The sequence below is a fragment of the Leuciscus leuciscus genome, assembly GCF_965113295.1.
Source record: "Leuciscus leuciscus genome assembly, chromosome: 4".
In the NCBI taxonomy this organism is placed as follows: domain Eukaryota; kingdom Metazoa; phylum Chordata; class Actinopteri; order Cypriniformes; family Leuciscidae; genus Leuciscus; species Leuciscus leuciscus.
In genome coordinates, this window is record NC_138728.1 from 43,493,472 (window position 1) to 43,544,635 (window position 51,164).

The 51,164-nt window shown below is 37.0% G+C and overlaps 1 protein-coding gene and 1 long non-coding RNA gene across 2 annotated transcripts; both read right to left on the minus strand.

Moving 5' to 3' along the window:
* Nucleotides 1-806: 806 nt before the first annotated feature.
* LOC309496075 (uncharacterized protein) lies at nucleotides 807-11,583 on the minus strand. Its single transcript, XM_082166031.1, has 4 exons — nucleotides 10,525-11,583; nucleotides 10,342-10,395; nucleotides 1,556-1,687; nucleotides 807-1,352 (listed from the first exon to the last, which is right to left on the minus strand). The coding sequence occupies exons 1-4, from the start codon at nucleotides 11,147-11,149 to the stop codon at nucleotides 1,072-1,074; spliced, it is 1,092 nt and encodes a 363-aa protein (XP_082022157.1). The 5' UTR covers nucleotides 11,150-11,583; the 3' UTR covers nucleotides 807-1,071.
* Nucleotides 11,584-49,320: 37,737 nt separating this feature from the next.
* Nucleotides 49,321-50,777, minus strand: LOC309495994. Its single transcript, XR_014204923.1, has 3 exons — nucleotides 50,363-50,777; nucleotides 49,604-50,327; nucleotides 49,321-49,479 (listed from the first exon to the last, which is right to left on the minus strand). It is a non-coding gene; the product is annotated as an uncharacterized lncRNA (long non-coding RNA).
* Between the last annotated feature and the right edge of the window lie 387 nt (nucleotides 50,778-51,164).

Below are 51,164 nucleotides of genomic sequence, written 5' to 3' on the forward strand. Positions count from 1 at the left end.
CTGCCATTTCCCCTGGAATCATAGACGTTGGTGGCGCGGGCGCTACGGTCCTAAAGATGGCGGCCACAACAAAATGGTGACGTCATTGATACCCATGTATATGCACTTCAGCAGTCCTTTCAAAATAAGAGTCATAGGTCACAGTCTAAATGTGACAGCATGTATTGCTACAATCTTGGGATTTCATAATTTCACTCTAAAAAAATTATTTCATCACTTTCTTTCTTTCTGCGAACTTGTGTGAATGTGTGTTTATGTGTTAGGTATTAGTTTTGTGTGTTAGAATAGTTAATAAAGTCTCGTTTGTATTAAAAAAAATAAGTGTCTTATGTTATTGTGCTTACAAATTTAATGTCTTAAACTGCTGATCTATGTTACCGTGCTAATAAATAATATTTTTTACTATAGTTTAGATATTAATATCCGCTGAGCTGATAGTTACTGCTCGTTCAAGTGAACGCTGGACGACTCATTTGTTTGGCCGTAAAATAAGTGACTCTTTCAAAATTCTCAATAAATTAATGATTTATTTTGAGCTTAATTGACATGTTTCCCTTACATTGCCCATCCTAAGAAAATTAGGCCCAACCTTCTGGAAATTGCCATCATTTTAATAATTTTACTTGCAAAAAAAGAAAATAATAATTCACACACAACAATTCACAAAATCCAGATGAGACTGATAAATATTAACGTCTCTTTATTCTCTTATTATTTTAATCTTATTATTTTAATTATTTTAATATTTTAATTGGGATGAAGAGATGCATATCAATGATCAATAAGAAAGTACACTTAAAAAGATATTACTTAACATTCTAGATTTAATACTTTAACAAAAAACTTGAGTCACATGACTTTCATGGGTCCTGTCTGTCTCAGTGATGAAACTCTTTATACAAAGTCACATGAATAGACAGCTCAGACTTTTATACAGTAATCTATTGCAAATTTCAAACACACATTATTCCTCTTTAACACAGGTTCATGTTACTGACTCTTCATTATTTTCATCTTAAATCATACGCTGAAGGTTCAGAATTATTGGAATCACATTCTGCAAAGCTCCTGTTATCTTAAGGGAAACAGTAGGAAACCACTGAAAGTGTTGTGGTTACTCTGGCTATCATATATCCTCCTGCCAGACCCAAGTCTCACATAGACAACATCTCCAACCTCCAGGATCAACACAACTCCATTAGAGGAGTTTAAGTCATGCTGAGCCTGATATTCATGTGCTATAACCACATGCTCTCCATTCTTAACAATGGATGCAGATGCGTGAGTTCCTCCATGACCATATACAGAGAATCTGAACATGTACGCTCCTTTCAGTGGGGCTGTGAAAATACCTAAATCAAATAACAAGAGATACAGAATCAGATGTTTCCTGTATGATTGTTTTATTACCAAGCACACTGTGTAATAGTTTTGAAAGTTGGCAGATCATTTAATTCTCTTATACACATTACACAACTGCAGAGAGGTCTGAATGGAGCAGAAGGGTTTTCATTACTATAAACTGAGTTTTATGACTCATTTCATTGATAATTACCTGTAATTGGGTTGTAGGCGTTCCCTATGTTTGTGAAGACGTTCCTGTAGGTTAGTGTGATGTCAGTGGTAAAAGGACCAATATGTCCACTGCCAGATTGCATCAGTGAAGCTGAAAAAGCTATTTCTCTGTCTGATATTGAAAAACATAAGCAATGTTGTGATATATTACTGTGTTACACTGAGAATGTATACACTGAATTTAATATCATCCAAGCACACTGTAAAAAATTGCTGTAGTTTTTACAGTAAATATTTACAATAGACTACTGTATTTTTAAATTTACAGTATTACTGTATTTTGCCATGTGGGAGCATGCATAATTGCGGTGAATTCTAGAGGTCCAATAAGATAGTGTGTTTTTTTTTTAAGTTACCACTGTTATTGCATGTTACTATGACTTCTGGAAACATGATTAGGCTATGCAGTAAATGCTACTGGTTATCATCCTTACCATTGTAATTTATTTTATTTTTTTAAGAAGGTTTTGGCGCTTCACAAGTCAATAATACTAATAGTCAACTGTAATAAATACGTAATAAATACAGCCTTTTTAGCGAATTATTTACACCATTTAAACTCTGACATTTGATTATATAACGTACACATCTAGTACTTTAAAACTGTTGGCTTTTAAAAACTCTCATGATTAAACAACGACATCGGCGTAGCGCAGTGCGTGTGATGTCATTTCGTCAATCGTCATCTTCAGTGGACATCTTGGGACTTTCCACGCGCTCGGCGCTGCTGCATCATCATCACCACTCAATTTTCGCGCTCACCTCATGCGCGCTACGATTAACGGACTCGGAGGAGGACCTCGAATGAGAGAGAGAGTGAGACGACGAGGTGTGTAGCTAGTAATTCATGCTTTAGTGTAAACGTGAAATCCTGTTACATCCATAATATCTTAACTATTATTTTTATTTTGTGACGTTGCAAAATGGATCATTTAGATTATTTGTCCAATTTTATGAATTTGCTTAATGAGTGCAGTCACAGATGAACGATTAGCTGGCTATATTTTCTTCACCGTGAAAGTGTGGCCGGGCTGCCATTTTACTATTACATTTTTGATAACTGTTCAGTATAAATGTACCACAATAATATAGACATGTAAGCTTTTAAACATTGCATTTAAATTGTGTTGGTTTTATGCAACTAAAGTGTTTAACTTGACTGCCAAGCCATTAACGTTAGCTAATTACATTTTTGTTCGATTTAAAATGGTGTAATGAAGTATTTTTTGTTTTAGTTTTATGTTAATATAACTTGTAAGTGGTGCTTGGTATTCATATTTGTAATTTAGTTGTTAAATAGAAAGTACATTGGTATTTGCTGTGCACATGCTTTATTGCTGTGCATTTATTAGCTTGTGAAGTTTTAAATAGTTTGCAGTTGAACATGTTTATATGTCACTTTTGTAATAACGAGAGCAGTACAATCCTGAGTTTTGTGCAGCATATGAAATTGCATAGAAATGTGCCTAAATCAGGGTTTAAATGTGGTGTACCTGATTGCCCACATATTTTCACTAAGTTTTCTTCATTGAAGTCTCACATATACAGAAATCACAGGGAACATCACCGGTCTGCTGCTAAAGAGCATCAGGCACAGATGTGTGATAAAACATTTAAATGCCATGTAGACTTTTGTGAAGTTCAATGTGGGACCCTAACACAGCTTTTGTCTCATTTAAAGAGCCATATTCAGTCCGGTCTGGAGATCCGGTGCCCATTTGGTTGCAACAGGACATTTAAGGTGAGATCTACGTTTGCATCACATGTATCACGGACACATAAAATGTGTTCTGTAAACCATCTGATAGAGCCTGCTATGACCACGGAAACTCCAGATTCAGATGTCGTGTCTGAGAGCGAGAGATCAGAAGTTGTAGAGCAAAATTTTCCTGAAGTTGTGGATGAATCTCTTTTTCTAAGAAATTTAACCCTCTTCTATCTGAAACTGCAAGCTAAATTGCTTTTGCCTGAGTCTACCATTCAAGGCATTGTTGAAGAATTTCAAAACATCCATGACATTGGGCAGTCATATTTTCTTAGCAAACTGAGGGAAAAGCTTGCTTTGCTTGAATTACCAGAGGAAAGGATTAATGATGTGATTGATCAGTTGTCTAGGGAGGATTTGCTGACAGCTTGTAATAGTGGAGTTCTAAGTACAGCACAGAGGAGAAAGACTACTTTCAAGCAAGATTTCCACTATGTTGAGCCAGTCCCTATTTTATTAGGAGTCAGTGAAAGAAATGGGAAAGAGTGCTTTGCTCAATATGTCCCAGTTAAGCAGACCATCAGCGCTCTGTTTCAGTGCCAGTCTGTGAGGGATCAATATGAACAGATGCACTCACAAACAGCTGAAAATGATCTGTTTCGGGATGTAAAGGATGGTACGAATTTTTCAGAAAATTCCCTCTTTCAAACTGATCCATCATCTCTAGGTTTGATAATTTACCAGGATTCATTTGAGGTGGTAAATCCTTTAGGCTCAGCTAGAAAAAAACACAAATTACTGGCAGTTTATCTTACCTTGTCTGATATTTTACCTCACAACAGGTCAAACATAGACCACATGCAACTTGTTCTTTTGTGTAATGAGCAAGATTTTAAGAACTTTGGACCAGCTCATGTTTTTAGATCACTAATTGAAGATCTCAAAGATCTTGAGGAGAATGGAGTTGTTGTGAATGATGGCAAAACTTTGAAAGCTTCTTTGTGTTCCATCGTAGGTGACAACCTGGGATCCCACATGATTGGTGGTTTTGTCGAGAACTTTAGCCGAAGCCTACATTTCTGCAGGTATTGCACCATTGAGAGAGACTCATTCCATGCCACACCTTTAGAACCTGCTATGAAGCGAACTGTAGAGTCTTATGAGAGAAACATTCAGGAACTTGCTACCATTGGCGATAATGTAGTTGATGGAGTCAAATTTAACTCTCCTTTTAATCAGCTGAATTCTTTTCATGTTTGTCAGCCTGGCTTGCCCCCCTGCCTTGGACATGACCTCTTTGAGGGTGTTGTGGCATCAGATCTTAAGTTGTACATTGATTACTTGGTAAATCAAGAGAAATGCTTTACTTTCACAGAGCTAAATCGCTATATTAAACAGTTTAAGTACACAGGAAATGATGCTGCCAATAAACCAGCTGAGGTTAACTCTGGGAGTGAGAAGCTTTGTGGTCACGCTGTTCAGAACTGGTGTCTTCTAAGACTTTTACCAGTCATTGTTGGACACCGAATTAAGGATCCAGAATCAGAAGTGTGGCAGCTCATTCTACTCCTCAGACAAATTGTAGACCTAATTTGTGCACCAGCAATACTGGCAGATCAGGTCGCTTATCTGAAAGTGCTCATTGATGAGTACATTCATTTTAGGTGTGTGACTTTCCCTTCTAAGCCTCTCAAGCCTAAACATCACTACTTGTGCCATTACCCAGAGCTTATAAAACAATTTGGACCACTCATTCGCTTATGGACTATGCGGTTTGAGAGCAAACATACCTATTTTAAACAATGTGCTAGAAAATTGCACAACTTCAAAAATGTATGCGCAACACTTGCAGAAAGCCACCAGCTTCTCCAAGCCTATTTAAGTGCTGGAAACCTCTTTCAGCTTTCTCTGCAAGTTGAAAAAGGCTCTGAATTTTATTCTTATGATTTTAACGAAGCAATCAGGGAATCAGTTGATCACTTTGATTTTCAGCCAGGCAATACATTAGTAGCTACTGAAATCACTTTGAAAGGAACAAAGTACAGGAAAGGCATGGTTGTTCTTTTGGCCAGTAATGAGGAGGGTTTGGAGGTTGGCAGAATTAAACTAATTCTTGTTCACCAGAATTCAGTGGTTTACTTTGTGTCTGAGAAACGGCGTGCTGTGAAGTTGGTGGATTTGGGTGTATACTGCATAACAGATGAGGACCCAAGGAATGTCTGTGTACTTCAAGAGGAGCTATTAGATTATTACCCTCTCCAGGAGTATAACACATGTGGCTTGTCTGTGATTGTGTTACACCACTCTTTTCCATCTTTTTAAATTATGTCTAATTTAGAGGAAATAAAACTTGCCATCTCCTCTTCGTTACCTGGCCTCTCTGATGAAACGCTTCAAAATTTTATCCATGGGCTCTCTGCTATTGGTGTTGAGACAAAAGATGACCTCCAGTATGTCAAAGAAGAAGACCTCATGGAATTCCTCAGGCCTATACAATGCCGCAAACTACTGAGTGCATGGAAAAATGAAGGTATTTTTTTATTTAATTTTATTTAAAATGACTAATGTCCATTTGACAAATATTGTAAAATGTTTCATGTTCAAATTTCATATTTTTAATTGGCTATTTGTGTTAGAACAATCCAGCTGCTCGACTCCCCAACGCTCATCGCATCAAGTTCTTTCTGATATATCAAGCCCAGGATCAGAGAGTTCAAGTTCTACACCATCTCGTTCTACGGCTTGCTTTTCAGCATCTTGCGCCTGGGCTGAAACATTTAAGGTGCCTTGGGAAGTCATGCCTTCTGGAATTAAACTGGCTATTGCAAATAAAAAAAGACCATCACCAGCTGATCGAAGGAAGCTAGTTAGAATGTTAGTGGATAACATGCAAAAACATGAAGTAAACCCATCAAAGGCACAGTGTCAGATTGTAGTGCAGAATATTGTTAAGCAGTACCCGGACAGCTTTGCTGATGTTCTGTTTGATGGAACAAAAATAGGTAGTGGGTATGCCTCTTTGCTCTTGCAAGTTAAAACCCGTGTTGAACATGTAAACAGGAACAACACATTAGCTCGTCGGAGAAAAGAACGACTACGATCATCGTGTAGAACCATAAGCCAGAGCTCAAGAAGGCTGACTGATCAATATGGTTGTGTCAGTTGGCAGCCAGAGGAGTTTCCTGCAGGAGAAAATGATGACACTCTAGAAGAGAAGCGCAAGCAAATGGTACTGCTTCATTCTACTGAAGGAATGTCTGGAGCCGATAGAGGAGAACTTCACAAGTTGATGGAGGTCACATATTACCGTCAGCGCCGTGATATAAACGCCACTCCACCTCCGCCACTGTCTGAACTAAAGAACTCATGGCCTTACCTGTTTTGTCTGAAGGGGATCTTTTTACATTTCCAATTGCTTACTGACATCTCACTGCTACACAAAATCATGGAGAGCATTGAAGGGAAAGGAAAGAGGATTCTAAGATTTTTTCAAGAAAAGCCAACAAACAATGAGGTGTGTGCTGTTCTGTCGAAGTATCAAGAGGGAAATTCTCTGGTCCTGTGCATCTTGCAACTCTTAATGGCCCATTTTAAAGAGAGAACAGAATGCCTTCTAATTGAAGCTGATGTAAGTATAAAATTTAGATTTTTAATGTCTTAAAGATTTAATTGTAATACTAAATTAATTTTTGTTTTTCTTAGGCAGCAGCAACTGCAGCCGACATGGAAAGAGAGGGATTACCGGATTCACCCGCACTGATCATCCAAGGTTTGTTGCTTTACTTTGTGTCTGTCTCCATCATATACACGTTTCTTTGCTCTCTAGCTTTTAAATGATAAAAATAGCTTTTAAATGATAAAAATAATAAATTATTATTATTATAAATGGATAACTGTTTGTCCTGTAATGTTTTTTTTCTTCTCACTTTAAAGGTATAGCGGAGGATCTTTCCAAATTTTAGATAAGACCCGCCCTCTCCACTTTTTGAAAAGTTTGATTGATTCACCAGAATGATTGACAATTAGGAGGACCAATAGTTTAAACTACCCACCAGGAAGTAAAACATCCTCCGCTATACCTTTAATGGCCTTTTTAAAAATACACATTTTTGCCACCTGTTCCTGTATTCTGTTTCACAATTCTATTCTCATTCCTATAGTCCTTCCATAGTTAGCTCTCTCTGTGCCATGTTTTTTTTTTATCTCTGAACCATTCTCTCTCCTTAGAAACACAAATCCTTATTAGTAACATTGATCTTCATTATAAATCCATAGTTTACATTGTCTTTATCTAAAAATCAAAAATTACATCATGATTTACTCACCCACAAGCCATCCAAGGTGTATAACATTCTTCTTTTAGACGAATACAGTCAAAGTTATTTAAAAAAATGTCCTGGCTCTCCCAAGCTTTATAATGGCAGTGAATGGAGGATGAGATTTTAAAGCTCTAAAAAGTGTATCATCCATCATAAAAGTAATCCAGTAAAAAGTAACTCCAGGGGGTAAATAAAGGCCCTCTGAAGCGAAGCGATGTGTTTGTGTAAGTAAAATATACATTGTTAAACTAAAGTCGACTTATGCCAAAAGAAAGTAACTCCTGACATGATGTGTGACGTAGGAGCAGTGTAAGCTAACGCCTCTGGTGGTTCAAACAAATAGGGCTGTGTAAAAAACTCAAGGTCTTCTCATATATCGAAATCCTGTCTTTAAAACATTTTTTAATATAACTCCGATTGTATTTGTCTGAAAGAAGAAAATAATTTAATATCGTGAGTAAATCATGGTAATTTTCACTTCATTTCATTCTTTTCAGACTGTCCCTTTAACATGAGCTACCCATGAACCATACTTTTACAACACTTATTAATCTATGCCCTGCCATATTTTTTCTATTTTTTACAGGCGAATCCATGACCCCAAGCAAGTGGATGTTGTCAGTCGAAAGGGAAGTTGTCCTGGGCCCATTTTCAGAGGCATTTGTTGAGGGCCTGGCAGCATTGTTTGCGACCTATTACAACCTAAATCTTGCTTATCAGGATGACGCTGCATGCACGCTGGAATTTATTCAGAGGTATTTCAGAGCATAAAATCTTACTCGATATTTACTGTGGACTTTCAAATTTTCTTGACTTTTTTTTTGGTTTTCAATTTAGGATAGTTTATCAGGATTAGATATTTTATGGAAAAGTTTTCAAATGAGCAACAAAAAATTGCTAACCACACACCGAATAGAGAATTGTTTTATTCACTGCATGAATAACTAATTCTAAAATTACTAAAACTAAATCTGTATAATAATGATATAATCTGTACATTTTGTTTATTGTAAACATGGAAGGCTAAATATTTTTATATTAAAATTTTGGATAAAATTACATATGACCCTAACTCTTTATTAATTGAAATTAAATGTAATTTATGAGTTGTCTGACAAATTTTGTATTTGTTTTTTTGATAATTGGATGTTGTGTTTTTTTCACAGAGGACTTGTGGGCATTAACCCAGAAACTGGAACAAAAGTTGCTGCTGGAAAAAAGAAAATGCATGGAATGAACCCACATGTATGCACACTGTTACGGAAACTAATGGACTTTGAATGGCTTGCCATTTAAACAAAAGTATTCCAATGGAATTGATACAAGAGACTCTGACCTGATTTCCAAGTTCATAACTGTTCTAGTTAATATTCATTCTTGCCTTTTTTGGATTTGGCAAATTGAAGGTAGGCACAGTTCAGACCATTTCTTTTGTTTATGACTGAAGTTCAGTCACACTTGTGTGCCCTGTATAGTTGATACTTAAAGGATTAGTTCACCTCAAAATGAAAATTTCCTGATAATTGAATCACCCCAATGCCATCCAAGATGTTCATGTCTTTCTTTCTTCAGGGGAAAATAAAGTTTTTTGAGGAAAACATTTCAGGATTTGTATCCACACAATGGATTTTAATTGCAACCAACATGTTGAAGTCCAAATCAATGCAGTTTCAAAGGGCTTTGAAGTGCTTCAAACGGCTCTGCACGATCCCAGCTGAGGAATAGGGTCTTATCTAGCGAAACGATCGGTCATAAAAAAAATATATATTGTTCGTCTTGTGCTGGTATGTGATGCGCCAGGCATTACGTCATCACGTTGGGAAGGTCACGGGTCACGTCATCTGTTTGATTTGTGTATTCCAGTTAAAAAAGGTAGGGAAGGGCGAAAAATTTATCTAATTTTCTCCAACTTAAAAATCGTCAGAAATCTTTGTTTTAGTTTTTTTCGTGACCTTTCCAACGTGAAGTAATACGTAGCGCATCGCGGAGATTGTACAAGACAGGCATTTGTGTTTTTTTTTTTTGTTTTTTTTTTTTAAATGGCCGATCGTTTTTCTAGATAAGACCCTATTCCTCAGCTGGGATTGTGCAGAGCCATTTGAAGCACTTCAAAGCCCTTTGAAACTGCATTGATTTGGACTTCAACATGTAAGTTGCGATTGAAATCCATTGCGTGGATACAAATCCTGAAATGTTTTAGTCAAAAAACTTTATTTTCCACTGAAGAAAGAAAGACATGAACATTTTGGATGGCATTGGGGTGAGTAAATTATCAGGAAATTTTCATTTTGAGGTGAACTAATCCTTTAAGTGCTGCTGTTCTCAGTGGTTCTTTCTAAGGCTAAAGCCTTTCATGTATTGTGCAATCTTTATTTTTGTTTTTCCAAATATATTTGGGAATCTGGTGCTTATGTTAAATAGACATTATTGCTCAATAAATTTGTTATATTAATGAAAACCTGTTATTGTGAGTTTTATTATGTGGAGTTAATGATTTACAGTACTCTTGGAAATTTTACAGTTAATTTTACAGTACAATTGTAGTTAATGGTTTACAGGACTCTTGTAAATTTTACAGTCTTACTGGCAACCAAAGTTGCCAGTAAGTTACTGTACATTTTACAGTACAATTGTAGTTAATGGTTTACAGGACTCTTGTAAATTTTACAGTTTTACTGGCAACCAAAGTTGCCAGTAAGTTACTGTAAATTTTACAGTAAATTTTTTACAGTGCACTTTCACCTCTATTTTCCTTTCTCAACTCCTCCACTTGACTCAGAGTAAGATTTGAAATTTCTGTGAAGGAATAACATTTCTGTTAAATGACATTCACACAATTTACACTTAAATTTACACTATGCAATGTATTTCATTAGTTTTACTTTGAGGATCATTGATAAAAGAGTGAATGTTTTGGTGAGATACCATCATTTTTCTTGTTCATCTCTTCCCTCAGTTGCGTCTCTAAAGCTCTGATGTTGGCGGTCAGTTCTCTGTTGATGGTTTTCTGCTCTGTAACTGTGGCGGTCAGTTCTCTGATGTTCACTTTCTGCTCTGTAACGGTGGCGGTCAGTTCTCTGATGTTTGCTTTCTGCTCTGTAACGCTGGCGGTCAGTTCTCTGATGTTCACTTTCTGCTCTGTAACGGTGGCGGTCAGTTCTCTGTTGATGGTTTTCTGCTCTGTAACTGTGGCGGTCAGTTCTCTGATGTTTCCTTTCTGCTCTGTAACGGTGGTGGTCAGTTCTCTGATGTTTGCTTTCTGCTCTGTAACGCTGGCGGTCAGTTCTCTGATGTTTCCTTTCTGCTCTGTAACGGTGGCGGTCACTTCTCTCAGCGCTGCATGGATGTCACTGAAGAACAGATGGTAGTTTTGTTGGCTGTCAGTTGAAGCTTCATCTCTCAAAGTGTCAGTTTGAGGTGGATTCTGTCTTCCGTCCTCAGATCTGAGCTGTTGACTGGTCTCATTCTCATTGAGTCCTCCATCTACCTGATGCTGTACGACACACACAAAGGTTTCCAACAGCAGCAGTAAACATACTAAACCCTTCATTCTTCACTGATGTTTGTTTCCAGCTCTTGCTCTTCATCCTCACAGTCTCTCATGTTCCTTTTATAGTGTCCTGATTTACTGTCTTTTGTAAATGATTTACATTTCTCCAGAAAAACAAGTAGTTAATGGTTATTTATAATCAAAGGGATGTTCTGGGTTCAGTAGATGTTTATCTCTATTCACAACATTTGTGGCACTATGTTGATCTCAACAGAAAATAACTTTGACTTGGTTTAAGCCTTGTGGCTTTATTTTGAAACAGTGTGTATTTTAATGTTAAACTGCTTGGCCCATTTACATCAATTGTAAGTGCCGGACAAATAAAAAATTTTTAAATAAAGAGTTGACATTCATTTCTGTGATGACTGACTTTATGCCACAAATGTTGCTGATGGAGTTTAACTTGTATTAAATCCACAAAATTCCTTTAAATGTTATTTTCCCCCCTCATACTTTGTACAGTGCGTGACTTGACTCATTCAGCAGAAATGAGTTCACTCATTCTTTTTGATTCGATTCGGTTTGTGTTCATTCCCAGTCAGATCGTTGTTCTTGTCTCACCGTGTTGTTTTTCTCATCTGGGGTTTAAATGCATTGTTCCCGGCTCTTTTTGATTCGATTCATTGCACGTTGAATTTCCTGTCATTCTACTCGCCTGGAAAATACATGTAGCCCACATAAACTGCACAGGGCCAAAGTAATTGCTGTGATTCTCCATTCCCCTAGATGGCGCTGCTTCATGTTTATTGGTTGAGCCACTCGGTTGTGTAGCTAAAGAAGATGAGCGATAGTTTTTTTTCTTTTATTTTCTACCCTCTTGCAGGGTTGCCAGATTGGGAGGTTTTGCAATCTATTTTGCGGGCAAAAATGGGTTTGGGCGGGTGGATAAAAATTGGGCTGGTTTCGGATCAGCTCGGCGGGTTTTTGTTGCCGAAACACCGGCACTTCAGATCCTTATTCCTGCGACCCAATGTTCAGCAGGCAGTCTCACTCACTCACACACACACATGCGCGCGCACACGCACACACACTACAACTCTGGCTGACGTGCCCCCTAACCTCACAACAGACACTCCCTCCCACTACCTTAAAGATGAATCGTGCAGCTCTGTAATGACACATTTCATCCTCTATTGAATCGAAAGTGGCTAATCTGTCAACCTCATCTATAAGCAAGGGCAAAAATAAAGCAATTTAATTTGAATTAATATCTGTAATATTCTGTAATAAAAAATAAATCGATTTTAAAATCATTAAAAAAATAAAATCGATTTTTTCTCCCAGCCCTAATATGCATGTTTCATGTTGCCATTTGAAATAACTGAAATGTTAAAGTGGGTTCTTTTTTATGTCCATATCTACTCGATGTTTTTATGTTACTGAATGCTTTTGTTCCAAGCGACTTTTAGTGACAATAAACAGACTCATTGATAGCCTAAGTTGATCGCATTATTTTCCGTAACATAAGCTTATAGTTTAATAGTAGGCCTAGAATATTCTGACTGAAGTCAGTGTGGCCTACTTTTGCGTTCATTTAATTGAATATTGTTTCTAAAATCGGATAGGGTAAGTCGAAAAATGGGTCATTTTAAAGCTTGTTAATGATTTCAATGTGTTTAAACCATGTTTAAACGAGAAACAAGCCACAAAAAATAATTGGGCGTTTTTTTGTGCATTCTCGCGGTTTTTGACGAGGTTTTGGGCTGGAAAACCTCACTGGCATCTGGCAACCCTGCCCTCTTGTCTAGTGCATCGTGAGATAAAGACGGAGTGAGATAAATGTAGTGAAGCAGACCACTTAACACACGGGAGAAATAATTTTCATGTTGATATTAGCTAGTAAGAGTGGCAAGAAGCCTTAGTAATTGTAAGCTGCCGTTTACACTTGTTTTTCTTTGGATAAGTTTAAGAATCTCCGGTGAGTACAACAGAAAGAAAACTTTTTGCTAGCATGTCACCTTAAGTTGATTAAAAATGAAACAATAATATATTATGTGCACTTTGTTACTTTGCTATTCCTATTATGTCCTTTGACAATCAAATAAAACCAGTCGGAGATAATTGATATGTTTATCTTTGCTAATCTACCGTTGCTATTTGAAACGCCATTTTGTTTCATACATGTGCGTTGTTAAAGCTGCCGTCGGCAAGTCTGGCAGATTGGGTCGATTAGCCAAAATTTTGAATGTTTACAACTCTCATGCCCCTCCCCACTACCAGCGAGCACCCTCCCATCGAGGTCGTGCTCGTCAGTGCGTCACTGTGCGTGTGTACCTGATTTTCTGTGAACGCGTCCGTCTCTTCAGCATCTATCAACACCATGGACTCGGAGGTAGGCTGCCCTGGCTAATCTATCCATAGATAGCAATAACCGAGGAATTGGAAGCTTGTTAGTAGATTTTCTCTCCGCCATCACGCTTCATGCAATCTCCAGGCGAACTTCAGGCGTGGCGTGTGCATGTGATATTAACGTGCGCGAGTGAGGGGGGATCTGTGGCGTGTGCACGACCTGTGATTGACAGTCAGATCTCACACCCTCCTGCGCTGATTGGACCCGATGATCCGGGAGCGCTGGATTTTTGCAAAACAAATAACACGCTCCAGGTGGAGTTAGAAGCTCGGGGTTTTTTTTAAAACCATCTTATTTATGTTGTTCTGTCGGATTATAGTGTCAATTTCACTGAATATGATCAAAAATGTTTTGCCGACGGCAGCTTTAATGAAGAGATGGCGTAACGTGAATTCATGCATGTTTATTCAGCTACGGGGTTACCCTAATGGGCTAATGTTTTGAGGTGGCCTAGAGCCAGCATAAAGGATGTTTGTAACGCCTTTTGCCATCCTATTTGTGGCTTTATGATTTTGAATTCAGTAACTTTCTAGACTAGACATGTTTAATTCTGTAAAATAAGCACTTTGCACTATTCACGCATATTTTAACTGACTGTTTTCCAAGTCATATTTGATATGTTACAGAGTGCATTATGTTCATGTTTAAACTGAGTGATGTAGAATTAAATTTGAGTTACATTGATTTTGAATATGTAAGTGATAAAGCCATATACAGCTACTAATTAGATATTTTGCATTTGCTGTATGCAGATTGTTTTTTTTGTTGTGCATATTTTGCCACTGTTGAGAGAGTGATTCTACGGCGAGCCAGTGATCCAGTGATTCAGTGACTCAGCGATTCTGAGGAGGGGGGGGGGGGGGGGGGGGGGGGGGGGGGGGGGGGGGGATTTGATATTGTTGTTTTCTATGTGTGATTTCACAATTCTTGTGGAATGTTAAATAAATGTTTTGATACTGCATTTGCCATCAAACAGAGGTCGTAGCCAATTCATTTCAAGAGCCGAACCTAATTTTGATTTTCATTGGTGCCTTAAGTTACGTGAGTTACATACAGATTGGACTGTTCCGACTGATTTCTCGCTGTTCAAGTTCATCTGTCATTTGGATTTTCTACATCCTCCAAGCCTTTATGAATTATTTCTCTGTGGACTAAATAAACTCTTTAATTGCACTCTGCATTTGGGTACTGTCTGTTTACAGGTGTGACAGAATGATCTGACCTGAAGATGAATCCAGCGAGCGCAGAATTCAGCGAGTTTGTTACTAACAGCAACATCAGAATGATTCATCAGAAAGACCAGATTCTCGCGACGGGAGAAGCTGTTCAGGGGTTGGTCAATCAAGTTCAGAGCTCACCACCCAGTTTTAACAATTCTGGGCTGATTTTACCCCGCCATCTCCCCCAGCACCGATGGCCATTAATCCTGCCTAGATCATCTTACATTATATACAGTTGATGGTGACGAACATGAAGCAGGGCAACAACTCACTGCGTGATGAAGTCTATAGAATGCAGTTAGAATGACCCTAAAATTCAAGATATCAGGGAAAAAAGGCCCCTGTATGAGTTCTTCTCATATTTATATCATATGATATGATTTATTTTAAGCAATATCTCATGTTTCTGAATGGATCAGGTGAATCGAATGAAAGAATAACTCAATAACTTACTCATTTAGACATTTACTGCCATCTACTGGCAGTTTTAGTTTCTTATTTAGAGTATCACTTCATTAAAAAAAAGAAAAATTATTTAATATTTTGGTGATAACTTTTCCTATTATTTACATTATGATTTTTGGACAGTTTTTGTCCATAAATATATCCAAATTCAGATGCAGCTTCTGAAAAAAAAAATCATGGCGATTGATTGATTTATTCTGGGTTTTGTTGGAGTGGAAGGATAGTCATTGATCCATTTTGGATGTGCTTTCATTCTGGTTTTTCAACGGCAGCATCTTTTTCTTTCCCTCTATAACATTATTTCATGAGTACTTTTAAATTGACTGACTCTTAATTTGGAGGGGATGAACCATGTGATTAAACTTTTTAAAAGAATCTTATTTAAGTGACATTGAACATGCTAAACTACAGCGAGATGGATGGGCCAAATATTTTCCTACCGTTTTAAATCAAACAGTAGAGGTGTGGCCATATTACTTCACAAACATTTGCCCTTTAAGTTAGAAATAAATGATTAAAGATAAAGATTTCTCTACGGAGAAAGGGTCACATTAGGCTCTGTGTATACCCACAATTCCTTTCAAAATAAATGTGTATCTCCTTGTTAAGGGATCAGGCATCCTGTTCCAGCTCATTTACTGTTCTGGGTGGTGGTGACTACAACTGTGTCATGAATGCTGACCTTTGACTGTTATCCGCCTCTGCCAGAAAGCCCAGGCCCTTAAGAGACCTCTGTAATGATCTTAACCTCCTTGACATTTGGAGAATTTTACACCCCGAGGATAACGATTTTCATTTCTATTCAGCCCCACTCAAGTCTTTTCAAGGATGGATTAATTTTTTCATCACAATATTATACTGTATGATATTGGTCTAATGTCCATCTCAGATCACCCCCCTCCCTACCCAGGGGGCAAAGGGGGTTTAGCAGACATGGGCTGCTGTAAAAGGTTGTCATATAAAAATGAAATCTATGATGTCTGAGGATCACAACCTGGGTGCACAACCCGGTCAACAAGCTGCTGGAAACTTGTAATTAGGGTCAAAACAATGCTTCCTCAAATTCTGCTTCAACTCCCCGGAATCACCCAATTAATTAATAGTCCAGGCAAAGTAGCGTTTTATGACAGACTAATTGTAAAATAATTTTTTTCAGCTTAGATAATTTCTATGAGGTGTCCAGAACAACATACTAAAAGTCTTAAGAAATCCTAATTGAGGAAAGAAATATGTTAAATTCTCATCAATCCGAGATGTGTGCCAATAAGGCCATGCAGGCAACAATACACCCCAATGGGGCTATTTTTTTCCTTTACTCCTATCAAAATGAAACTTTACACAATGAAAGTACCCATGAAAAGTAAAAAAAAAATTGTATTACAAGTTTCTTTGAAAATTAATTTTAATATGCAAATGAGCTATACACTAATCAAATATGCCCAAAATACACCCAAATAGGCTTAATTTTTTCCTTTACTCCTACCACATTAAAACTTTACATAGTAAAAGTATACATGAAAAGTAACTTTTTTTGTATTACAAGTTTCTTTTGAAATGAATTTGAATATGCACATGAGCGCCACACTTATTGAATATGTCCTAATTTGCATAGGCAGAAACACCATTCATATGTATGACAAATACATCGGCCCAATCTTCATCCAATCATCCTACTGCCAATGGGTGATGGCAATGCTGCTTTTAGACTGGCCTCTAACCTGAAAACTGCCTGGCTTGGTAGTACCTGCCAGGGGTATACTATAACCCCCGCTAGTATAGTCTTCAGGGTCACGGAGGCACACAAGCCTCTCCACCACGACAAGGTAGCAACAACAGGGGAGGTTTCTTTTTGGTGTTTTTTTATTTTATTTTAGTTTTGTTTTAGTTTTTCATTAACTAACCTAGATATTGCTGTTGCTAGCTTCTCATAATACTGCAAAGCTACTTTACAAACGGTGGAAGTCTGATGTGTGGCTCGCCTGCTCTGAAATACTTGCTAACTACAAAAAGAGAAGCAGTTTTGGTGTCTGGAAAGTGTGTCTATCTGGTTTTTCATCTGTCTTCTGTGTGAGAGTGAATCGTTTAGTTGGTAAGAATGACTTCTGCCTGTAATCTCATAATCTTACCAACAATACCAATCATTTGTAAATCTAACATCACCTGATCTCTTTTTCTCATGGCTTTTTCGCTGCAACAAATGTGTTTTATAAACACATAATTATAGCAGCCAGAGAAAATTTTATATTAAAGAGTCAAGGGTCAAGAGCCCAACTAAAGCAAACGCTAACCACCATCATGGTGACTTTAAAATACAACTATTGTTTTCATTCAAACTGAAATGAAATAAAGTCAGTCTGGTTAGTAATAAGTGAAGCTGGTAATGCTGTTTGTGGAGTTGTTTAATCCTCCTCTGCTGAGATCTTTACAGATTTAATGTCTTCTTTTCTCTTCAGTTGATTTCATCTAAAGCCCTATTCGGACGGGACTAGTTTCACAGGGGGACGTTAGAGAAATTTCTGTTTCACAGACGTACTTTGAGATTTTAATCCTGTCCGAATCTGCCATGTCTGTCTTTTTCTCACACGATCTCTGTAAAAATTCCAGAGCAAATTACCTACTGTTTTTCGTCAAACTCGGCGGTCCTCAGAGAAATCTTATCCCGTCCGAATGCGAATGTCTGTGATTGCCGAAAATGTTTTTTTCCAAAACGCCTTTTCTTGAGTGTTTTGGTCAACGTGAACTACCGTACAATCTCTCTCTATCGCGCCGGTATTCAAGTTTCTGCTTTTTGCGCACCAATAATGGATGTAGATGTGTTCGGTACACTGTGAAGAAATAAAAAAAATGAAATCAATAAGAAGAGCCAAATCACGTAAACTGTTAAGACTGGCTACTGTAATATCAGTTTCAGGTAACTTACTTTCATTTCTGCACTTAATTACATAACGTGTAAATTATATAAGTTAAAACTTTTTATTCCAGTGGGTTTATTATAAGAACCCATTTATATAAAATCATGATGATAAATGTAGGTTTAGTTTTTTTTATACTACAATTTTTATAAAATGTTTACAAAACACTAACGTTAGGACGTTTTACTTTGTATTTCATACGCAATCCACGCATTCTGAACACGTGATCTTCTGCCCACATGTAAAACACAGACACTCCTACCTCGGTAATAAACACGGAGATGTTAGTCCGGTCCGAATCGGTACATGAAATCACAGACGTAGGTTGATAAGAAATGTAACTCAAACGTCGTTTGGAAAACTAGTCCCGTCCGAATAGGGCTTATGGCTGTGTCTGAAGTCAGTTGTAGTTCTTGTGTTTCTCTTTCCTTCAGTGATTCTGCTTGTTGACAGCAGGTGTTCATAATTAATGTTCAATCATCACTTAATGATCTCATTAACTTCAACACCGCTTTAACTCTATAGTGTGCACACATATGAACACTGAGCAGTGTTAATTTAACATGGGCGTTTTTCTGTGTACTATTATATAAATCTTACCTGTTTCATTTATATATGACTTAAAAATATGAATCACATTCAGAGTATTGATTGGTTTATGTTACAACTATGTAATCCAAATGCATGGGAATTTTACATGCAATTCAAATACATAAATCTTATGTTTAGACACAATTTTTTTTTTGAGTGTATCCAGGTGTATTTTGGGTAGCCTATATTCGATTAGTGTATAGCTTATTTGCATATTCAAATTCATTTTCAAAGAAACTTGTAATACAATTTTTTTTTACTTTTCATGGGTACTTTCATTGTGTAAAGTTTCATTTTGATAGGAGTAAAGGAAAAAAATAGCCCCATTGGGTTTTATTGTTGCCTGGCCTTATTGGCACACATCTCGGATTGATGAGAATTTAACATATTTCCTCAACTTGGATTTCTTAAGACTTTTAGTATGTTGTGGACACCTCATAGAAATGATCTAAGCTGAAAAAAATTATTTTACAATTAGTCTGTCATAAAACGCTACTTTGCCTGGACTATTAATTAATTGGGTGATTCCGGGGAGTTAAAGCAGAATTTGAGGTAGCATTGTTTTGACCCTAATTACAAGTTTCCAGCAGCTTGTTGACCGGGTTGTGCACCCAGGTTGTGATCCTCAGACATCATAGACTACGTTTACAAGCTGTCAAATATCGGGTTATGGTCGGGTTAAGGTCACTATTTGGGTTTCTGAAACATTCGGAATAACCCGTTTACATGCGTGAGCAGAGAGAGTTACTCCTGTATACATGGAATTTGTAATCAATTGGCAATTTCCGATGTAAACGGTGACGCACGGTTAGCGTCTGGACGTACGGACAACTTTAAGACGCAATATGCGTCATTTCCGATTCTTCTTCCTGTATCCAAAGACAACAACAACAGCAGCAGCACGCGGATAATGAATAGTTCGGGGCAGATAGCGATCGCCTTTGTTTGCGCCTTCCTCCTCGCTCCAAACGTGTGGTGCTGTGCTGCGTCTCGCCATGTTCACCTCTACTTCTTGTTTACTTCCGGTATACTGCACGCAGGTTTTTGTATGCGCCGTCTCTACTCAAAAGACCAAGATTCCTTGCGAATAGAACATGCACAGAACACAAATCAATGTTCCTTTTGATGGGGATATGCCGATACGCGTTTACATGACCAAATATTCGGGTTAGAAAATGGGTACCCCAGGGATCATATTCGGGTTTTTAAAAACCGTGATATGAGCATATTTGGGTTTTTGCCGGTGTTTACATGGCCGTGCGCGACCTGGTTATTGCTAATATTCCGGTTTTGAACGGGTTATTGGCTGCATGTAAACGTAGTCATAGATTTCATTTTTAAATGACAACCTTTTACAGCAGCCCATGTCTGATTTCCTAAAAAACAGGTGTTATGCCCCCTGGATACCCCCCTAATCTTATAGGAGATGGGCAAAGCTCATTAAAGAATGAGACTATAAAGAAGCAGGTAAAACTTGAATATAAGCTTGCAGGCTTAGGATCTAGGGTTAAAGACTCATCGGATAAGCATTTGTACAAAGAAATGCGAATGACAAGATCTGACCTTCACCAACTTTATAAATAAAAAGATAAATCCTCCTTAATTTTTGCGTTTTACACAATGTTTGAAATAGGAAACAAACCGGGGAGACTGGTTAAAGGCAGGCAAACTCACAATAAATAAACTTATAACAGAATATTATTCTGTGAACACTTAATTAGTGATCAGTTACACTATCTTTGACCAGGCAAATATCTTATTCTCAAAAATAAAAATAAAAACAACTGCAGATGAGTGCTCAGCATCCTATTTCTTCAACAGTGATGGCACTGCTGTGTATGTGCACTTGGATGAGTGAAATGGAGAGCACAAATTCTGAGTATGGGACACCATTTGGCTAAAAGTCACGTCACTTTACTCACTTTATAAAAAGAAACCAAGGCTGACAATCTCCAAACTACACTTACCAATCAATCCCGGTGGTTTTGCCCTCCCAAGTTTTAGTTTCTGTAACTGGTCTTGCCATCCTAGAATCCTTCTAAACAGAGGCCTGTTGCACGAAGCTAGCTGAACAAACTCTGAGTTTCAGAGTAAGTTTAAGAGTTGATAAATCCAACCTGGTTTAGATCAGGTTCAGCGGTCTCACAAAGCTCGGTATAAACATTCTCTGTCAACTCGGGTTTAATCCAGAGTTTGCGATTAACTCTGAAGCGCGAAGTGTGACACGTGCGGCAAACAGCCAACCACAAGATTCATGATGTGAGTCAAAGAAATAGGCCTAATAATTATTAGTTTCACAAAGTGCTCAAATGAATACACGTTGTTTAAAAGCATTATATATGAATGTATGTATTATAATTATATTCATTTAAAAGCTAAGTTTAATAGTAGGCCTACTTGTCAATTAATATAATAATTATATGAGTACATTATATTAATTAAAAGTAATTATAATTTATATGTCCCCTATTCCCAAATCATACACAACCACACAGGCTAGATCGATGGGGCTATACTCAGTGGCAGCAACCATACAGGCAGTGCAGATACAGTCTCTCTCACACACACACACACACACACACACACACACACTTCTCTCTCTCAAAGTTTTTTATGTTGAAAGGAATGGTAACTGTTCTCTGCTTTTCAACAAATCATTTGCTCACACATTTGTTATTTTCTGAAGCTATAGTTGCCTGCAACACTGAAAGGTCTCTGTGTTTAGCGTGAAGCTCACGAGATTGCCGCCGGCTCTGGGAAAAATTTGTGCAGGACAGTCGTGCCGTGTACCAGCTGCTTTGACGCGATTATCAGTTTTACTGACTTGTAACGTGTGCAATATCTCACGATCTCTGGAGTGTCCGAACTCGCACCGTGTACGCCCGCCTTAACCAGAACTCCTTCTTATACAAACGTGACGCAAAGACGAACGACAAGCTCGAATTTCCCGCGAAAACCCACCAGTACCACTCAAATTAGAACATGTCATTACAAGCTTACCGGTGTGAATTGGGCTAAGGTAAGGTGATAGTTTTGAACACTCGCTGGTTATGTACTTGCTTAAATTCATTTTGGATCATTTTTAACCAAAATTAGTTATGGACTGCAGATTTAAATGATCTTTTGGGGGTAATATATCAGTTAAAATAACATTATCTACCTATTAGCATTACCACTTATAGGGCCCTATCTTGCACCCAGCACAAATGACTTTGTACACCGACGCATGTATCATTCCTATTTTGCACCCGCGCACAGCGGACTTTTCCCTCCACAGAAGCACGTCGGTTAACTAAGAAATACACTTGCGCTCCCGGGGGCGGTTCAGTGCAAAGAGGAGGCGTGTTCCGGCGCAAACGTTCCCTCATGCTATTTTGCAGGTTTAGAAAACAATTCCGCCACTGACCGAAAAAATCTAGTTTAAAGTCAGTGGCGCATTGCGCATGTTATTCATATGCTATTTTAAGGGCGCATGCTTGGCCATAATCAATGTAGCGTGTGCACAACGCGCATATTTGATTCTCTCATCTACACAGAAGCAGCAGTTTTCATTTTTGCAAATCATACATTACGATAGATAGATAGATAGATAGATAGATAGATAGATAGATAGATAGATAGATTGTTAGATAGTTTATTATAAAAGCATACATCTAGCTTACACATTTACCCAAATTATCATACGCCTGTTTAACCGAAGTTAATTTGGGAGTGTTTCTCCTTCCCCAACGTCACTTCTCTGTGTTTTACGGCCCTGACGAGAACGTCGGTCTCCTTGGCTGTGAACCGCTCCTGGTGTGCGTCTGGCAAATCCACCGTTATGATAGGAATCCGCTTTAGAACAAGCGCGCCTGCTCTTAAAGGGAATGTGAGATGACGCTCTGATTGGTTTATTTCAAGTTACGCCCAAACCACACCTATGAATAATGAAGCTACTTCAGACCAACCCATTTTAGATTTGCGTCGGGCGCAAGAGTCATTTATCCCGCCGGTATAATAGCAACAGCGCCCAAGACCCGCCCACAAAGTTACTTGCGTTTCGCACTTGATACTTGCGTTTCAGATCGTTAAAATAGGGCCCATAGTATACAAATTGAGCGACAGTCATTTTTACATCACGTAACAATATGGAACATAACACAACCTTCTAAAATAAATGTATATTATAGATATATTTTATATACCTGGATGAATCATAACTGTCACAAACTTAAAAATTAAGCTGTTTTTATTAATCTTGCAAATTCACCTTTTACTGTGAAAACATAACTTTCCAATTAAGCATTACACAACCAGTGTTGGGGGTAACGAGTTACAAAGTAACGGATTACAGTAACGATATTACTTTTTTGGGTAACGAAGTAAAGTAACGCATTACACAAAAAATATCGGTAACTACACTACTTTACTAGACTATAGGAACGCGCTATCCTGCGTTACCCAAGCCGTGTTTGCCTGTGTGTAAAGTTCTGTCTGTTTAAGTGGCATGTGCATGCATGCTGCCTGTGTGTGTGCTTGCCTGGGCACCATTGCCATAGAGATCGATTTGAGTGACGTAGCTGCTGGTGCGAAGGAGAGAGGGAAATGGAGACGGAGACGGAGACAGGGGGTTTCGGCCAGTGGCGATATTCACATTACTTTCAAATTTATTGCTCAAAAGGACAAAAATATTCGTGTGAAATGCACTCTACGCCCAGGCGACAAGTGTCTTTCAACTGCTGCCAACTCAATGAGCAACCTGTCCAAGCATTTGTCAGCCCAGCATGGCAATACAAAACTTGTGGCGAAAGATCCTGCTCGCCGGTCATTTGAAGGAGTCACTCATCAGCCGACCCCGCCTAAACAAGCTAAGCTTTTCTCAAGTCTTGGAGCGCAGCAGGTAACACAAAACGAAATGAACAGGCTAGTTCTAAAATAATGTTTTTGGGATGACGCGAATTTTCTGTTTATTTAATTAATTGCATTTTCTGTTTCCTTTTTATTGGCTTAAGTATATTTTAAATTAAGATTTTATTTTATGGGATAAAGTGACCTTTATTTTTATATTTTTCATTGACCACTTTTTTTTGCCACGAATCTAATAAAAAGCTGGTTTTGTTCTCAGGAGAAGAGTTTTGTTCTCATGTTTCCCAAAGCCTGTGTTTTGAAACTTGTGTGTTGACCCCATTTTAAAATGACCCAACCATAGCCTCCTTTATCCTGTTGTTTGTGGATTTTACAGTAAGGCATATTTCTTTGTGCAGACGGGGATATTGTTCTTTCATATGGTTTTACACGCCATTTTGTATACATTTATACAATAAACACTATGCAGACAGGTGATGATAGGGCTATGATGTTTGTCCATGTATCTACACAGTAAATTAAGAAACGGGAAAGTAAAGTAATAAGTAGTAAAGTTACTTTTCAAACGCATTAACTAGTAAAGTAATCTCATTACAATTTACAGAAGTAACTAGTAACTAATTACTTTTTTTGAGTAACTACCCGAACACTGTACACAACACTATAAATATCTTGGGTTGATACATTTCATACACGTTTGACATACAAAGCACATTTTCACAAACTAGTAAAATTACTTCTGATCATTCCTGAGAATGAAAGATTGATTTGAAATGACTGAATAAAGCAGATCAGAGTTTAATGTCTGAATGTCATTCTTCTCATTCTCACGTCTGGTAGAAGTGAAATAAACTTCAGAGCTCACACAACTGTTCAGAGGAGGGGAAAAGAGAGATTAAGATAAGAAGAAGATATCATTGAGGTGAGTGTTTCATCTTTCTTTAGTTGTTTTTCTCATTTGACTGTTTATTAGTGTTTCTGTGATTCCTCCAACAGTATTTCATCATAGTATTGATAAGAATGATGATAATAAACACCCATTTCTTATCACATGCATTTCTTATCAACAGTATTTCTCAATAATTGGCACGACTGTCTGGCATATACAGTATTTAAAATATATATGGTATAGAAAGTTAAAAGATAAACATGAAATGAAGTGTAAAATAAAATACATTTACTATAGTAACTAATGCTGAGACAATAGTTTGGACAAAGAGCAATAATGATTTGTTTATGACTGGGACATAAACCTGCTTTCTGGAAACCCCCTCCAGCTGTAAACAGGTGTGTGTGTGTGTGTGTGTGTGTGTGTGTGTGTGTGTGTGTGTGTGTGTGTGTGTGCGTGCGTGCGTGCGTGCGTGCGTGCGTGCGTGCGTGCGTGCGTGCGTGTGTGTGTGTGTGTTGAACATGCTTCATTTGTTTTCCTGAAATGGTCCTGGTTTAACTGGTTCCGAAGATTAACATTGTTTTGCAGTGGTTTCAAAATCACCAGTCATTAACTCTTTGTGGGGGAAGATAAATGACTGTAATAAAGTAAATAGAAACATCAGAAGCAGTTGGCTCAGTAAGAACATATTCATGCATTAATTCTACACATTCTTTTAATTTCACTATGTTCATCAAGGAAACTTTTATTTTAAAATTAAAAATTACCACTATAACCAGTGGATGGCATCAGGGGAGCACTATTATACCATTTAAAATCTAAATTTTGGTCACTTTAGTACAGAATTATTTAGGAAAAGCCACATTAAAGTCTCATTAAAAAACAAATTAGCAAATTCATTGAGTGTGAAACTCCCATTTAAACATTGAATCTGACTAAACCTAAACAGTTAATCTTTTATTTTAATCGTGTCTCTGCTTTGTTGTTTATAATGAGAGGATTTGTGTGTCCGTAGAACTTAGTAACATTTCGCTAAACAAACTCATTCAGCGTTTTGAGCGATATTAGAGTGGATTTTCCATATCGGTAACTTAAACATCTCTGATTGGTCATTATTTTAAACTGAAACATTGTTGCCAGACGTACGATAATTTTGAGCTCTGTACGATGTACGATCAATAATGAAAAAAATTCCATAATGTGCGATAATTTCAGAATTTTGTGACACTTCAAATGATGGTTGTTGTAATCTAAGGCTTCTATACTCATTGATCTAGCTGTGGATTCTACGTCTATACCGTCATGATTGTGAGGAGACCGGGAACGTGGTGTTATGCATGTCTTCCATCTCGGCCAATCATCGTGAAGAATGACTCTCTCTCACGAGCACAAGTTAACGTTCCTTTTGTATATTGTATACAAAGTTGTATATCATCTCTGTATGTTTTGCATGAAAAAAAAGATGGGGAAAAAAAGTGAACGTACCTGCCGCGGCGCTTACGTCAGCTGTTTCTGAGCTGAGGTCAATAGTTTAGCAATAAAGTAATTTGCAAGTTGTGTCAAAAAGTGGTTGGTCTAGATAAATAGCTTTATTCTGTATGTTTTACTCGTGTACGATAATTTTCTTCCAAATATGATAATGTTGAGCTTCTGGTACTTGGACATTTCCAATCTGGCAACACTGAACTGAAATGCCTGCGATTGGCTACAATATTTAATGCTGCGAAATCACGATGTAGACAAATTTGCAGCGCTGTTGAATTCATGTCACGAATACAACAACCAGATTGTTTTAAATTACTTGCTTTTCTCTTTTATTAAAAAATTACAAATTTTATGTTAAATGTTTAAGATTGTCAGATCTGTGCACCAGCGCAGGTTAAAATCTCACACTTTAATAGTATTTATAGCACATAACTTAATAAAACAGGCTGTGTGACTTTAAGGAATGATTACCTCAAAATGTACATCCATATGCAAGTTTGCAAGTATGCTTTATTTAAAATAAATACAGTGCATTAGCTATTGTCACGTGCCAGTGATTTTCCTGACCTCTGATATATTTCTGACCTCTGATGTAGATGGTCACATGACTCTCTGATATCCATGTGCATATTTTATAACAGTTACCAGGATTACCAGTTTAAGGAAAAGAGGAAACATTGGATGTTAATTTACACCAAACAAATTTTTATGTCAAGTTTACATATATAATGTTGAAGCCTAATACTAATAAAACAAATGTTGCTGATGTAGTTTAACTTGTGTTTAATCCACAAAATTGCATTTAATGTTATTTCCCCCACATGCAACAAAATACTGTATCAACAGAAGTAGAACTGAATCAATGCATGGATTAACAAATACAAAAAAGTAATTTGAGGACAAAATCAATTTCATTCTTTCCTTGCTGTTACTGTATAATTATACAAAATATACAGAAGATAACAGGCTATACATATAAAACATACAATTATTCAACACAAAACGTGTCAAGTTAATTTCATTTATAAAAACAGTAAATGTAATTATTAACCTGATTTACAACTTTGTTTGTACAAGAATGCCCTAGATTTTGGGAAATTGGATTCATGCCCTTGCGATAAAGTGTACAATAACTTGTTTTATGGTACCATAATGTGAGCTGTTGTTTTGCGGTGTGTACTCTGATCTTAACACCTTTAATCTTATTATTTATTATTCTCAGGTTAGATAAAGTAAGTTGAGTCTGGCCTAAATTATAAGCATTTTAAATTACTTACAATCTGCTCTGAAGACTTCTCTGTTGTATTTTCTTATTAAAAGTCTTAAAACACTATAAATCAGAACTTCGGTAGGCAGTTTTTCTAATGAATTAAACTCATTTTAATTGGTCATTTTTCTTTTTATAATAAACAAAAATGTAAAGGCAAATAAAACTTCATCATTAAACTACAATAATCCTGCTTTGAATCAAAGGATTAGTCAGCTCTGGGTTTCTTGTCTTCAGCTCTGGGTTTCTTGTCTTCAGCTCTGGGCTTCTGGTCTTCAGCTCTGGGCTTCTGGTCTTCAGCTCTGGGCTTCTTGTCTTCAGCTCTGGGTTTCTTGTCTTCAGCTCTGGGTTTCTTGTCTTCAGCTCTGGGCTTCTGGTCTTCAGCTCTGGGCTTCTGGTCTTCAGCTCTGGGCTTCTTGTCTTCAGCTCTGGGCTTCTTGTCTTCAGCTCTGGGCTTCTGGTCTTCAGCTCTGGGCTTCTTGTCTTCAGCTCTGGGCTTCTGGTCTTCAGCTCTGGGCTTCTGGTCTTCAGCTCTGGGCTTCTGGTCTTCAGCTCTGGGCTTCTTGTCTTCAGCTCTGGGTTTCTTGTCTTCAGCTCTGGGTTTCTTGTCTTCAGCTCTGGGCTTCTGGTCTTCAGCTCTGGGCTTCTGGTCTTCAGCTCTGGGCTTCTTGTCTTCAGCTCTGGGCTTCTTGTCTTCAGCTCTGGGCTTCTGGTCTTCAGCTCTGGGCTTCTGGTCTTCAGCTCTGGGCTTCTTGTCTTCAGCTCTGGGCTTCTGGTCTTCAGCTCTGGGCTTCTTGTCTTCAGCTCTGGGTTTCTTGTCTTCAGCTCTGGGTTTCTTGTCTTCAGCTCTGGGCTTCTGGTCTTCAGCTCTGGGCTTCTGGTCTTCAGCTCTGGGCTTCTTGTCTTCAGCTCTGGGCTTCTTGTCTTCAGCTCTGGGCTTCTTGTCTTCAGCTCTGGGCTTCTTGGCGTCGGGGGTTTAATGATGTATCAGTTTTTCACTTCAGTCTTTTTATACTCCTGTTGTTTCCCACAGATGTTAGGTCATCTTCTTGATTGATATAAGTTGTAACTTTCCCGAAGTTTCCACGATCCTTCTCTAGGTCTCGCAGGTGCAAGCTGTCCACCTCTTCATGTCCTTGAACTCCAGTAAAATCAACCAAGATGGCTGATTTCCTTTTAAGATTCTAGGAATAGTTCTTTGTGTCCTTGAACACACACACACACACACACACACACACACACACACACACACACACACACACACACACACACACACACACACACACACACACACACACACACACACACACACACACACACACACACACACACACACAACAAACAATTACTGTACATCTCTGCCAAAACAGTATAAGGCATTTCTTAGAAACAAAAATAAAAATAAACAACAACATTGTAATTAATAAATAACTTTGCCTGCTTTAAATGATTTGAGAATATTTCCTTTTACACTGATAATGTTGAAAGTAAACGTGACTGTAACTTGTGTTATCCTAGCGTTCAGGTTAAATCTTATGTTTTACTATCAGTTCTAAGAAAGGCTTTTAACTTTAAAGAATAATAGGTTAAAGAATAACAACAACTTTAATGAAGTCAGATTAATTATTGTTGTATAATATCAAGAAAATGCAATTACCTGCCTCCTTGTTTATTATAGATGCCTTTTTGTTACACATATTTAGCCAATGTATTGGATTTAATGCATTGCATTCAATGTTGTTATTTATTTTGTTTGTAAAAGATGGCTTATATTGTTTTGGCATAGATGTACAGTAATTGGTTATGTATGTATATGTGACTGTGCCAACCCATGTTAAGAGGAGCAGAAAAGTGTGATTATGTGTGTGCGCTAGACTCCTAGAACTTTAAATGAACTCAGCCATCTTAGCTGAGTTTACTGGAGTTCAAGGACATGAAGAGGTGGACCGCTTGCACCTGCCTGGAGAAGGATCTGGGAAACTTTGGAGGAGTGTCAACCTAACGCTTGTTGTAAACAACAGGAGTATAAAAGACTGATGAACGGACTGCCTCTTGGGATACTGATACGCCAGAGCCCCCGACGCCTAGAAGCCCAGAGCTGAAAACCCCAAGCAGAAGATAAGAAGCCCAGAGCTTACTACACCTTTGTTTCAAAACATGACTATTGTATTTTATACTTAAACGATGAAGTTCTATTTGCCTTTATATTTTTGTTTATTATAAAAAGAAAAGTAACCAATTAAAAGAAATTTAATTGATTACAAAATCTGCCTTCTGAGATTTATGATGCTGGAAGACTTTTAATGAGAACATACCACAGAGGAGTCTTCTGACCAAATTGTAAGTACCTTTTGAATGCTTACGGTTTAGGTCAGATTTGACTTTCTTTACCTTACCTGAGAATAATAAATAAATAGGTAAAAGGTGTTAAGAGTAAAGTACACACCGTAAAACATTATATTGGAGTCAGATTAATAACTGAATTATGCACGTCATCCTTCAACTGTTTTTTTCTGATTATTGGTTCAAAATAACACAAGCTTTCAGCCTTACACTATTAATAATTAGAGTTAACCCTCTGGGGTCTAAGGTGTTTTTGGGGTCCTTGAGATGTTCTGACATGCCCTGACATTTGTGCTTTTTTCAGTTGCTTATAAACATATTAATGGCAAAGGTGTAATTACACTCTATTTAGCACAAACAGGGCTATCATAATATGTGAGCAACATGTATGTACATGTTTGTATTTTTGAGAGAATAATGTTTATGCATGGTTATTGAAAAAACTAAAAACTAAAGTTTCTGAAATAAGGCCACAAAACACATACTAAATATGTGTCAATAAGACTTTTGACTAATGGATGTCGTCGCCTGGAGTTTTTTCTTCAAAATGATGTGAAAATCATCCTACCTAATCATTCACATAACACAATACATTGATTTAAATTTTGCAAGACACTTTATGTTTGGAAAGGCCATATGGGAGTGGGCGTCAACGATCATGCATATTTAGTGGTTCACACCTAAGGAGACAATGGGGCCCGCATACTTAATGAGCCATTCATTCAGGTGTGTCACTGAGCCACATATATATACTGTATATATATATTCTACCAAATTGGTTCACAGTTGGAAGCATCTCATTTTATTTTTCCATGTCTAGTAATTGTGCAGTTAATTCTCATACTGTATTTTCAGTTTTGGAATATGTATCCTCTCCCCAAATTTGTCACTAATAAAACACAATAAAAATTATTTAAAGAAAAGTTTACAGCTACCTTGTAAATATATTTTTTTTATTAAAAAGGTTACAATTACAACAACAATTCAAGTGCAATCTTTCTTTGTAAAAACTAAAGTATACATTTTATCATACATATTTCAAAGTTAAGGATTCATTACTTAATTACATTGGAACAAACGCATAATAACATACTATTTGATTACTTTATTTTTGACAAAACATACTATATTTAACATATGAGCAAAAATTGGCAAACAAAAGCTTATTTGAGGTGGCAAATATTTTACAGTAAAAATGTATTATCTATCCAAAACTAGTCAACGAAATGTTGTCTTTCATATGTCTGTAACATAGGTCTTTTGTTTATATAAGAAATATAAATGTTAATTTGCAGTTTAATACGTTGCTTATACAAATACATTTTATTTCAACATATTTCAGTCGATTTTTTGTCATCTCAGTATAGTTTGCTAAAAGCGGATCATTCATTCACACACAGAAACGCGATTCAAATTTAAACAGTCTTTTTGCGAGCGCGCGTCTCTGCCATTCATTCATTCACACACAGAAACGCGATTCACTTGAGAATGAAAAAAACTTTCTACAGTATTCTCAGGATCCGTTGCTCCTCGAAATACCAGCACTTCTGAGGTACATTTTCCATTATTATTATTCCTCACAGCGCCGCGAGACAGTGTAAACAAGAACAATGATCTGAATAAACTTGATGTGTTTTCTCGAGCTGATATGTGGGCGTTCACAGTTTGAATGGGATCGTCTCAGTCATTTGCGTTTGAATAGCGCGCGCTCTCCGTGGGCGGAGTCACATTAAAAATAATTAGCTGAGAAGAGAACGACTGACATCTCTCTCTTTTCATACAGATTACATAAACTGAGAATATTTGTTTTTTATCAAAATTACTTCATTTAAAAGAAGAGAATTCAAGCTTCATGTCTGTGTGTCTGTATGCCTGTTTGACTGAGTATTCGCTGAGTTACAGTTCATTTTCGGACGCGTTTCAGAATGGACTTCACTGACAGAGAGGAGGCAGAACTCGCATCATGTTTATTTTTCTTTATTTGGCGAAAAGCACAACACTGTTTTTATTTTGAGTATACATAAAAAAAATACACATTTAACAGAATCGATTGATGTATAACACAAGCATATAAAAAAAATAAAAAAAATTGAGCCGACCTCAGGGGGTTAATAATTATATGTGTGTTTTTCTTCTTCAAATGCAAGTATATCATAAGTTATAGGAAAGTGGAAGAATCAGCACTTTCAATAATGTGTACTCTGACATCTACTAGACTGAAATGTCTGAATTTGTTGCGTGGTAAGATTGTTTTTTATTTGCTTTTCTTCATCATAGGTGCCGCCAGGGTGTGTAAACCACCATAAAGTATATAGTGGTAATATGAAAGTATATTTTTTGATGTGCAAATGTAAAAATGACATTCAGGATGTTAAACAGGCCTGCAGTAAAATCTTCAGATCAGACCCTGAACACACACTGATTCATATCACACAAAGAATGACTGCAAATAAATAAATGGTTCATTATTTCTGAATCTGGATTTATTCAGATTGGGAACCACAAAAACTGGAAAGAAATGATATTACTTAATGTAATTATTGTCACGCTAATGTGTGTATTCACATGTATTCTCTTTCTCTCTTCTTTTTTCTCTCTATTTCTTTAGCCTTTATTGAGCAAACAAAGGTTGTTCTCACAGCTGCTACGGTGTGCAGTTTGAGAGCGCTGAAAGACCTTGTTACAACTGGTAAGAGACAGCCTTCAAAGAGAGAGAGAGAGTCAGCACACGACAGGCTGCACACCATCCCTGTTTGTGTTTCTGTGACCGCCCTGTTGTTATAGTGTTTAGGTGTTGCATATTAGACAGTAAGTTGTTTTTACACTTTATATTAAGTCGACAGTTCCTGAGGAGTTACCATGTAAGTACACTGGCATCACAAGGTGAAACTTTAGTTGTAATTCAACATTGTCCTGCCAGTCATAAATACATGGTATACACATAGATCATGGTATACACATAGATCATGGTATACACGTACATCATGGTTTCCATAAAGTTTCAGTGTATTCTAAACTGGTAATTGCAGTATTTAAGACTGCGTGTGGAAGTGGAAACAACTTGTATAAATACATATTGTTGTTACAAAATGTTTTAAATGTTTACATACGGCTAAAAAAATTAGTGTGCATTACAATTCAGAGCCGAGTGAGTGTCGCTTATTCAAAAGATCAATCAACGGGGTCGTTCAGAGAACAACGGGGCATTGAAAGCAAGATTTTTGAAAGGGGGGCGTTCAGGTGTTCATGGGGGGCGTTCATGAGTTTACACCAAAGATCCAGGCAAGACAAGATTAAACATGTAATTACTTGCAATAATTGCCTACAACATTCTAAAATCTGCCCGTTTAATGCGACATGTAAGCTATGTATCGTTTCTTTTGCAACGACTCTATTATTTTTAGCGCTCAAGCACTGACTAGAATCAGCATTCACATGCTCAAAAATGTGTTTCGCGCTGACAACAATCCGGTGGTGGCTAGAATCCAGCGCTGACTAGAATCACGCAGCAGAGGAATGGAAAGTTGACAAGCCATTAAAAAACATGTAGACTTTTTAGAACCACTTATATATTTTCAATAAATCATGTTCCCATTCACTCCGGCAAAAAATTGTAAAATTAATTAAACTAAATTATATTCATAAGGTAAAGCTTCTACATTTTTAGGCATTAACTAATGCCTAATGCCAAAATGTTTATTTGTTTACCAAGTAATTTACTGGTCATTATTGTTAACTCACAAGACTGATGGGAGAAAATGACAATTTGATGGATCATTTAAATATATTTATATAAAATAACAGTAACATATTCAACATATAAGAATGAAATATGGTTAGAATTTACTTCATAACTTTATTACTGTTGTTCAAGTTACACAATGTTTAAACCTACAATAATACAAACAAAATTGGCAAACTCATCTGAGGTAGGCTCATTCTGATTTGATAAGTTATTTTGTCTGTAAATAGTTGTTTCCACTAAAAGAAATATGAATTTTTACAATACAAATCTTTAAAGGCCGTTTTCTCAAAATGGTTTTTTTCTCATACTCTGAGCCAGAAATCTCCACTTAAGCAGCACTTACATAAACCAAACTTTCCAGTTGTATTCCTATCTATATTCTTAAGGTTTTTAAAGAGGGTTTGTTCTTAAGGTATAAGATTGTTACCTGATTGTTGTCAGCGCGAAACACAATTTTGAGCATGTGAATGCTGATTCTAGTCAGTGCTTGAGCGCTGGTCTATGACGGGAAAAATAATAGAGTCGTTGCAAAAGAAACGATACATAGCTTACATGTCGCATTAACCCTCTGGGGTCTAAGGTGTTTTTGGGGTCCTTGAGATGTTCTGACATGCCCTGACATTTGTGCTTTTTTCAGTTGCTTATAAATATATTAATGGCAAAGGTGTAATTACACTCTATTTAGCACAAACAGGGCTACCATAATATGTGAACATGTATGTACATGTTTGTATTTTTGAGAGAATAATGTTTATGCATGGTATTAAAACACTAAATATGAAAGTTTCTGAAATAAGGCCACAAAACACATACTAAATATGTGTCCACAAGACTGCTGAATAATGCATTTTGTCGCCTAGAGTTTTTTCTTCAAAATGATGTGAAAATCATCCTGCCTAACCATTCACATAAAACAATACATTGATTTAAATTTTGTAAGACACTTTTTGTTTGGAAAGGCAATATGCAGGTGGGCGTAAACGTTCAACACCATCATGAATATTGAGTGGTTCACACCTGAGAAGTTCCCACCCATAATTAGCCTTTCATTCAGGTGTGTCACTGAGCCACAGGAAAGAATGCAAGGACATATATATATATATATATATATATATATATATATATATATATATATATACAAAAAAATTGGTTCACATTTGGAAACACAGTTGTTGTTTTTTTTCACAAATTGTGCTTGCAAATTGTATAATATCCAAGGTAAACATTTCTAGTTGTGCAGTTAATTCTCATACTGTATTTTCAGTAAGTTTTGGAATATGTATCCTCTCCCCAAATGTGTCACTAATAAAGCACAATAAAAATAATTTAAAGAGAAGGCTTATATTGACCTTTTAAGATTTTGTTTACATCTATCCTTGTATATATATATATATTTGCTATTTTATTTAAAAAGGTTATACAATTACAACAGCAATTAAAATGTTAACAATATTTCCAGTGTAATCTTTCTTTGTAAAAACTAAAGTATACATTTTATCATACGTATTTCAAAGTTAAGGATTCATTAGTTTGAATATAGCCTACACTGGAACAAACACTATACTATAAACACATCTTAGTTGATTATTTTTGACAAAACATAATAATAATACATATATATATATATATATATATATATATATATATATATATATATATATATATATATATATATATATATATATATACATGAGCAGCTTATTTGCTTTATAACATTATAAGCTTATTTGATGTGGCAGTATTTTACAGTAAAAACTTTATAATCTATCCGATTTTTGTAGTAAATTTTTACTCATCTCTGTATAGCCATAGAGTTTGGTAAAAGCTGTTCATTCATTCACACACAAAAACGCGATTCATATTTAAACAGTCTTTTTGCATGTACAGACACTATTGCGATTAGAACAAAGCAAATATAGAACTGACCTATTCCTCATCAGGATCCGTTGCTCCTCGAAATGAAACTTCCAGCACTTCTGAGGTAAATTTTCCAGGATTATTATTAAGATAGTATTATTCCTCACAGCATCGTAAAGTACATGACTCTGATTACTCGCGGTGTGTGTTATCCAGCTGATGTGGGCGTTTCACAGGTTGTATCGCCTCAGATCATTTGCGTTTGAATAGCGCACGCTCTCCGTGTGCGGGGTTACATTAAAACTTAATGAGATGAGAATACATAAACTGAGAATATTGTTTTTTTATAAAAAAATACTTAATTTAAAAGAAGAGAATTCAAGCTTCATGCCTGTGTGTCTGTATGCCTGTTTGACTGAGTATTCGCTGAGTTATGGTTAATTTTCGGACGCGTTTCAGAATTGACTTACTCACCGATCAAATAAGACTTTGGCGGGACAAAAATTCACTTTGGCGGGCGCTAAAACAAGTTCAATGCAGGAAAATTCATGCGTGAGTTTCCATTAGACTCGCACGGTAGCCAGGCAAATGGCGAGCTCAGCTGTTGTTGACGCTGTGTGTGTCATGTGGTGTGTGTGCTTCAAGATTATGACGCAACTTGACGGTACAAAACTAAACTTGATGGTAAAAAAAGATATTGCTGGAACAACAACAATTTATTGTCATTTATTAACAACATAAATGCAAGTCGTGTGTGTGTGTGTGAGAGAGAGAGAGAGAAAACGGAACTCCTCCAAGTCTGCAAGTCCAAAAAATACATTTATGGTGAGATTATTATATTTTCATGTCATTCTGTGTCCATTTTGACCACAAACCATGCGCTGTCACTTTAATTCAGCGCGTGCAGCACAGCAGAAATAGACTCGGTGCGGAAACGATCGTTGCACTGCTGTATACGCACCGCTCCTGGAACGCATTGCCGGACCGGAAAAAAATACGCACTGCAAACGGAGTATATGTGAAACGGGCGTGACACTGACGCTTTTTCTGTCAGTGGTAGAGTACCGGCTACATATGCGAGAAGAAGCGGTACGCAAGAAAAAGTGCAGGTACGCTTAAGAGTAAAATGCAGAAGTGCCGGTACTGCGTACCGGTGAGTACCGCCCCACTTCGAGCACTGGTTCAGGAGTAATATGGGCTAAAAAGACATCTAATAAAGTCAGATTTAAAATAACACTGCAGTTTATCATAGATAGATTAAAGCTTATATCATTCAAGAGCTGCGACTGATTTTTTCTTTGCCTTTTGTTATTTGATTCACATTAATGGAGCAATCGTCAGCAGGATTATTAGACTGCTGCCTCTTTAAGACCAAATGCAGATCTAATCATTATTACGCATCATATTTTCTCCCAACTATTAACGCCCATACTTAATCCTATTGTATTTGTTATTTCCCCAGTTGTAACCTAGTTTCATTGCTGTGATATCTGAGAGGAATTGGATTTAACAGGACTGCTTAGCTAATCAAATGATCGATCTCCTAACTGGCACTGTATTGTGTGTTTTAACGTAACGTACGTCGGCGTAACGGCGACCATCAGTAAACGTTATGGATACAAACAATATTTTATATTTTTTAAATTAGGCTAATCAAAGGGAAGAGTGCTCTTACAAATCACGAGGGAGCGAGTTGACTGCTGATTTTGGCTCAGTTATTTATAAACATGATAATGGCAAAGGTGTAAATTCACTCTATATAGCACAAACAGGGCTACCAAAATATGTGATCACCATGCATGTATATTTTTGAATTTTTAAGAGAATAATGTTTATGCGTGGTTATTGAAAAAAATAAAAATGAAAGTTGCTGAAATAAGACCACAAAACTCATAATAAATATGTGTCAATAAGACTTTTGACTAATGGATGTTGTCGCTTCGAGTTCTGGCTTCAAAATTATGTGAAAATAGTCTTGCTTTATCATCCACATAAAACAATACATTGATTTAAATTGATGTAAAACAGGTTTTGCTTGGAAAGCCAATATGCGAGGGGGGCGTGAACGAGGAGTGGTTTACACCTGAGAATACAATGTCCCACCCACTCTGCATAATTAGCCATTCATTCAGGTGTGACACTGACTGAGCCACAATGCAAGGACAAAAGCTATATTTAGAAGAAGACTTATATTGACCATTTAAGATTTTGCTTACATCTATCTTGTAAATATGTTTTGCTATTTTATTAAAAAGGTTACAATTACAACAATAATTACAATTTCAACAATATTTCAAGTATACTCTTTCTTTGTAAAAAAAAAATATTATAGGCCTACATTTTATCTATGTATTCATTAGTTTGAATATAGCCAACATTGGAACAGCTAACATCTTAGTTGATGACTTTATTTTTGACAAAAATAGTATTATATATATAGAAATTGCTAAACAAAAGCTTATTTGATGTGGCATTATATTCTACAGTAAAAACTGTACCCAAATCTAGTCAACAAAATGTTGTCTTTCATATTTCGCCTGACTGTAACGTTGTTTTTATGAAATATTAGGGCATATAAATGTTAATTTGCAGTTTAATACGTTGCTTATACAAATAGCCTACATTTTATTTCAACATATTTCAGTCGATTTTTACTCATCTCAGTATAGCAATACAGTTTGCTAAAACATCATCATTCATTCACACACGCGATTTAAATTTAAACTGTCTTTTTGCGAGCTGTGGTAAACAGCGCTCATCTCTGCCGTTCATTCATTCATAAACAGAAACCCGATTCACGTGAGAAGGAAAAAAACTTACTACAGTATTCCTCAGCTCGCTCCTCGATATACCCGCACTTCTGAGGTACATTTTCCATTATTATTATTCCTCACTGCGCTGCGAGACGGTGTAAACAAGTAATGATCTGAATAAACTTGTGTTTTCTCGAGCTGATATGGGGGCGTTCACAGGGGATTGCCTCAGCCATTTGCGTTTGAATAGCGCACGCTCTCCGTGGGCGTGTCACATTACATTTGAATTAGCTGTAATGAGCTTGACTGGAATCGCTCTCTTTTAATACAGATTTCACAAGATGAGAATATTTGTTTTTTATATAAATTACTTCATTTAAAAGAAGAGAATTCAAGCTTCATGCCTGTGTGTCTGTATGCCTGTTTGACTGAGTATTCGCTGAGTTATTGTTCATTTTTGGACTCGTTTCAGAATGGACTTCACTGGCAGAGAGAAGGCAGAACTCGCTTCGTGTTTATTTTTCTTTATTTGGCAAAAAGCTCAACACTTTGTTTTTATTGTGAGTATACACAAAAATAATACACATTTAACAGAATCGATTGATGTATGAAACTCCTATGGAAAATCAAAGTCAACAGAGTATTTATGAGTTTCTTTTACACTGATAAAAAAAAGCGAGCTGGTATCGCCGGCGATACCGCCGACCTCAGGGGGTTAAACACACAAAAAAAAAAAATACTCAACATATACCTTGGTTGCATTTAACCATAATCATTGCTCATTGCCCTTAATAGAAAAGGTAAGAAACCTTTTTGTTTTCAAAATCCTTAAATCTTTTAGATGTGATTACCAGTTTTCTTCAAAATTTTACTTAACAGAACAGCCAAAATTTAATTAAACCTTTTAATTAATTTAGAAGCATTTTTAAGGAAAAGTGCTGAGGTCTGTCATACTACCTTAATACTTAAAGTCCTTTTAGCCCGACTGGAATGGTTCCCTCTGTCGAACAGGGTTCTGCAGTCTGGCAGCGTGAAGACAACGTGGTTCCTCATCCCCGTCCATCCGACAGAGGGAGATTCCGAGGACTCCTGGCTGGCTCGCCAAATTGTAGTGGATTTTTCCCTAAACTAACTATCTGGGTCTTGTCTACAAATCGACGTCCCCACTCAGTACCTGGGTCTCGTCTACAAATCGACGTCCCCACTCGGGTATCTGGGTCTCGTCTACAAATCGACGTCGCCACTCGGATATCTCACCTAGTCTTAACTTGTTCCCCTAAACTAACCTGCTTCCCTAAACTGACCTGCTGCGCAGCAGAAATTAACAGACAGACATCAGCAAATGTCCTCTAAATGCTTTAATAACGGCCGGAAGAGTCTTCGAGCAGTTCTCAGAGAAACTCTCCCAAGAAGAATCAAGGCCGGAGGATCTCAGACAAATTCCATTGAGAAATCCCACCGTAAAACACATATACAACAGTTTTTATAGAATCGAGAAAACAAATAAGACTAACATGTCACCTTCAACATGATTGGTTCAATTGGTTCAATAGCCCCAACCTTTTTCCTCTGTCACTGGCACAAGCAAACTGTTTTAATGATGACTTCATTCGTTAATCACAAGATTCTAACAGACTGTCTAGTTTCATTTCCCAAACTATGTTATTTTTACATACATACATACGCACACAGTAAAAGTTTTCCATTGGTTTTGTCACAGTACATCCTGTTCAAATTGTTAGATGTTAAAGTTATAAGGTTAGATGTTAGAAACATGGTTAGTTTAATATACAGTTTAAAATTTCCACGACAGGATGCACCGATCCACATTTTTTCACTTCCGATCCGATCCCGATACCTGAATTTGGAAATCGGCCGATACCGATACTATTCCGATACCAGAGCTGTGTTTGCTTTAATATTATTATTATCATTATTGTTTATTTTATATGATGCTGAAATAAACTTCTCTCAACAGGCAAGTATGATAATATGTACGTATGTATGCATGTATGTCCCAAAAGACAACCTGAGGTAAGTATAAGGTCAGAAAAGGAAGTCAGAAAAACAGGAAATCCTGTTAACAGGAAAAATCCCATTCTGAAAACAAATATGCATAATGCAACTGTAAGGGTTTCAAATTGATTGTCATGTCAATATTTATTACAATCCCAAAATGTCAAATACTTGAGTCTTGAAATATAAGAAAAGTGCAAGTGTAAACATCTTACACACACACACTATATGAAGGGTGATCCTCGCTCCGATGCGGTAACTCTCTCGATGAATGCTCGATCAACATCAGCATCTTGCAAACAGACAAGCGGATTTTGCCGAATGGCGGATTTTTTTTTATCTTACGCGCGTCAATTTTTCTCTGGACGGGCGAATATGGATTCAAAATATTCAAGCGTCCAACTAGACGCGAATTTGACGCTCTATTCGCGTTTGGTGTGAACGCACAGTAACGTTGTGCTTTTTTAAATGTTTGATTGCGTTCGTTGTGTTGTACGACGCGAGGGAGCTTCAAAGAGCTCTGAATTACGGCTTTGCAAACATTGCATTTTGCTGTCTTGCTCTGTGGTGTTTCCACACAGCGGACGTTGTTGGCTAGCCGCAAACTGCGGAATGGATTTCCTGAGCGGGGGCGTGTCTCATAACTCTGTGTCTCATTGAGCCGCGCCTCCGTTCAGGAAATCCATTCCGCAGTTTGCAGCCAGCTAGCAGACTAGCCGGCGGGAATCACTTTTGGAGTCATTTCAGCAGACAACGTTAAAGCGCAGACATGACTCATGGATATCGGATATCTCTGCAGGTTGGATCAGGAAAATCCGATACGCGAATTACGCTAGTATCGGTCCCGATACCGATACTGGATCGGATCGGCCCCATCCCTATATATATATATATATATATATATATATATATATATATATATATATATATATATATATATAAATATATACATAAAATAAACATAATTATACAACTTACAATGGCACAAAATGCAGCGAATGCTCAAGCAAACTTGACTGTGCTTATCATGAAGACTTGACTCAGTAGACGCGCTCTTTACACTGAAACACTGGCTAACAAGAATTCACAAAATTATTTTACAGTCGTGCTCTCATTATAATGTTATGAATCCTATATGACAGATTTGTGCTGCACATGTTGCACTGAACTGTATCTTCCTTTTCAAAGTGATTCCAATCATATCAAGCAATTCAAAGCCATCATGGCAAACAACAGCGCTCATATTAAGTGTCTCAGCTGAAGTAAATCCATTATCTACCGGCTGTAATATAGCAGCCACATTTCATATCGGATCGATAACGATAACATTAAAAATTACCATTTATCGGCCGATATCGATATATGGTCGATATATCGTACATCCCTAGAAAAGTAAATAAAAAAAGAACCAAACTAAACTAATCGATCCATAAAGGGAAAATAGACTTGAACAGGATGGACAAACTCTACAACAGCATATTATGTAAAATAATGAAGATTAAGGTTTAGATATAATGAATATGTAATAATGAAAATAGTATATTTAGCAAATGCTCCACTCAATAATAATTTTTCAGATTTTTAGGCATTTAATCAGAATGGCTTTCCTTAGGCTTTCATTGGGTTCAGTTCCTGTTTTGCCTGCCTTTGTTATGTGTTTCATGTGTGGGAGCACACATGAAAAACAAAAGCAGATTTGTTTAAGTAAAGCTGCTCCTCACTGCCTTGCTCACAGTTAATTCTGTAGCAGAACAATGGAGGGGAAGTTCAGTCTAAATCAGACCCTGGATTTATTATTTGAATCTAATGAGGCAGATAGAGACCAGGCAGACGCTGACCCAGATGAAGCCTTTGATGAGGACATCACTGAGACTGAACAAGTCTATCAAGACACAAACAGAGATTCAGAGGAAGAGGGCCCAGAACAGAACCCAAAACAAATCACGTTCCAGTCCAAAAATGGCCTGAAACCAGGGAGACTTAGCAGAGAAAACATAATCTGAATGACACCAGGACAAACAAGTTTTGCAGGTTCTCATGCTGAGGACATTTGGTCACATTTGCCTTGTTTTTGTATGATGGAATTCAGAGCATTTAACGGAAATTCAGCCACATTCATAATACACACACAAAATGAATGGTGAAATAAGTCTCATCCTTTTGTGTATGTGTGTTCTGGATTTTGCCAGATACTTTTTTTTGTGTGTGATAAATTCCCATTTATTCCAATGGGGGTCAAATTGACCCGCTAGGGAAAGATTTGTTACTATTTTTATTACAACCACTCAATTATTTTTGAGTATGTAATCCAAATCACAAGGTCTTGTAACACTCCGATGAACAATAAAAAAATGAGTTTCATAGAGGATGAGGTAAAAAAAAAACCTCTGGTTCTGATGTGTTTTCTGGGCCCTGGAGGTATTCTGAAATACACTGATATTTGTGCTTATTTCTGTTACTTGTAACACTTTCATGGCTAATGTCTGACTACACTGCATTCAGCACAAACTTTGCTACTCTGCAGCATATACTGTGTATAAAAGTTTGTAGTTTTGAGAAAATTACATTTATGCATGGTTTGTGAAAAAGTTACTAAAATAATTTTTTCTTGTAACTTAGAATTTTTGCTTCAAAACTGCCCACTCTTTCACATAAAAACAATATATTAAGCAATATATTAAACAATTTTCTTAAGCGGGGACAGTACAGAAGTCACTGTACTTCTAGCTCCTTAAGGTAAACATATGGGGTGGATGTTTTACCATGTACTGTACCCAGTGTTTTTTAAAAACATTTTTTTTTTTTTGGCAGAATGAAGACATGAAAGACAGACATACAGTAAATTAAGAATTGTCCTAGTTTTGGTTACATTATGATCAGTGTTTACTCTAAAATACTGCCTTGACAGGGATTTGGCCATGATTTAGACCTATATCACTTTCCAGTCGATGTGTAGGTTAGCAAAGATTTTAAAACCAAAATCATGGATGACTGACAAGCGTGAGTCTGGAGAAACAGGCGTTTATTTATTCATTCTCAGTGTTAATAAACGTAGCCTACATGTTACATTATTGTATTAATAATAACTAATGAAAACTAGCACGTTAGCAGAGAATGTCTAATAAGGGGAGAAGTTTCACTCTCAGTAAACTTCCGGCTTCTGAACTGGTTGCAGTTCCACTCTGGTTCCATATGAGGGCGCTCAGAGGACGAGTGCAGAATGAATGGAGGTCTATGGCGCTATAGCCATCAAAATCCACTTTTCTCAGGATATAATTGTTTGTCTAGTAATGTGAATGTTGTATTCGAATGGAGATGCAAAGAAATTACACATTGCTGGGTGTTAGATTTTTTAGAGTCACTTAAAGTGTCACTTAAAAAGTCTTTTAAAGTGTCAATGACGTCATACACATCATACGACCAGAGATACTGCTTTACGGCAATCCTTCAGTCACTTTGGTGCTTTCGCGCTCTGCACTTTCTTTTCTCTCGTGGCATCGACAACACAGCTGACACAGGTAAATACACGTGCTAGAAGAGTTTTTGTTTTGTTTGTTTCTGGTCCCGCTTCGGATGCCACGATGCCACCGGTATCTCTGGTTGTAATCAGTCTTTAACTGAACAATCAGCATTCATTAGCAGAATGATAGCGTGTTATGGGCAACAACAACTCAACCTGTAAGAAATCGAAAGGACATAAGTACTCGTTCATTCAACTTTCGACCTATAACTTATGTTGAACTTGCAAAACCTACAATCAAATCTGAGATTTCTCAACGGCAGTCGGGTGAAAGAGACAAATTTAGCCGTCTAGCCCCATAGACTCCCATTCATTTTGCACTCATGGGCGATCGCCCCCAGTGGAACTCTGGTGGAACTACAACCAAAATTCGGTACAATAGGACTTAATAGGGAGTGGCCAGGCTCTCCGTAGACGGGCTCTGGCGTTAGTTACCTTTGTCTAAGAGCTGTGTGAGCTCTCTCTCACTAACGTGAAAAACAAGGAAGAAAAAATTTAAACGTTTGTTAGAAAGCATTTTGTATTATCCATCTGTGTTTTTAAAATTGGTTAAATGGTGGACACTTTACTGTTAACACAACCCATTTATATGTCGGACTCAATTATACTTGATATTTACTTGTCAATGATACTTGTCATTCGCTTCTTTGATAAGAAGAAATCATAATAATAATAAATACTTACATGTGTAGTTTTGTGTAAGTTCAGTTTGTATTAATTCCTGGTTCACAAGTACTTCAACTGACCTTTCTATGATAATCTTCTTTTATTTTAATCATATATCCCTACGTGAGCCTTGCCTATTTTTTCACAAATTTACTCACATACTGTACTCATTTATTCATCACTCATTATTACATTGTGTAAGTACAATGATATGTGGAAGACTACTATTAATATAGATTTATATTTTCTTTGGTTTTCATAGCATACATTTATTTATTACATGAAACAGTCCAAAAATGGTTGGGTCGTTTGGGACGCAAAGGCAGCTTTTTATACCTTTTGACCTCAAGATATCATTAGTGTGCACATGATGAAAAGATAAGAGTAATGAACCATTTTTCGGCCTCAGAAAGCCTCAGTTTCCCATCACTAGTGAGGGATAGTGCATTTGTAGTGGCAGTGATGAGCGTGATGATGAGGTGCAGGAGTATGTGTGTGTGTGTGTGTGTGTGTGTGTGTGTGATTGTGCGATTGTGATTGGAGATGAGGCAGACGCAGGAGGGCACCACAAGGGTTGCTGGGAAGTGTAGTGCAAGGCAAGTTTATTTATATAGCATATTTCATACACAATGGTCATTCAAAATGCTTTACATAGAAGAAATTAAAATAATCAAAAGAAATTAGAATAATAAAAAATGCTTAGAATAAAAAAAAAAAATATATATAGTACAAATAGTCGGACGAACAGTGGCACAGTGCTCATTCAGTAAATGCATAGCTAAACAGATGTGTATGGGATTATTTTTGTGCCTTTAAAATTTAACTTTTCAAGAAATGAATGAAAATATAAATTGAAACTTAATAAAATGTCTTTGAAAGCAGAAAAAAATAAATCGCAGACAAAAAATGTGACTTTGTTTTTTACTTACAAATGCACTTCCAGAGTTCATTTGCGCTTCTGAAGTTTTTGTTTATGCTCTTGTTTTCGTCCGCCATTCAGGCACATAACTCTCATGGGGGTGGGGTAACAGCAGTGTGTTCTCATTGGCTACTGAGTTTTTGATTGACAGATGCTTGACCTGGAAGTGAAGACGTCTCTGTTATGTTTACATGTGAGCGTCTGTAAGCGGCTTCCCATTTAATTTTAGTGATATAAAGTTAGGAGTTTTGTTTTTTAATTGTATCTGTATTTTAACTTCTACTACTACTATGTCAGCATAAGCTTTTCAGGAGCAGTATTTGTCTGCGCGAGAGAGAATGAATGTCTAGAGGTATAATTGTTGTAGGCTACATTAAAATACTGTATAATAGGGTGACCAAACATCCTGTTTTCCCAGGACATGTCCTGTTTTCACGTCCTGTCCTGGCCGTCCTGGCTGTTTTTTATAAAGTGATGAAAATGTCCTAGTTTTCATTATTTTTCAATGGGTCATTAAGCGTGTACTTTAAATGCACGCTGCCTTTGCACACAAAACATATGAAATCGGCTTCGGCTTCACCCCGTCTTGTTATAATCAGTGCGTTCCTCAATCCGCAGCGGCAAGCAGAGAACACGTCAGAATACAGAGGCCTGTGTGTGTGGGTCTGTGTGTTCATCTCAGCCTCATTGGTCTGTCACTGCTCGTCAATGTCAGAATATTTGAAATGACCAATCAAATCAAAGTAGGCGGACTTTACGTTCACAGAATTTTAGCAGCGTGACTCGGCGCTTCAGTTTATGGTTAAGTGCGAGATAAGATGTAAGTAGCTAACAGCATAATAAAAAGGAAAATTCCTGTGTTTTCGTTTCAGTCGGGATCCGTGTAAAGCAGAATGCATGACCTGCAAAGCTGGCACGTACGTGTCAGTATCAAATAAAGGTGCTAGCGACCTAGAAACCCTCATAAAGAAAGTATAGGCTACAAGAGAACATCAGGAGGATTGAAATTGTTTTTTTTACTGAAATAGTGTAGTAGATTTTTTATTTTAGTAGTAGATTTTTAACCTATGGCCATGAAAAGAAATAGTGTCATGTAAAAGGTGTTAAAAGCTAAACTTTTTTTTTCTTCTTTTAATAGTATTCTATTGTTGCGGGCCAACTGGAAAGGATGTATTACTTTATGTATTAAAGTACAATAACATAGTTGCAAGGTTGTGAATGCATTTGTCAAGTATTTTTTGATGCATTCACCCCCAACCACGCCCCCACCCCTTAACCACGCCTCCCCAAACCATGCCCCCGCCCATCAACCATGCTCTGAAAACTAAAATATGGTCACCCTACTGTATAATAATGAATAATGTCCAATTCTTTCTGAGAATATTTGTTTGTTCCTGATAATGTTAAATGTTATTTTTTTATGTATTGTAGGCTTTGATTAGATTGTGATGTAACATGTGTGGGATATTTTCAGCCATCAAGAAAGTCTCACTCTATCCTGATAATCAAAGTTAGTAACCCTGGCCATCACTGATACATGCACTTACACCATCACAATTAATGATCACTTAATTCTGAAGAATTCAAACAATATGAAAATTGCAACCAGATGGCGGCTTACTGTCAGATGGTACAGACCTTCAAGGATATTTCATTATATTCTTTATTGTCACTATACACAAGTATGAAAATGAAAGTCTTGGATATTGTGACAGTCCGACCTCAGTATTCTCATAATGCACATATAGTACAAAAAATGCACAAGTACATAATATACAAAATTTGTGTAAAATTCATATACAGACCCTTTCCCAAAAATTTGAATATCATGGAAAAGTTTATTTATTTCCATAATTCCATTCAAAACGTTAAACTTCCATAGATTATAGATTCAGGGCCCACAATTTAAACAATTTCAAGTATTTATTTGTTTATTTGTACCCTGGTAAACCAGAGTTCTCGCGAGAGCACAAGTTGAATTTGCTCAGCGAGTTACTCTGGTGTCGATCAATGGAGCTCATTAAATATGCCCCTCGATCTGAGCTGCACCAATCACATCGGGTTATCTGATATAGGCGGGCCAGAGGCGATATTTATATTTGGCTTTTTCCCAAAAGAGGAACAGAAGACGGCGCTCGAATCGTTCCTTTGCAAGAAGGGTGTTTTTGCTGTTTTGCCGACCGGAAGAGTCTAATCTACCAGTTAGCTCCCCTGGTAGCTAAGCGTATGGGGTTTATTGTTGTGATTGGTCGTAGTGTTATCCAATTGCGTGCTGTGAGATTTTCAAATGCATGCTTGGTGCCGCCCCTCGAGCTGGCTGATTTTCATTGATTGACACCAGACCATTGATCTTTTAGATTTAGGTCTGGATTTCCAGGCTAGTTTATTTGTAGATAATTTGGGCTTCTAGCTCATAAAACCCACGAAAACAGGATTTCAAAAAATGTGAATATTACATGAAATCACACAGTAATTACACAGTAATACCATGGTAATTGAACCAGGTTTTGGTTCTTTTGGCAGTGTGGGCAGGTGCAAATCCTGCTGGAAAATGAAGTCAGCATCACCATAAAGCTTGTCTGCTGAAGGAAGCATGATGTGCTCTGAAAATGTCCTGGTAGACGGCTGCGTTGAGTGGATTTTCCAGCAGGATTTGCACCTGCCCACACTGCCAAAAGAACCAAAACCTGGTTCAATGACCATGGTATTACTGTGTAATTACTGTGTGATTTCATGTAATATTCAAATTTTTTGAAATCCTGTTTTCGTGGGTTTTATGAGCTGGAAGCCCAAATTATGTACAAATAAACAACTAAATGGGCCCTGAATCTATAATCTATGGAAGTTTAACATTTTGAATGGAATTATGGAAATAAATAAACTTTTCCATGATATTCAATTTTTTTTGGAAAGGGTCTGTATATTTTAAATTATGCAATGATCATTTGAACAGTTCTTGTTACAGTAAATGTAACAAAGCAGTGACTGGGTACATTGTAATAAAGCACACACAAGTCTAAACAGATATCTCCCAGATGTACTCTTTCTTCACATTAACACAAACAAAGATTTTTTAGAAAATATTCCATCTCCGTGAGTCCATACACAAGTAGATTGTGGCCCATGTGCGTATGACAATTGGTCAGAAGTGATGGTTAAAATAGTTAAAATTATTAGTATTTTTATTATCTATTGTTTTACTCTAGAAGACATTGATGTATTAATAACCCATTACAGTCACTGTGTGGAGTTTTAAAAGTGTCAACTTTTAAATATCCATTCATTTGCATTATATAAACTCACTGGATGGATTCCCTTCATTTGTGTTTATCTGAAGAAAGAAAGTCATATGCATCTGGGATGGCATGAGGTTGGGTAAAAGATGAGAGAATTATTATTTTTGGGTGGACTATTCCCTTAACATTCATATGCTGTCAGTGTGTTAAAAATTTGATTTATAAAAATAAAGTGCAACCTCTTGTGTACTTGTGAACTGTGTTTGTTTTAATCTAGAGCTCCAAATAAATTAAAATAGTTACATCATATCCGGTGTCTGAAGATCAAGATCCCAGTCATTTAAAAGTGATGTGTCATGTGTCTGAAGAAAGTAAGATTTCTGTCTGATGGGGACAGTGGATCTCTGGTACTACCACTCCATCCTCTGGGTCAGCATCATAATTTTGTTTATGGAAAAGTTGCTCAACTCCCTGTAAAATGAGAAAGGAGAAGTATTATACTAGTCTAACAACAATACAAACTGCACATAAGAAACTGAAGACTTAAACTATTCATTTTAAACAAATTAATTAATTTATCGATTAGCTTGTTTGAAAAGGATGTTCAGGCTACTAAATATAACTAGATAAAAGTTATTAAAAATGTCACACATGATAAGAATTCTATTATTAATTACTGAACCTCCTTTTGTTCTTTGGTTTTGTACTTATGAAAAAGCAAACATTAGGTAATCGAAGAAAGACTGTGTAATTGTATGCAGATAAGGTTGTGTAATGATTGGGCTGAATAATGACAACACTGCTGTATAATGTTGTGGGCTCTCAATTAGCTCTAAAATATCTCTCCACCTTTTTAACAAAAACAGATTACTGACTTACCGCGAGTCTCCAGCCACTCCATTATCCTAATAATGACAATTGATGATGATGATGATATTATTCATCTGTGCTATTTCTAGGAACTCATCTCAACCATGTAGTATAGCAGTATGTAAATATAGAAGAAAAAATTAAATAAAATAAAAATCCCAACTTTATATCACTACAATGAAATGGGAAGCCGCCTACAGACCGCCTACAGTCTTCACTTCCTGGGGCCTGTACCATGAAGCCGGTTTAGGTGGCTAGCCAGCTATGTTTCAGTTTAGTTTCCGCCAACCCTGGGTTTTAGGTACTATGAAAGTAGCTTGGCTTGAATCGGTGTTCGTTGCCATGGTATCTTACGCTGCACGGCTAACCTGCGTTATGTACCTGCGTTATGGGCAGGTTATGTTCTGGATTCAAGATCTCAGACTGAAGTTTGACCAATCAGCTGAGAGCAAAGAAACATATAGGTGACGTAACTTATTCCCAGTGTCTGTTACAATGACTTCACCTTTTCTTCCAAATCCGGTGGACATCTCAGCGCAAATTGTTTGACGAGCACTTCGTAGAGAAAGAGTTTTTAGCCAGACAAAATCCCCTTGTCTTTCCTGATAGTTACTTGTATGAAAGATAAAGATTTTCCGCGGAAGGAATGTCTTATCTTTGCGAACTTCTTGAGCCGCACATAAAGAATTTAACACGTCGAATTTATGCACTTACTGTAACGCAAATGGTATTGCGTTGCGTTTTTTTTGTTGCAAGTGGTACATACTTGCACGGTGGGTGACGCACAGAAGCTCGGGGAAAACACGGTTTGTCGAACCATTCGTAAGGTGGTACTCGCTCTGCAGGAGTACATGAATAGTTTCATTAATAGTGTTCCCCGGACATTTATCGGCCATGTCCATAAAAGAGGGCTTTTATAAAATTGCCGGTAAGATATATTGATAGGGTGACATCACATGAACACATTTTTTTATAAAAAAAAAAAAAGCAAATTGCACAAATGTACTATACAATATAATACATGTTAAGAATTATTTTAAATCTTTATTATTATTCTGTTAATCTTATGATAGGATTCCCTAGCTTTTTTAGTAGTACAAATACGTTCTATATTTATGTAAAATTATGTATATATGTAAGTGTAGCCTATGTGTAATATAGCCTATAGCCTATTTTTATAATATATAAAAAATGTGCATGTATCATTTTTTATATATTATAAAAATAGGCTATAGGCTATATTACACATATAGGCTACACATACATACATAATTTTACATAAATATAGATAGTATTTGTTTAACTTACACATTAACAATCAGCAATCTTTCTCCAACAGTCTTCTCTTGCTTTGGCAGCAGAGACCGTATTGTTTCGAGCTTGAAATACATATTTAAAGTTATCGTAATTCTGAATGATTATCTCTTGCTCCTCCGCGGAAAAATATATCGCTCTCGCTCTACTACCCGCGATTGGTTGTTCAGTGTCGACGTCACTCTTTTATGTGCACGCGCGCGTGGAGTAATCATAGCTTGAGGATCAAAGCCTGAGTTGACAGAGAAAGTTGATGAGCTGCATCATGGTACCAATAAAGCCTGATTGCATCGGTTTGGTTTTGTCAACTCAAAACTAATCCTGTAACCTCGAGTTTGTTCAGCTACCTTCATGGTACAGGCCCCGGGTCAAGAATCTGTCAATCAAAAACTCAGTAGCCGATGATAACACACCGCTGTTAGCCCTGCCCCCATGAGAGTTATGTGCCTGAATGGCGAACGAAAACTCAGAGAGCGCAAATGAAAACTCTGATGAGAATGAGAAATCTGTAAGTACAGATCAGCCTAAGAAAAAAGAGAAAACAGTTAGTAAACATGCAGTGTATTAAAAACAAAGTCAAAAATTTTGCCTGCAATTTTTTAGTTTAGTTTTTTGTCTCAAAGACATTTTATTAAGTTTCAGTTTATATTTTCATTCATTTTTTGAAAAGTTATTTCCAATTTTAAAGGCACAAAAACAATCCCATAGATGTGTTTTGAGTCTGGATTTGAATGTGACTACTGTAGGAGCAC

Excerpts from the sequence above, each read along its gene's own strand:
- LOC309496075 (XM_082166031.1), bottom strand. The coding sequence starts at position 11,149 with ATGAAGGGTTTAGTATGTTTACTGCTGCTGTTGGAAACCTTTGTGTGT. Across the intron at positions 10,396-10,524 it reads GATGAACAAGAAAAATGATG|AAATTTCAAATCTTACTCTG; the intron begins GTATCTCACCAA and ends ATTCCTTCACAG. Across the intron at positions 1,688-10,341 it reads GTTGAGAAAGGAAAATAGAG|ACAGAGAAATAGCTTTTTCA; the intron begins GTGAAAGTGCAC and ends TTTCAATATCAG.